General features: G+C 36.0%; 2 protein-coding genes and 2 pseudogenes across 2 annotated transcripts; 2 read left to right on the forward strand and 2 right to left on the reverse strand.

Moving 5' to 3' along the window:
- Nucleotides 1-2917: 2917 nt before the first annotated feature.
- LOC120141448 (DNA mismatch repair protein MLH1-like) lies at nt 2918-28613 on the reverse strand. The gene is made up of 16 exons (XM_039156311.1): nt 28288-28613; nt 27963-28135; nt 27793-27865; nt 26871-27005; nt 26554-26764; nt 24969-25117; nt 23849-23950; nt 14270-14339; nt 13997-14132; nt 13609-13703; nt 13419-13527; nt 5534-5699; nt 4636-4797; nt 4293-4467; nt 3454-3617; nt 2918-2988 (listed from the first exon to the last, which is right to left on the reverse strand). Exons 1-16 carry the CDS (start codon nt 28513-28515, stop codon nt 2944-2946), a joined length of 2193 nt encoding a protein of 730 aa, XP_039012242.1. The 5' UTR covers nt 28516-28613; the 3' UTR covers nt 2918-2943.
- Nucleotides 28614-29767: 1154 nt separating this feature from the next.
- Nucleotides 29768-31061, forward strand: LOC120141502 (carboxymethylenebutenolidase homolog). Its single transcript, XM_039156349.1, has 3 exons — nt 29768-29944; nt 30037-30308; nt 30400-31061. The coding sequence occupies exons 1-3, from the start codon at nt 29831-29833 to the stop codon at nt 30926-30928; spliced, it is 915 nt and encodes a 304-aa protein (XP_039012280.1). The 5' UTR covers nt 29768-29830; the 3' UTR covers nt 30929-31061.
- Nucleotides 31062-33749: 2688 nt separating this feature from the next.
- LOC120141445 lies at nt 33750-36006 on the reverse strand (annotated as a pseudogene).
- An 11836-nt stretch (nt 36007-47842) lies between these two features.
- LOC120141411 lies at nt 47843-70569 on the forward strand (annotated as a pseudogene).
- Nucleotides 70570-72089: the final 1520 nt, after the last annotated feature.

Raw genomic sequence — 72089 nt, forward strand, 5'->3', positions numbered from 1 at the left:
CGATAACGTAAGTGATCAAAAAATGAAAATAATCGAAACATAACTTTTTCAAAATCAATGATCAAAACTTAAAAAAGCAGAAGAAGAAGAAGAAGAAAAACTAAGACAAATGTAACTAGGGGTGCTTAATGGGTTGAGCAGCTATAATTCGACTCGGTCAAAGCTCGGTAAAAACTCAACTTGGGTTGACTCGACTCAAACTCGAGCTCGACTCGAGATCTTAACGAGTTCAGTTAAGCAAAGTCTAACTCGACTCGATAAGTTCGCGAGCAACTTTAATTTTTTTATATAATTTTTTAGTAGTCATCTTAAAACACTCAAAAATAAAACCTTATTTATTATTTTAATGTATTTAAAGATTGTTACTTTGGAGTTAAGAAAATAAGGTAAAAATTTCGATGAGCTTAACGAACAACGAGACCAGAAATGAACATCGAGCTTAACGAGCTTAATGAGCAACGATCTTAATGAACAACAAGTCGAGCAACAAGTTTTCTTAACGAGCATGAGTCGAGCAAAGCTTAACGAGTCGAGTCAAGCAATAATTTTTTTTAATGAGAACGAGTCGAACACTACCCAACAACTCGAGATTGACTCGCTCGATAATCACCCCTAAATGTGACTATTCTGGTAGTTAATCCACCTAATTAAGAGAAAAAAAACATAAATATGCAATATTCATTTACTCAAAATCTAACTGACTATCAACTGTTGTATGCATGAGGTAAAAAAGTCAGCAAAAAAGAATCCATGTATGAAATCAATAAATAGGCGCAGACAAATGTTGGTTCTTTGGTGGCCTAACCAACCTGCTATGAAATCAAGTCCCAATTCTCGGGTGAGCAAAGAAAATGCATGAATCATTCATAACTCGTCCAGTTTCGGCCACCAAACAAGACACGGCCATGGAGTTTCCAGAGGTATACGGTAGTGGAGCTCTTGAATCATCAGAAGAAGGGGAGAGATTCGGGGTGATATTGAGCAGAAGCCGTTCGGTTTCGAGTGCGTCCACCGTGGCCCTGAGAGCTGAGAAACAGAGCTCCGCACTCGAGAACGTCGTGAAAAGGGCCTTCTCCATGAGCAGATCCAGATCCACTTCTTCTTCTTCTTCTTATTGTGTTTCCACGAGCAGGAGAGGATATTACAAAATATTCCACCATTTCGATCATCCCGATCCCATCGCTGTCCATGAATTTCATAATGTTGCCATCAAATCCAGAAAAAGGGGGCTCCAAAATACTTGAAGCTTGCAAACGATTCATCGGGTTTTAACGTTAATCTAATCAAAATTTATATTTCAAACCCCACCCGACCCGATTGTCTACTCTCGGACCCTGTAACTGTAAGCTTTCCATTTCACGTTCTCGTTAAGCCTACTGCTGCTCCTTAGGCTAGGCTAGCTATTCTTCTTTGGAACACAGTGCGAATCTCCGTTTGCAATTTTTTTTATTTCAAACTTTTATTTTTAATTACATCCTATCCATATTACTAATAATATCGTCCTATTTAAATATTTTTAATATTCTAAGATGATTAATATAATAATATCCATTTATATATTTTTTTAATTTATTAATAACACCCTCTCCCCTTTACCACCAGACCAAATAATTCTATTTAGACATATTACATCCTGTTTACTGCATCATTTTATATATTTTCAAACCATATTTTTTTCTAAATACGAATTTAATAATGATTATATGATATTCCCACACAATAGATTTTTAAATTTTATAAAACGAAATGATAATAATAACAGTGAATTCCTCCCGCTTAAGCTCTAATTTGTCCTAACTTATAATATTAAATAAGTATTAATAAATAGTTTATTAGCAATTCGTTTGTGAACATTTACACATTTTTTAAACTAAATATCTAACTTTTTGTGTTAAACATTAGATATGCCAATACTAGCAAAGCATATCATTGCAAGAAAGAAGTACATAATTTTAAAGGAAACATATTTGATCGATTAAATTATTTATTTCTTAAATTATAAATTCTAGACCTACGATGATCACCCTCCTTAACTTTAGAGTCATTTCTCCTCCTTTCTGGTAGAATTGAGATTAGATTTAAACGTTACTAAAAAAAATTATAAATTATAAATTTACAAGTATCCTAAAAAAACCCAATTTTTTACAATTAAAACCAAATTTATTATTAAGTAAATATGCAACAAATCACGTGTTTGAAAAATGATTACCAATATTATGCTTGGGTTTTATCACATAGTTTATACGCTTTTCGAAATTTAAAGTCATATTATGAAACATAAATTCATGGTAATATTGTTTTGTTTATAAAAATTTTAGAAATGAACAAATCTTGGTGGACTCTTTGAACAAATATCATTTTGGGGAAATCAAAAGAAATAAATTTACTACTCAGGAGAGAGATGGTTCTGTAGGATAAAGGCATGGAACTCAAGACACCAAGGTTTGTCCAGTTGTAGTTAAAACTCCTCTCTTTCAGTCGAGATCCTATCTTCATAAAGTTCAAATGCATCAAATTGATGTAAGAAAATGCAAGTTCGGAAAACAATCTGGAAGTCCACAAAAAGTCTCCATCTATCCCTACAGGTCAACAAAGTTATTAATTGTTTTCCAAAATACAACAGCTTCTCGGGGCAGGAGCCATCCCTAAAGGTCAACAAAGCTATTAACTCCTTTTGCCCCAATGTCAACAACTCTAGCCTTCAGTCCTTTCTAAGCCCATCATCTACATGCAAATAACAGAATTCACAAAACTATAAAATGGTAATTGGCTCAAGGAAATGAGTGTGTGTTGTTGTTTTGGATTGGAGCAGACAATTTTTAAGATGACATATAACACTACCGATAGCCCCTTCATGCAATGTTTGACAACCAGTTCTGATCCTAGAGCACTGTATATCACATTTACCACATATTTGAAACCTTCTGAAGGTAATCTCTTTGATCAGCACCGCTCGAAAATCTTGTAGAGCTTCTCCAGTGAAGCTACCTGAAAATACAAATAAAAAAGAGGGGTGAGCATTACTAATTAGCGTCATAGCGTGTACTTAACTATTTGAATATTAGATCCTTGAGAGTATTGGAAAGGAGGGTGGGTCTACATGATACAAATATATATATACAGGGACTGACCTAAAAATGAAGATCTATTATTTTAATAATGTTCTCTAGACTAGCTTAGGCCTAAAATATTATGTTCAATCCTGGCCTAAGTTGCGCATAAGCGAGTGGCCTAGCCCTTCAACGCCTATAATACGAGGTTATTCTCCATCATGTAACCAACGGGCTTCCATACTTGCATAAAAAAGAGTGAGAACTTTTGTTGACGCGGATACGGATTTAAAAATCCCAAGGGACCTCATAGCAGTTAGAACTTCAGTGAACCCCATGGATGGAGAGCCATAATAAACGAATTCACCTATAGTAGAACTTGTTAAGAGTATAATCTGCTTACCCTGACAAATGTTCCATTAGCAGCCATTGGATTCGGAGGTTTTAGAAATAGTCTCATGGATGGAAACAAGACATGTTGGATTGACCATTCACGCTGGGCCCAAGCAGTCTCAGCCTCTGATAGTAGTTCATGCTCAAATTCGTCCTCTACTGCAATAGCACCACCTGTGAACACCAAAGAACAAGGCTGGTCATTAAGCAGCGTCCTCCAGAAGAATATGAGCATTATGCCCCATGGATTGTAAATATGCTATGTTTTATGAACTAAAATCAAATGTCAAACAAGGAGATGTATCCAACCGGATTATGTCATTTTGATGTCAATGTTGTATATTAATTTCGACAAAATAAGCAACACACCACAAATTTAAGGGGTCAAAGAAATGCCAGGCACTGTTACATTAAGGACATGATGAGTCTAAATTTTAGAAATCGTCCGTCTTTATTTGTGATATTCTATCTCTACTGCATACTACCTGTAACTATATTTGTTGTATCTTAAAGATGGGCATTATGGTACTCAGCAGCTATGTTAATCAAACTATTCATTTTTCTTTAAGTACCCACGTCCGGCACTCATGTCTTCCACACGATATGGGAACGACTTCCAAGGATCCTCCAAATACATGGAAAAACTTTAAAAATTCTAACCATACTTTTATGTGTCACGAACCTATATCTGAGACTCACACCCAATTCCAAGTAAAATTGGTTTGAAGTACATTTCTAAAACTGCGATTTTAATAACAGAGGCCAATATCACATTTGCATGCTTTCTTCTAGTCTGGCAGAAATGGCCCTATCCTTGAGAGAAACAACCACAATGAGATTCACACATACCCACGTGAGAAGAAGAATTTTCTCCATCTTGAGGACTCTTCCCATGTTTCCTCTTTCTGTAAAATTCCAATCCTTTGCCTGATGGATTTGGCAACAGAGGCGGATGCATAGCATAAAAATTCCCAAGAGCAGCCGCAAGTGATTGGAAGCAAGTCTTTTCTTCTTCCCAATCAACCTACAATATAAATAGGAGAAATCACGTTTATAGAACCAAGTATTTAAGATGCAACTTTTGCATGTATAAAGTTTCTGACACTTATATGCAAATAGTATCGACTACCACAACCAATAAAAGCACAACTCCTGCAGTAGATGAGACAAGCTCTAGAGCAGTGCTACATACATCGTTGCCCAAACATAGCACAAATTCAGGTACATGGTCCATTTCTGGAGTGTACTGGTCAAGTAGAACTGGCAGTCTTGATAAGTTCCCATCTGAATCAATAAAAATGCAGAAATACTCCTCTAGCATCTCAGCCTTTTGCTTAAGCAGCTGTGTGTTCATCTACATAAAATCAAATGTTTTCTATAAGTGCAAGATAGGTGGTAGAAAGGCACATACAACGAAGCAGTAATACTTACCTATTATGTACTCAAAAGTAAGTTTCTAAAGTTCCATGAAACCAACTAATACATATATGACAAATGAGGACCAGATGCACCAATTTATTAGAGGTAAAAAGAAAAGAAAAGAAAAGCAAGAGCAAAGCAAAGAAATTATGTCATACAGCATTTTCACCTTTTTCCAATTTTCATTTTGCTAGAACCTTTCGCTTCTATGCTAAGGGTGAGGATTCACAAAATTGTTAAACAAACAGGGACATATGGGGAACTGTACCTTCTCAGCAATTTTACAGACCTTTAATCTAGAGGTGGCAAAATAAATCGAATTCCGTCCAAAATGGATCAAACCTTGACTGTTCATACCAAACTAGACCAAAAAACTGACCGAAAGACAAACTCAAACTAGACTAAAAAGCATTCTACAATGATACGCCTTTCAGAAAACCCAAAAATGATCTATTCCTTGAACCCGGGTTTGGTCCACATCTGTAAAGGCTTGAACCTCCTAAAAAAGGCCGAAAGCTGAATGGCCCAATCCTAACCAAGCCCAACGACCCAGTTGCCACCTCTACTTTGGATGAAAGGAATACTATCATGTTTATATTAAGACCCTTCCATATATATACATGTATGCATGTATGTATTATTAGCATTATGGCCAACAGAAAGGATGTTACTTCTGCAATCTTCTCTTTGAGGTCATCATTTTCATTGCTTTCTAGGTCCAAGTCCTCCTCCTTCAGTGCCAACATAATTAATTCATGCAAAGGAGCTGGTTCACTTAGTTGTATAGCATTAAAATGAGCAAACCGGCGAAGAGCTTGCTGATACATAAGTTCTTTGCTGCAAATGAAGACAAGGAAATTTGAAAATAATAAATATCTGCTTTCAGGGAGAACTTAGTGAACGGAAGCAATGCATGAATTTAAACTCAAGTATACAAGGTTTCAATGTTTATTATCTCTTACACTACTACACAGTTCTTTATGAATGCATTGATTATACTATCAGTCCAACTTTGACCAAACTTTCAATAGAAAAAATCAATCTTGTAAAGATATTGGTCTTTGCCATCAAAACAAATAAATATTATCACATAATGGCACATGTTAGTCAGCCAAAACAAAACAAAAAATGTGACTTACCATTTTAGAAGGTATTATTTTTATTTATGGTTAATTTATTCGCTTTTTTAAATTAAAAGAGAGGTGAATAAAACGTTAGAGAAAACACTTTGACAAAAGTAGAAAACACACCCCAGGAGCTTTGTACATACATGATAAATTGTGTTAGTTTTATTTTACAAGGTTACAGGACTTCATGGCACGTACTAACAGCTGATAAAAGGAGCTTCATACCTGAAGCTCGTGTATGAATGATGTGCATAAGTTAAAGCCATACTTATATGTCTAAATGCTACATCGAGATCTTCCCATTGTTTAGTTTATTGATCTTTTAAACTGTAACATTTTTCCCTTTTGCAACTTGAGACAAAGTCACAAAGGAATTGTATTGGTAGATCAACAAATTTAATTTAGTGGTAAAACCTATTGAAATACAGAAAAAAGTGATTTTTTTTTTGATAGGAATTGAGGCCTCGTTAAAAAACCCCCTTCATGATTTAAGGAACTCATATTGAATTCCTAAATCAGAGGAAGGGGGAAAAGAGTGCCTTAAACTTTATTAATAAAGATACATAAGATTTACAATAATAAGATAAAACCCTTACAAACAACCTAAAAACCCAAAATAAAATATCCCAACAACAAAGTAAAATTAACCAATACCAGACTTAGCCAACCCATCAGCCTCAATATTGGCTGTCCTAGCCACCCATCTAATAACTCCCTCGACTTCTTTGAGTTTAACAGCTACCTCCCTAACAATGGAGGCATAGAAAACAGGACAACAAGATCCATCCTTAATCCAATCCACTACCATTTTACAATCTGATTCTATAATCAACCGACCCTTAATACCTCCTCTCACTGAGTGAAAGAAATTTAAACCCTCCTTAACAGCCTTTAACTCCATCAGAATAGGTGGACCCGGACCAGAAGCCGTCTTAAAAGAACCTAAAAGTAGACCTTCTTCATCTCTTAGAATACCTACAATTCCACTGCTCTTCCAGTCAGAACTAGTAGCTGCATCCACATTCAATTTGACAAAGCCCTTAGGAGGGAGGGACCACGGGATGGTAGAGACAATTGATTTGTTTGGAGGGAAACATGAATCCCCAAGGGAAGGGTCACTGATAAGGGAATCCAAAGAAATGACCGAATCTGCAAACTTAGCTATGAACCAAGATGCAAGCCTTACTCTAGCTAAGAAAAATAAATTAGTTTGATCCAACTTCCCTCTTTCGAAGACGATGTCATTTCTAACTTTCCAAACAGTTCACATAACAACAGCCGAAATAAAGTTCCAAATAGTAGAACCGGAATTTAGATCTTCCCAAGCTAGAAGAAAGTTTTGCACATTTCCATGAAAGACCGAACTGATACTCCAATACTGCAAAAATTTATTCCACAAAGACCACACGACAAAACAAGAGAGAAATAAATGAGAAGAGGATTCGTCCACCAAATTACATAAAGGACATGAAAGATCTACAATATCCGAAACCCCTCTTTTAGCCAGTTCAGTCCTCACTGGTAGTTTTTGAAGGACCACCTGCCACATAAAAGTCTCAATCCTTGGTGGCACCAATCCTTTCCACAAAATTTTCTTCCAAAAAGAGTTCGCCTGAGAAACCGAGGAACAAATCTTCAGACATGAATTAACAGAATAAACACCATCCCCTTTCCCTTTCCAGATCAGAGCATCACTGGCATCTTTAGGCAAGAAAAAATTAGAAATGATTGTCATCAGATTAGTCCACTGTTCAAATTCCCAATCAGCCAAATTCCTCCTCAATCGAATATTCCAAATCCAGCCTAAAGAACTAAACTCGCCGAAATCAATCAATTTACCACTCTGATTTGAAGAGAGAGCAAACAACCTTGGGAAAGAGACCTTAAGAGGGCAGTCCATTGCCCATTTGTCCTGCCAAAAATGGATAAACTGACCACAACCAACTTGAATTCTGCACATACTTCGAAATTTTGAGCCAAATGAGTCTTCTTTAAAATGAGAATTAACCACTGAACTCCAAATCCAAGAGGATTGAGCTGGTATCTTGCTATTGAACAGTAAAGAGTAGGGATCCAGATTGTATTTTGAACATATCAACCTCCTCCAAACAACATTCCTTTCATTAGCAAACCTCCAAGACCATTTCCCCAGTAGAGCTCTGTTCATATTAATAATATTCAACACTCCCAAACCTCCCTCCTCCTTAGATTTGCACACATTGGACCAGCTGGCCCAATGAATCTTGTTTTTATCCGTTCCACCTCCCCATAGGAATTTAGACATTATGGAATTGAGTTTGGAATTAACCGAGGAAGGAATTTTAAACAGAGATAAATAGTAGGTTGGAAGTGAACAGAGAACCGATTTAATCAAGACTAACCTCCCTGCCAATGAAAGAGTGTTCGATTTCCAACCTGCAAGCTTCTTGTTAAATTGTAAAACCACCGGATCCCAAAGAGAGGAAGAATTCCTAGATGCACCGAGAGGCAAACCTAGATATTCAGAGGGAAAATTCCCAACTGCACAACCAATAGACGAGGCCCACTCCTCAACCTCCTCCGCAGCCGTATTAACATCAAATAATATGCTTTTCTTCAAATTCAATTGAAGGCCAGAAATCAGTTCAAACACTCTTAGGAACCTCTTAACATTTAAAATCTGATTCTTCGAAGCTCCACAGAAAACAATTAAGTCATCTGCAAATTGCAGATGAGATAAATTAAAAGCTGTCTCATTTCTTCCAAATTGCAGTCCAGAAAACAGTCCCTCAGATACTGCTTTTGAAAGTAGTAAGTTTAGAAGTTCCCCAACCAAGTTGAAAAGCATTGGAGATAGAGAACAGCCTTGACGGAGACCCCTTGCCATAGGGAATTCCTGAGAAGGGATCCCATTAATCAAAACTGAAATTGAGGTTGTTGTTACACATTGTCTGATCCAACTCCTCCATTTGAAGCCAAATCCCATTTTCTCCATAACAGTAAAAAGAATGGACCAATCCACAGTATCATAGGCCTTTCTGAAGTCCACTTTAAACACACATCCTTTAAGCCCTTTCTTCCTCCAAAAGTCAACTCCCTCATTAGCTATAAGAGAGCAATCCAGTATTTGACAACCTGGAATAAATGCAAACTGCGTTGGGCTGATCAAGCCAGTAATACAATTCCTTAATCTCCTTGAAAAACATTTAGAAAGGATCTTGTACAACCCTCCTACAAGGCTTATGGGTCTAAAATCATCTAATCCACCAATATTAGACACCTTGGGAATAAGAGTAATGAAAGTATGATTGACTCCATGTTCCCAATCTTTCCCCTTATAGAAATTATGAAAAAATTTCAGAATATCTACCTTTAGAATAGACCAAAATCTCTTGAAAAAGCCCATATTTAATCCATCCGGTCCGGGAGCTTTGTTACTATCACACGATTGAAGAGTTTCCCAAATTTCTTCCTCTGTAAATTCTCTTTCCAAAAACACACTTTGCTCCCCATAAATTCTGGAAAAATTCAGCTTCAAATCTTCAACTTCCAAGGTAGACTTAGAATTATAGATTCCAAAAAAATGGTCCTTAACAGTAGCTTTGATGATAGCTAGATCTTTAATAACCTCACCACTGATATTTAGAACACTCAAAAAATTCCTCTTTCTCCTGACTGAAGCACATGCATGGAAAAATCTTGTATTACGATCCCCTGCTTGCACCCATTTTGATCTCGATTTTTGAAACCAAATCTGTTCTTTAATTTTATAAAGCTTCCATAATTTTGTTCTCATATTCCTCAATTCTGCAGCTTTTTCACAGCCATTATAGTCGTGCATTTGCTGGAAATTTTCCTCTACTAAGTGGATATTCCTTTCTAATTCTGCAATTTCTACAGCTGGGTATTGATCTCTATTCCCTGCCCATTCCTTGATCGCCAATTTGGTAGATTTCAAGATAGAAAAAATTCCAGCTCTGTTGTGTTTACTCTTGCAGTTTTGTACAACAGAGCCAACTAAATTCTGAAAACCTTCTTCATCCATCAAATAACTAAATAACCTGAATGGTTTTTTACCCCAACTAACTCCACCATTCTCAAGAAAAATGGCATTGTGATCTGATATAGCCTTAGGTAACAAATACTGTATAGTCTCAAGAAAGGCTTCCAAGAAACGGACATCAACAAGGAACATGTCCAATCTAACAAAGGTGGGTATATCCTGATATGTGAACCTACCCCCATGCAGAGGTAAATCAATTAAACCTGTCTGTTGGATAAAATGACTGAAAATTCTAATTGAATTTCTGTTTTGGGCTCTTCCAATCTTCTCCTCTTCTGAAAGATACACATTAAAATCACCTCCCACACAAAGAGGAATACTCTGACCACAAATAAAACCAGCTAACTCTTCGAAAAAGCAAGCTTTTTCTTCTTCAACAGAAGGACCATAAACATTGATAAAACCACACCTAAGTTGTGAAGTTCGAAATTTCCCAAACGTAGCAATGAACCTTCTGTTTATAACATGATTTTCCACTTCAAACATGCCCTCATCCCAACAACTCAATAAACCTCCAGAAGAACCCACTGCTGGAGATTCTGAAAACCCTTGAAGGGTATTCAAGCCACTCCTCCTCAAAAATTGCCTCTGAATCTTCTCCATTTTCGTTTCTTGAAGCAAAAGAAAAATATGGCGTTTCTTTAGAACTAAATTTTGAACAGATCTTTGTTTTTCCTTTCTTCCCAAACCCCGAACGTTCCATAAAATAATTGCTAATTGGTTAATCATCACAAAAATAAAAAAAAACCAGACCTGCCAAGAAAATCGAAGCTCAAACCAGCCTCAAATCATCCTCCAACTTAATAATTTTTTCCAAAAAAGATGACTTCCCTTCCTTAAAAGACACCCCCAGAAGCTTACTGACTTCCCAAGTAGCTAAGGCTTCCTCAAATAGAATTGAAAAAGCTGGAGAAGAAACTGTTGAAATGCTTGCCTGATCCAATGCCTCCCTTATCAACAACCTTTTGGCTCTTCGAATCAATGCAGTGGAATTGAAATCAGAATCATCACCTCCTGAAAACCACCGTTCACACGTATTACCCAAACTGCTATTAGCAACATGCCTCTCCTCAGTAGACTCCACACAACCATCCATATTAAAATCTGCTACTGGACTGACTGGCAGAACTGAATTTAGCACCAAGTCCTTACCCTTTAGCTTGTCTAAGGCTTCCTCTTCTGCAGTTAATGGCCAATGTCTTCTCTCCCTTGATCTCGAATACACCCTTTTATAGCTAACCGTTCTTCTCCTTTCCAACGGCTCACTCCTAGTAGTTAAAGATGAATTAGATTGATGAAGCGATCTTCCCCTAGAAATCATTTTTCCAGCATGTGCATTAGAGTCAATCATCTTAGTTGCTGCTGTTAACACTCCTTCCCCACTGTGCAGCATCAAACTGGACTGAGGTATACCTCCATTATTTGCTTCCTCCATGTTGACAGATTGAACAATAAATTGGTTCTGGTCCATTCTCCCAAAACTATCCAATTTAATAACTGGCCCAGCTGGAATTATTTTAAAATCTGTAGAACCAGGCTGTCTACTTTCAACTGACTGGGCTTCAGACCCATCAGCCGAAAAATTAAAAACTCTGCATCCCAAACCGGCATAATCACCTAAATTGTTTCTCCCAAGGTCTTGGCAGTCTGACACCTCACAATTAATGCTTTTCCCATCTCTGTTAAGCATTGGGATATGATTTTCCCCACCTGCTCCAACCAAACCCATGAAAGCTCCTTTGTCAAACCATAAGTCTACCTTTTGTCTGCTGTGTTCTTCTGAATGTTCAGCACTTTCCATACTTTCTGACACACTCCTCTGTTAGCTTCCTCTCCAGCAAACTTCTCACCAATTTGAAATTCATGGGAACCTCCCACCGACGCTTTGCTAGAAAAATCTGAATTATACTCAAGCACCGAACCTCGCTTAATCTTCATTGTATAAGATCTTCCATAAGCTCCAAGTGTTAACACCTCAGGGACATCATATGGGCTCGCCACCCTGATCAAAATCTTCGCCGTGGAGAGGTCTTCTCTGTTTTTTGTATCTTCATGGATATCTTCCACCATTCCCCACCTCCCTGCTAAACGTTCCAAGAAGGTGTTTTGCCAGCATAATAGTGGAACCCCAGATAGTTCTATAAGGCAAAAAGCCATTGGAATGCCATCATCATTCAATAAAGGTGCCAACCTATCGAACCAAAAAAGTAATTCATCTTTTTTCGTCGACCATGCATCCAACATTTCCTCATCCGACTTAAAGGTTACAACACATGAATTCCAAACGTAACCCCATCTGGCAATCTGAACTTCAAGACCTTCATTAACTAGAGACTTCTGGACTAATTCTAACTCAAAAGAATGTTTAACAATCCCTGTTAATGACCTCTTCACCCAACTGGTGCTCTCTGAAGGAATATGCATTTCCCACATATTTTTTATGCCTTTCCTTCTGTTGAAACATTCACATGCCATTTCCCTTTGGTCTGATACATTACTCTTCAATCTATTAGACAATAAGGCATCCTTGTAAGATCTTTCATCCCTAAAACTCCTATTAATATCAACTTTCTCTTTTGACCTTGAAGTATCAACTGAGACCTGCTTTAAAGTCATCTCCAGTGAACTATTCTGCCCTGCTGACCTCATACGAGCATCCTTGAATCGTGCAACACCAACTGTAATTCTCCGACCATCCATCAATGAACCATTCAGCTTGTAAATAGCCCGTTTTAGACTTTCCTCGTTACCAAAATGAACAAAGGCGAAAGTGGAGAATTTGTATTTCGGATTCCTTGTTTCTTTAGGAATGAACACTCTGACTACCGGGCCCTGAGTTGAGAACAACTCCCTTAACTATCGTCGAGACACTCTTCTACTTAGATTATCGATGAACGCCGACCAAACACTCCCGGAAGAAAACTTTCCTTTCAATTTTTCTCTCTCTACGTTCCTATCTCTCTCACTCATCTTTAGTTCCAATTCTATCTCATGAGATTTTCTTATTTCGTTGATGGTATGGTTTTGTAAGTTTCGATACACAATTTGTTTAACAGTCCTAGAAGTCAAAGGCTTCTAGAAAAAAGTGAATTTTCAACTGGTGAAGACTTGTTGACAGTGTAAAAAAGCCAGTCAGTTATCTAATTATTGCTTTTACTTTAACTGTATTGATGCTGGGTTCTTTCATGAGTTCTGTTTTAAATTCAATTTGGTTGCCTTAATGTCAACTAATCTGATGAGCTGATTTTTATCCCAGCTTTATTCACAATACTATCAAATAATAATAAGTAAAGCAAAAGTTTTACCCTACAGTTCCACAAGGAAGACATACGCATAAGCACATGATAAAAAAACATTTAAGATTTCATGAATTTGTGGAAATATTACCTTAAGTTCACCACATTAGCAAGAATTAGCTGAGTATTGTGCTGAAGCAATGCAAACACATCATCTGCCATTCCAACATATGTGCATTCTCTTACAATGTCCAGCAGACCTGCATAGTATATTTTGGTAAGAACTACAGGATAAGTCCACCCAATCTAGTTTTCCTGCATAACAATTACTGTGGAATTACCAGAGTGACACTTGCTATCAATCTCATTAATAAGCTCCTGAATGCTAGTAAGATATGCTGTTCCCTTCAGGTTCCTTCTTTGTCTAACAGATGACCTGTATGGGATATTAGACAGATCAATTTATCAAAGTAATTTATTTTATGTAGAAACCTCTACAAATGCTGGGAAATGATTTAAAAAAATGAAAGAAAAACTTTCTCTGAGTGGCTGTGAAACAGATTAACTAAACATTTTGGTCAGGAAAAAACATCATAGAAAATGGATGGTAAAACAGAGGCTAGGTACAAGGAGAACATGATCTGCCATCTCTCTCAGATAAGTTACAGTCCAGCAATCAGAAAAGAAAGAAAAATTTACACCTCTATAAGCATGAACTACAGGTCCTACCTCACAGCTGTCAACATAGAATCTTTCTCAAGGTGTTTCTGGGTATTATTATATAAGTAGGCATGCAACCGTCCAGCTGGATCTGATGAATCTGTTCTCACTATTTTGTGCACTGGAACTTTCTGTGATTTTGATCCTGAGAATTAAAATACACATAAGGGAATAAGGGACAGCCATTTTTATAAGGGAATAAATATTATCGAACATAAATGTTCAGCGCTGAAATCCAACTGCATGCTACAATTACAAGAAACCAGTTTCCTATAACATTACCAGAGGGTGAGGGACTTGGATATAAATCATTTTTTGTAATAGGAGGAACAGATGGAGAGGCTTCAACTGCCTGTCATACGCAATAGACACAAGATGGAAAAAAGGAAAAAAAAGTCGGTCATTACATTTCCATAAAGAAAATCAACACTTGACTAACGTGTAGACAAGAACAATGACCTACACAGGAAAAAAAAACTTAGATTTGACAATTTTAATGACCATGGACTTGGATATTATTAAATAAGGGGAATACAAAAAGAAATTAACCCTCCCCCCGTGTCCCCCAATGAGAGAAACATGTTTTGCTGAGTTTACCTCAAAATCTTTACAATTCTCAAAGAAAAGAAGGATAAAAAAAGGTAGAAAATAAGAATACAGATAAAAACTTTTAGATATACAAAATGTGTTTGAAAGCAGCAGAAATATCCAGCTCACCATGCTTCAAAATAGGTACGGAAAGTATTGTGAGTTGTACAACTGTAATTGTATAGGCTTACCTAGTAGTTTAGATTAATTCTAATTCTAATCCTAATTATTAGCATATTGTATTAGAATAAAATACTAAATGGTAATCTAGTTCTAGTAGGAAACTTATCCATAAATGTCGAGAATATCTAAATTAAATATTAGATAGGATCAGTTTTAATTAGATAGAATCAGTTTTTATTCTATTAGTTATTAGATAGGATCATTTTTAATTATATAGAATCAGTTTTTTATTCTATTAGTTATTAGATAGGATCATTTTTAATTAGATAGAATTATTTTTATTCTGTTGCTAATTTTATGCATCTTTTTATGTAAAGTTGTTACATTGTAAACTCTATTTAAGTCAGCCATATTCAGCAGAAATAAACACGATTTATTCGGAACAAGTTTTTTTCGTCTTTATGGTGTCAGAGCCAAAATGGCCAAACCCTACGATGATACCTCTGGTATCGACTCTATGAGTTCTACTCGCTCACCTTCAATCACCCTAAACACTGAATCCTTCCAAAACATATTCATCACTTCTCACAAGTTGAATGGAAATAATTTCTTACAGTGGTCACAATCTGTGAAACTGTTAATTCGTGGCCGTGGAAAATTCGGCTATCTCTCGGGTACCACTACGAAACCTGCCGAAGAAGATGAAGAATCTGAAAGATGGGAGGCAGAAAACTCGATGATTATGTCTTGGCTCATAAATTCCATGGATCCGAGTGTAGGGAGAACTTATCTCTTCCTACCTACTGCTCATGACATTTGGAATGCTGTGAACGAGACCTATTCTGATCTCGGGAACGCAGGACAATGGTTTGAACTAAAAACTCGGTTATGGAGGCTAAAACAAGGAGAAAAAACTGTCACTCAATACTACACTGAACTCAAGACCTTGTGGCAAGAAATTGACATGTTCAGCGACTACGAATGGAGTTGTGCTAAGGACAGGGCTCTATTCCAGAAGATGGTGGAAAAAGAACGCGTCTTCGAATTCCTTGTCGGCCTTAACAAGGAATTGGATGAAGTCAGAGGGCGCATTCTTGGTCGTGAACCACTACCAAGCACAAGAGAAGTCTTCTCCGAAGTCAGACGAGAGGAGAGCCGGCGGACAGTCATGCTTGGAGGCCACTCACCAAATCTCACCGAGTCTTCTGCCTTGTTCTCGGGTCAGCCACCACGTCGCAACGATCGTCGGAACGACAGAGATCGGTCAATCTGCGAGCACTGCAACAAGCCGGGACACACTAAAGCCAAGTGTTGGAAGCTACACGGGAAGCCAGCCGAGAATTTTTCAGCCAATCGAAATTCTCGTAATGCAAAAGGATTCAATGCCTCATCTGAAGATGCTTCTGAAGAGCCGAAACCTGCCTCAGAACTGTCTGCCTTCAGCAAAGAACAGCTAGAGCAATTGTATCAACTAATGAGTTCTCATTCCATATCCAACACTCCTAACCCATCATCTTATATTGCCTCTTCATCATTAGCCCAGAAAGGTACATATCCTACAGCTTTCATAGCCGGTTCTAAATCAAGCCCTTGGATCATAGATTCAGGGGCAACAGATCACATGACCGGTAATTCCTCCATATTCTCATCTTATTTTCCTTTATCTGGTAATTTGAAGGTAAAAATTGCTGATGGCTCCCTAACCTCTATAGCTGGAAAAGGCTCTATCATTATTTCTCCATCTCTCACATTACTAAATGTCCTACATGTCCCAAAGCTCTCTTGCAATCTCATCTCTGTTAATCGTATTATTCATGATTGCAAATGCATTACTACAATAACATTTGCTGGATTTGAATTTCAGGACCCTTGTTCGGGGAAGATGATTGGCAATGCTAAGGAGGTTGATGGACTCTATCACTTGGTCACGGACAATCCTTCAGATAAACAAGTTCAGAAACCGAGATGCTTTACTACATTGTCTTGTGAGAATGAAATAATGTTGTGGCATTATAGGTTAGGCCATCCTAGTTTTAATTACTTGAAATATTTGTTTCCAAATCTTTTCAAAAAAAAGGATGGTTTTTCTTTTCATTGTGAAGCTTGTGAATTGGCAAAACATCATAGATCTGTTTATCCATCTTTAAAGTATATGCCATCAAAACCTTTTTCTCTTGTGCATAGTGATATTTGGGGCCCTTCACGAGTAAAAACAACCTCAGGATCTAGATGGTTCATCACATTCATTGATGATCACACTAGAGTCGCGTGGATTTATTTACTAAAAGAAAAATCCGAGGCAGCAACTGTTTTCAAAAATTTTCACTCACTGATCAATACTCAGTTTCAAGCAAATATTCAAGTTCTTAGAACCGATAATGGTCGAGAATATTTTAATGCAATCTTAGGTGATTTTTTTGAAACAAAAAGGAATTATTTATCACAGTTCTTGCGTTGATACTCCCCAACAAAATGGAGTTGCTGAAAGAAAAAATAGGCATTTATTAGAGGTGACTAGGGCTTTACTGTTTGCTATGAATGTTCCTAATCGTTTTTGGAATGAAGCACTCTTAACAGCGTCTTATTTGATAAATCGAATGCCTACAAGAGTTCTTAATTATATTACTCCTTTGCAAGCTCTAAAGAATGTTTCCTGAAAATAGATCTTTCACTGATTTAACACCTAAAATTTTTGGTTGCATTGCATTTGTTCATATACACGGCCAAAATAGAGGAAAACTCGATCCCCGAGCACATAAATGCATATTTCTAGGTTTTTCACCAACACAAAAAGGGTATAAATGCTTTGATCCTAAATCTGGGAAGTATTATGTGAGTATGGATGTCACGTTTTTTGAAAAACAACCTTTTTTTGACAAAAACTCTCTTTCGGGGGGAGAATGACTCTGAAATGAGTTTTTGGGAACAAACATCCTTGCCAAAATCGGTTGTAAATAGCTCAGTGGAACCAATTCATATTTCCGTAACTAATCCTAGGATTTCACAACCTATAAATTCACAACCTCGTGAGACTCAGGTAGAAACCAACTTGGAACCACCTACTGAACTTCGTGTTTATTCTAGATGGATGACTCGACCAAGTAATGTTCCACCGGCCCCCAAGGTATGCCAACCATCGGACTCGACTATGGTCCAAGGTACGACTTCTCTTTCTCCTATTTTCTTCTCCAAATTTAGAGCCTTCTATAGAATTCTTTGAACCCATAGCCTTGCGCAAAGGTGTTAGATCATGTACCACAAAACATCCAATATCCAATTTCTTATCTTATAATAAACTCTCTCCAGATTTCAAAGCTTTTTCCACCAGGATTATGGATGATGCACTACCTAAGTCGATACATGAAGCTCTAGAAGTTCCGAGATGGAGAGAGGCAGTTTTTGAGGAGTTAAAGGCCCTGAAGAAGAATGACACGTGGGATCTAACTCCTTTACCTGAGGGGAAACGATCTGTAGGCAGCAAGTGGGTGTTCACCATCAAATACCATGCAGATGGCTCGGTCGAGAGATACAAGGCAAGACTCGTAGCACGAGGCTTCACTCAGACATACGGCCTTGACTACGAGGAGACCTTCGCACCTGTGGCCAAACTAAACACCGTACGTGTCCTACTCTCACTAGCCGCCAATCTAGATTGGACTCTCAGACAGTTTGATGTGAAGAATGCGTTCCTAAACGGTGAGCTAGAGGAAGAGGTGTTTATGGAAGTTCCTCCAGGCTTTGATGAATTGAAGAAGGATGGCAGGGTCTGCAAGCTAAAGAAATCCATTTATGGATTGAAACAATCTCCGAGAGCCTGGTTCGAGAGATTCACGAGAGCTGTGAAACAACATGGTTACACTCAGGCCCAGTCTGATCATACTATGTTCTACAAACACAATAATGGTAAAATTGCTATTTTAATTGTGTATGTAGATGACATTGTTATGACAGGAGATGACACAGTAGAGTTGGAGTCGTTGAAGAACTTCTTATCCAACCAGTTTGAAGTCAAGGATCTAGGACAACTCAAATATTTCCTTGGAATGGAGGTGGCTAGATCCTCAAAAGGTATAATTATCTCGCAAAGGAAATATGTCCTCGATATCTTGAAAGAGACCGGATTACTCGGATGTAAACCAGTGGCGACTCCTATTGATCCGAATCAAAAACTCGAAAAAGAATATGGTGCTGAGCCTGTGGACAAGAATCGGTATCAGAAGCTGGTGGGGAAACTGATTTATTTGGCTCATACGAGACCAGATATTGCATTTGCTGTGAGCTTGGTTAGTCAGTTTATGCATTGTCCCTCAGAAAAACACTCCAAGGCTGTTTACCGGATTCTTCATTACTTGAAAGGGAGTCATGGTAAAGGAATCATGTTTTCGAAGAATGGAAGTCGTAGAGTGGAGATCTTCACTGATGCTGATTGGGGCGGAAGTTCTACAGACAGAAGATCTACTACCGGTTATTGCTCCTTTGTCTGGGGCAACTTAGTTACTTGGAGGAGCAAGAAGCAACCAGTTGTCTCTAGAAGCAGTGCGGAGGCCGAGTTCAGAGCCATGGCGCAAGGAGTATGTGAGTTGTTATGGCTTAGGAGGATCTTGGAGGAGCTGAAGGTTGAAAGAGATAAACCGATGAAGTTGTATTGCGACAACAAATCGGCAATCAGTATTTGCTCAGAATCCTGTACAGCATGACAGGACCAAACATGTCGAAATAGATCGACATTTCAACAAGGAGAGGCTGGAAAATGGCGATATCTGCATACCGTTTGTTCCATCATCAGAGCAGCTCGCCGATGTTCTCACCAAGGGACTGTTTACTACGATGTTCGAAGGATTTCTGTCCAAGCTGGGAATGATCGATATCTATTCTCCAGCTTGAGGGGGGTGTCGAGAATATCTAAATTAAATATTAGATAGGATCAGTTTTAATTAGATAGAATCAATTTTTATTCTATTAGTTATTAGATAGGATCATTTTTAATTAGATAGAATCATTTTTATTCTGTTGCTAATTTTATGCATCTTTTTATGTAAAGTTGTTACATTGTAAACTCTATTTAAGTCAGCCATATTCAGCAGAAATAAACATGATTTATTCGGAACAAGTTTTTTTCGTCTTTAATAAATTGTATATAAATAGGCTTGTACTCACCAGATTTATTATGCAATCAAGAAGAACTATCTCTTCTATATTTCCTAGTTTTCTAGGTAAACAACATAGTATCAGTTGCTGGCGTCGATCCTCAACAGTTTGCTTCCGTCGCCGATTGTTAGCCCTCCTCGCCACAGCATTCACTGGTCTGCTTCTCCAGTCGTCGCTTGCAGTGGCACTCATTGATCGTTCGCGGCAATCCGATGCCCTCTGTCACTGTTTGTAGCGACTATTTTTTAGGATTCGATCAAACGTAGTTCTCGCCCTAGCTCTCGATTCGCGACTCAATCCAGCTGACATCAACCATGACTGCCGCTAATTCATCAGATGACATCTCAGAGGTTCTCTCTCCCTCGCCTCATCTGGTTCTTGTCGAGAATTCCTCTGCATCTATAACCCGTCACCTATTGAATGGTGACAATTACATCACTCAATCCCAAAACAATTCTCGCCCTAAGAAGGGGCAACCATTGTGTGATTATTGTAAGAAGGTTGGCCATGTGAGGGATACTTGTTGGAAACTACACGGCAAACTGATTGATGGGAAATCTTCCAAGCAACATCAACAGTGTGATGCTCAAAGAAATTGTGCTTTGACTACTTTATTGTAGGGAAGTGCGTTTACTACGAAACAAATAGAAGAATTGCAAAAGCTCTTTGGCCAATTACATCCTTCTGCACCGACATCCTCCTCTCTTGCAGGTAGCATCTCTTTTGCTACTTTGGCTCACAAATCCAATACTCCTATGTGGATTGTGGATTTTGGTGCAAGTGATCATATAATAGGTGATCTTCGGCTCTTTCAATCCTCCAATAGGGACTCGTCTATCTCTCATATTCGAACAGCAGATAGTTCTCTTTCGCATGTTGTCGGAAATGGGTCCGTTCGGATTAATCCGAACATTATACTATCACATGTTCTTTATGTTCCAAATCTTGCTTGCAATCTTATTTCCATTAGCAAGTTATCTCTCGATTTAAGCTGTACTACGATATTTGACTCTGATGTGTGTGAATTTCAGGATTCGAGGTCAGGGAAGGTGATTGGAAGTGCTAAGCTTTGTGAGGGCCTTTACCTACTTCCGGTAACTATCACACAACATATCCCTTCCAGTCTTGCATCACAATCCTCCTTGTTAGATACCTCCGCCAATATTATGTTATTACATTTTCGCATAGGACACCTGAGTTTCTTTCATCTTGCAAAGATGTTTCCCCATTTATTCATCAACAAAAATTCAAAAACCTTTTCATGTGATACTTGTCCTCTAGCAATACAAACAAAAAACATTTATCCACCTTCGCCATACAAATCATCCAAACCATTTGCAATGATTCAATGACATTTGAGGACCATCTCGAGTAGAAACAATAAATGGATTCTGGTGGTTTATATCTTTCATCGATGATCACACTGGAACCACTTGGACATACATCATGGAAACAAAGTTCGAGGCTAGTGATATCTTTAAAAGGTTTCATAAGATGGTTGAAAATCAATTTCATAGTTCAATCCAAATATTTCATTCTGACAATGACAGTGAGTATTTTACCAAGTTTTTGGGTTCTTTCTTTAAGGAAAAAGGGATTGTTCATATCACTTCGTGTGTTAACTCTCCTCAACAAAATGAGATAACTGAAACATACATATTCTAAAGGTCATTCAATCTCTCTTGTTCTCTACAAACGTTCCTCGTTCTTTTTGGGGATGCTCTTTTAACTACCACATACTTGATTAATCATCTACCCATCAAACCCTTGAGATTTCAGTGTCCACAAGAGGTATTCCTTCAATTTTTTTCCCAACCTTAAACCTATGGCTTCCTCTTTACCACTTCAAGTCTTTGGTTGTACTGTCTTTGTAGATAACAATGTTCCTTCTTGATCCAAGTTAAATCCTCGAGCATTTCGGTGTGTGTTTCTTGGTTACTCTTCCACTCAAATAGGTTTTTGATGTTATTGTCCTCAAACTAAGAAATTTTTTGTCACAATGGATGACACCTTCTTTGAGAAAACTCCTTTCTTCCATAAAATTATAATTCAGGGGGAGTCACAAAGTAAATTTTAGTTTCATCAGCCATCTTATGTGAACTGACCAATGAATCAACCACATTTGAACCAACCTGCCACACCACCGAACCAACCATCCTTGGACCTAACAACCACGCCTTTTCTAGACCAACCAGTATCGTCGAACCCACCAAAACCAACAAATTTATCAAGTCCATCCCACCTAGACCTACCATCAACAACAAACCAGCCTTCACCTCAAACCGAAAATACCATATTGCTTTTTTACAAAAGAAGACAAATATGTGCCTGAACCTACTTATAAACCTCAACCTAAATCTCTCATACAACATGAAAACTCTCATGGACCGGAACAAAGTCCGAATCCCTTGAGAGATGAAGAAGGAAATTGTTTTCCCTCTAATGAATGAAATGCCTAGATTGATAACAGTGATTTGTCGATTGCTCAGAAGAAAGGAGTTAGGAGATGCACAAATCATCCGATTAACATATTTGTTGGATATGGGAACCTAATGCCTTGTTTCAAGAATTTTACAGCCAATGTATATAGTGTTATCATTCCAAATAGAGTGGAAGAAGCATTGAAGGATCCTAAGTGGAGAAAGGCAGTAGAGGAAGAGCTAATCGCACTCAAAAACAATACATGGGCCATAGTTGATCTCCCAAAAGACAAGAAACATGTCGATTGTAAATGGGTGTTTACAATGAAATACAAGGTGGATGGCAGTACCGAATGATACAAAGCAAGACTAGTGGCAAAAGGGTTTACTTAGTCCCAGGGAGTTGACTATCAAGAGACGTTTGCTCATGTGGCAAAATTGAACACGATGAGGTTACTACTATCGTTGGCAGTCAATGAGTATTGGGTGCTTCATCAACTAGACATCAAGAATGCCTTTTTTAAACGGCAACTCAGAGGAGGAAGTGTATACGTGAATCCCATCAGGTGAGAAGAGTAGCACAAGAAAAGCATGTCGACTACCAAAGTCTTTATATGGACTCGAACAATCTCCAAGAGCAAAGTCAGTCGAATCATACCTTGTTCGTCAAAACAACTTCAAACAAGAAGAAGGCTATTTTGTAGATGATATCATCATAACTGGTGATTACTCTATGGAGATAGAAAGATTGAAGAAGCTACTAGCAAGGGAATTTGAGACGAAAGACTTGGGAAATTTGCGATATTTCTTAGGCATGGAGGTTGCAAGGTCCAAAGAAGGAATAGTGATCAATAATAATGAAGGGATGCAAGCCAGCCAAAACTCCCATGGAAGCAAATCTTAAACTAAGAAGAGAAAGAATTGGGAAGTCCAATAAATAAAGAATAGTATCAAAGGCTAATATTGGACTAGTAAAACTCAACTATGTTCCTACCAAAAACCAATAGGCAGATATCCTCACCAAGGCGCTTCCAAAAACCACCTTTGATGAGATCGTATCCAAGCTGTGTCTTTTCAACATTTACTCCCCAGCTTGAAGGGGAGTGTGAGTTGTACAATTGTATAGGCTTACCTAGTAGTTTACTAATTCTAATCCTAATTATTAGCATATTGTATTAGAATAAAATACTATAAGGTAGTAAAGTTCTAGTAGGAAACTTACTCCATAAATTGTATATAAATAGGCTTGTACTCACCAGAATTATTATGCAATCAAGAAGAATTATCTCTTCTATATTTCCTAGTTTTCTCGGTAAACTACAAATATATAGATGATACAAGACCATATTATCACAGCACAAAGACATGTACAGTAAATCCGCTATCAACATGAACATATCAGTTACAACATTCTCAAACTTTTCATGATAGGTTAAGAAAACGAGAGAACTGATTTTTTATACATCATTATGCTTTTAAGGCAGGTATACGATCTAAGATTTCCTAGGTGTGGAAAGCTCAGATACTGCACCTTAGTATAGAGAGGTACTCTAAAAAAAAATATAGATAGGGAAACATTTACCTGTTGTTCTTGAAATGTCCTTGACTCATTTGATTTCCTCAAAATTGATTCAACCATAGACTGAATCTTTTCAACAATGACTTCTTGGTTTAGAAGGCTTACCTGCACAACAACGTGTGCATGAAAACCAAAAAAAAAGTGAGGTATATGAAAAACAGAAAAATGCACTGCCGAGATGAAAAAAGGGCTGGTAATCCGCTATTCTAAAAGAACTCTCTCTCACTTTCTTTCCTTAGTTCTCCACAAATGGCTCTGCAACAGAGATGACAAGCATAGGAAGTAAACATTTTGTAAGAGCTGATTTAACAAGAACTCACGCAAAGTAGAGACTATAAATTAGCAACAATAAGGACTCATGTATCAACCATTCCAACAAAGGCTATTACTTTAGTGTATGTTCTCTTGGTTCCTTTCCTCAACTCTTTAGCATATAAAACTTTCTACTAGGTTTTGGAAGCAATATTGTTTTTCTTAGGGAGGAAGATGGAGTGTGTGTGTGTGCAGCGCTTGCTTGGGGCGCGAGGGGGGGGAGGTGAGGGAGTTCAAACTTGGAGCACCTGCTTTAATATCACCATTTCCATCTTATTTTAGAAAAGAAATAAGTTATAATGTTTCTCATGCTAAAGAAAACAGATTCAGGCATTTGATTGAGTCTTCTCGAGATGCACAAGTCACAACGCAACCATTTGCTTATATTTGTTGCATACTCATGTATCAAGAAAATGAACACAAAGAAAGCTATCATTGCTTTATTAAGTATATGACTATACAGTTTAATCCCTTTACTTTTTTCTATGGTTTAGTTACTTGTTTGGACATTGTTTCCAAATGCATGATAGATTTTCCATCAGCTTTTTGGTTATACCATTAAGAGATTCATAAGTGGATGATTTCGTTCACTGCTGTCATCTTATTCATAATGCTTCACCTCTAAGTTAGTTAAACGTGCAGTGAAGACATAGAATGAAATCCTCCATATGTACCTCTCTATTCGGTTATACCATTGTGAGATTCATATGTGGACAATTTCGTTCATTGTTGCCCATCTTATTCATAATACTTCACCTCTAAGTTAGTTAAAAGTGCAGTGAAGAAACAGAGAGAGATCCTCCATATGTACCTCTCTCTTTGTTGGGTGCACGTTCACATCAACATGCTCAGGTGGCAATATGACTGACATATAAATGAAAGGTTTTGATGCTTTTGGTAAGGTAGCAACATAAACAACTTCAATAGCTCTCTTTAAAACAGTGCATTCGACCAATCTATCTGAGGTAATTGACAAAGAAAAAAGAGGAATGTGAGATAAAAGATCAAATGAGAACCTACATACCACCTGTGCATCATTAACAAAAACCTGTAGTACAAAAGCCATAAGATTAGTACAATGTAGGAATTAGGTAGATTTAAATGTTCGTAACTTTCAAGGCCAATTAAATATAGGTAATTAGATTTTGGTCAGCCAACAGCTAGAAAAGTATTTGCAGCACAAAGTGGGGGAACTATAATGACTTCCCAAACCATATGCCGCAATGAGCAACCGAAAAGGAAAAGGGGAAATTTAAAAAAAAAAGTCTACGGACTCTAAAAATTTATTATGCACGTAAATTTTAAAAAAAAGACAAATTTCAGACATGCCAAATGGAGCTGAATTATCTAGAATTTTGTTCTCGAAACATCAAACTGGCTCACAAGACCAGGTTATGAATATTTCTTAGTTCTCAATTAAAATTATTCAATCATTTATCATTTGGGGGTTGATTAGGAAGTACTGAAAGAGATTAATAGATGATGCTCGAGGTTTTGGCCTAGCATTCTAAGTATGAAAGATCAGAAACCGAGGCAGCATGAAATTTTTAGATAAAAAATGGATGGATTATCGTCATTCATAAATGAAAAAGCAGCTAATGCAAGAGATTACACAGATCATATGGCCCTCATTTGATTCAAACGTTCCAGGAAGGGAAGGAAACATTAAGAGTGTAAATACCCCTCTTCCCCTCCTTTCACCTCTTCGAGAAACACCTACTCATTCCCTAAAGGATAGCTACTTGCTCATTTTGGGTATCAATAGGATTTATGTTATCAACAATTGAAAAACCAATAAAACATAGATGTAATATTTACAAAAGTTACGTGCAATGTAATTTTATTAGAGTCGAATTCACTCAAAAAAAGAGTTAATACAACAGGAAAATACCAAGCAGCTGAAGCTCGTTCCTCGTCAAAGGAAAATTTTGACCAACAAGGAGAATAAATTGATCAAGGCCTTTAGATCAACATATAACTTGTTTATTTTAATTTATTTCATTTTCTTTAGGGTATTTTCAGGAGTTAATTTTGATCTTCACGTAAAAGAATTGTTCCATCTCCAAACAGTATTTCTTAAATGTTAGGTTTGAGAGTGTTTTTCGGTCATTGTTAGATATTTCTACATGATTCTGTTTCTACTCTTTGTATAAATGTTATCCATTATTCACCAACTCTGTTTACTGGATTCTCCACGGAAGCTGCTCTCAACCTGGCATTGGGGGCAGCCTACTACCTTACTTCCCCTCACCCCATTACATATGGGAATAGGGTCAGCTAATTTTTCTGTTTCCTGGATTCAGATTTTTTCTCACATCCAGATAATATAGAAGCTAATCAAATAAAAGTAGAACATCTAGACATATAGTCTCAACTTTGGAAGAGTCAAAACATACCATTAATAAAAAGTACCATTGTGGTTTTCTTTGCAACATAGTTTGAGTTGGAGATAAAGCCATCCATCTCAAAGACAGAACTAGAAGTATCATTATCTGCAGCTTCAATTTTTATCAGGTTCTGAGCAACCGAGAGCCCATAAACAGATTTGATAGCATTAAGCCTTGATGGTGTTGCAACTGAATGAACATCTACTCTAGCTGCTCCATGCTGACATACAGGTTAAGGCTTTACAAATTCATACTATACAAGAATCAGATATGTCAATGACACAATTAACAATTATAAAGGTAGTATTACCCGTGGAGAGGCTTACCTTTCTACAAGAAAAGCTAACATCTATATGATGAATGGCAAAGCGGCATAGCAAGTCTACAATTTTAGTATAATCGTCTGCAGAATTTTGCAGTGTCTTCCTCCTAGCAATCATGTTATAGAACAAATTCTCAATCTGAAATACACAACCAAAATGAAATACATCAAATATGTAAAATAGCTAACAGGAAATAAGTCCTTACCAAAATACAAGCTACCCAGGACAAACCAAAAATGACCTCTTCTATTAAAACACAAAAAGTTGAGCTTATCTAACAAATGAGCCAAGTTCAACAAAAGGGTGCTCCAAATGTTTTATACTCACAATTATAGAAGTCAGAAGTAGCTTGTCAACTGAGCATGCAAATTGCTGGTGAAGAAAGCTTGATTTTAAAGCTACAACTCATGAACAAATATCATAATGTTAAAACTTTTTTCCATCTTTTCAGCTAGAGTAGTTTTAATTACTGCATTTTTCGGTGGATGATGCTTATACGCAAGTTATTTGAAATAGAGTAGAAACCATACATCAAAATTTTTCAGTGAATGTTATGTTAAAAGCAAGTCTGAGTGAATAAATCAACTTTCTGAAAATTATGAGCTAGAATAGATCACCTTTCCAATATTTTTAGGAACTCAAATAAGGCTAAGTTACTTAATCAATTCAAATTCAAGCTGAAAAAAGATGTAGCAAACACTCAGAACAAGAACATATATAAAATCACTATGAGCTTAGACTACTTGGAATTCCCATTGGCTCATGTATTCCTCTGCTAGGAAAAGAAAAAAAAAATTGTATGCAAAACATAAAGTAATCTTTGTTATAAAAAAATAATGAATCATAGTTTCTAAGTTACATAGAAACTTAATTAAATGAAATGTACAATAAATCAACATAAAGACAAAGAATACGTAGGTGATACCTTTATTTGGGTTCCTTTGACAGCAGCACATGCCTTGGGTTCATGCTCCATCACGCCATCTTTATAAGACACCCTGCACAACCATAAATTCAACGTTAAAGAACGGTTAATACAATGAAGAAGAAGAAGAAGAATTCAAACATTTGGTAGACGAGAGGAGGTCCAATAACCTGTATCCATGTAATTGGCCCGGGTTAATGGTGGTGACGGTAACGTGACCCACATATGTCATGCTGGCCAACGCCTCTCCTCTAAACCCCATCGACTTTATAGATTGCAAATCCTCGTATTTAGACAACTTAGATGTGGTATGCCTCTCGCACAGTATGGGCAAGTCCTCGAACTATGAACGGAACATTAATTAAATTCAACAATGAACAATTCTCTCTTTTTTTTTTATTTTTCCATTTGAAAAGAAAAAGGAAAAAAGAAATGAAATATAGATGAAAATTGTAAATTAATAAAAGGGAAAATAAAATAAAATAAGTTTATTACTCGAATGCCATGTCCATCGTCGGAGACTTGAATGAGTTTAAGACCACCATCCTTCACGGCGACGCTTATAGAAGTGGAGGAAGCGTCTAAACTATTCTCGACCAGCTCTTTGACGGCAGAGACAGGGCGCTGGATAACCTCTCCGGCAGCGATTCGGTTGACCACAGACTCGTGCAGGCGGTGGATCCTGGGTGACTCTTTAACTTCTTCGGTCGGTTCAATTTCCATGGGCGATGGCGAAGCTTGTTGCTATGGCTGGTTCTGACTCACTCACACTGCTATGATGTAGGGGTGGCGGGTTATCCGTCTATAGGTCCAATCCAATTGGGCCGGGTCTCCAAATTAGTGAATTATATTTTTAAGATTTAATACTTAAATAAGTGCTCAAATTATATATTTTATGTTGAATAGGTGTCTACATTATTTTTTAGTCTATTTAGATGTTTAACTTTATAAATTTTATTCTTTTAGTGTTCGGACTGTCAACGATTTTAGGTTTTTACGTTAAGTGACACGTGTCACAATCTGATAATTTTGAAGAAAAAAAATTAAATATTAAAAAATATTAAATATTATATATATATATATATATATATTTTAAAACCTAACTTCTTTTAAATTACAAAAAAAACCTTAAAATTCCTAAAATCCCCAAATTCTAACACTAACCCACCATCGACACCCTCTCATGCCACGACCACCGTCGTCGAAGTAGCTCTTGCGATCATCCTAGTTTTATACCGCCATAGTTGTCACAGATCTACCGTCGAAATCGCGTGAGACCACAATTTTATAGGGGTATAAAACATCGATTTGTCGTCGATCAATCGTCAATCAGTCATAATTTTATTGGGGTTTTGGTCGTCGGGATGAGGGGAGGTGGGGTGGAGCTTCTTCGACAGAAAATGGCGACAGTCGGCATGAGTTTAGGGGTTGAAATAAAGGTTTTTAAAGTTTTTGGGGTTATTTCAAAATTTATGTGTTTTTCTTTTCTAAAAATATATAATTTTATTTTTAAATTTTTATATAAATTTTTCAAAATTACCATATTATAACACGTGTCACTTAACGGGAAAAACTAATGTCGTTGACGGCTTGGACACCTACAAAAGTAACGTTTGTAACGTTAGACACTTGGATGGACAAAAAAAATAACGTAATCACCTATTCGGCACAAAAGATATAAGTTGAGCACTTATTTGGCATTAAGCCTATTTTTAATTGTCTAAAAGAATAGTTAAAATATGTACTTAAAATTCTGTTTTTATTTTATTTTATTTTATTAAAGTTGAATTTTAATTTGCTGTAATGAATTTTCGAGAGATTTAAATAAAATGTAGCCTGCAAAATTGATATAAGATGAAGAAACAAATATTTCATTCTAAATTAGTTATTAAAGTATACAAGACATTCCAAATACATTTTGTCCACAAATACAAAATATCTTCAATAATTTCATCTGTTCCATAGATGTGTGCAAACAGTGCAACCGCTGTATCTCTCTCATTCACTCTCACACGCTGGCCTGTCGGAAACACAAGATATGGAGTCTTTCACCACCACCTCCCTGCTCTCCGCCACCTTTTGCACCGCCAGAAGAGGCTTTCCTCCGCCGCGCCATACCCATCATAACCACTTCCGCTTCCTCTCGACTCTTGTACTGTTCATCGAACCCTTTTAAACTCTCTTATAAACTGATCATATAAAATATGTGCAGATTCTGACTTTAAAGTTTCAGTTTGTGTTCAGAGAAAATGCAATTTAAACAGGCAAGTACCTGTAGGAAAGAACAGAGGTGAGAGAGTAAGGTGTAGTGCAGAGGAAGTGGAAGATGAAGCATGTGAATTAGTCAATGGAGTTGAGCTTTCAGTTGGTGAAGGAGATGACAATATCCAAGCTTATCTCTTCAAGGCAGTGAAGAACAATAATGGAGCAGGCGTGTTGCTTTTATCTGATATCTTTGGGTTTCAAGATTCAGCCACAAGAGATTTTGCATACCAAGTTGCCTGCCATGGTTACAAGTATGATTCTTAACCTTCAAACATAAAAAGCTTTTCTTCTGCTTTTATCTTGATGTGTATTTATTCCTCGTATGCTTAAATGAGATTGCAGTGTCCTTGTTCCAGACCTATTTCGTGGTGATTCCTGGGCAAAGAGCCGGCCGAAAACAATGTTCGAACAATGGTTGGCTAACCAAGACCCTCGGAGGGTTGCAAATGACATTGCGACCTCAACAAAATGGATGGTTGATGAATTTACCGCCGCCGGAGTATCAACGAAACTTGGTGTCATCGGTTTCTGTTTCGGAGGCGGCCGAGTGATTGACATTTTAGCTGCAGACCAGGGTGCTTGTTTTAGCACTGCTGTCTCGTTTTATGGCACCAGGATGGATCCGGCAGCAGCATCTAAGGTAAAGGTGCCTGTCTTGTTCATTTCAGGGGACGATGACCCGCTCTGTCCAGTTAATGTTTTGGGTGAGTTTGAGAAGATCGTTGGCAAAGGGTCCAGGGTTGTGATCTTCAAAGGAAGAGGTCATGCCTTTGCCCATCGACCCGAATCTCTGGAAGAGGATGAAGATGCAGAGCAGGCGTTTACGTTAATGAGGAATTGGCTACATGATGCCCTTGTCATAAACAGCTGAGCGCATCTGTGTTTATGGTTCTCTTGTTGGTTGTTGAAGGTAGAATTGGTGTCTTCTTTGCAATACTCTGAACAAGCAATTTGTTCTCGAGGATGCGTATAAGCTAATGTCCTGTTCATCTCATTTACATTGCAAGAATTACCAGAATCCCCATTTCAGCTTAAGTGAGGGTTAATACGTGATTAGGAGTAACTGAAAGGCTGCTTTTGATATATGTGCCAGTAAAGAACAGGAAGTAGGCAATGTGCAGCTTTTGATAACTTTGATGACAAAGTCAGAAACACAGTATTTTCCATCTCTTCCCATAAGATTGCTTTTTACATAAGCTAATCTCTATGAACTTTTGTGTTGTACCCGGGTCAAAGATCCAATTACTCAAGTCTATCCAAAGCCATGACTGGCCACTCGTGTAATTATATAGAGACAATGTGACCTACACACACATCCTTAACTTTACCATGCAATGAAGCATCTGAAAAGGAACCCTTGATATTAACACTCAGTAGACATAAGACAAATCAGGTTGAACTACAAACAATAACCATGCAAAATTCAAGACTGCAACAGGAGTTATTCATTTCCCACTTCAAATTCAGAACACACTCCCGGGGGGAAGACTAAACAATATCAGCAGATGAAATTCTGAATTTAAATCTGTCAACTAGAGGAACTTCAAATACATCAACTCCTGATTCTTGGAACCGAAGGAGAACTAAGTTAACTTTCTTTTAGAGATTCTTGAAACATATAATAAGTAGAATAATATCAAAATAAACTAAACCTTAGATGCATCTTTGATATGCAGATATTTTAGAAAGTTAAAACTTAATTGACTGTAACTAGAAGTGTCAGAAAAATTGACAGCACCATCTACCCTGGACAAGAAAATTGACAAGCATCCTTTTCATACACTGATTTTCATCAGTATCACAGTTTCACTAAATTGACAATCACTACCTGATGGAAAAAAATATTTAAATTAAATTAAAAATATATTATGACACGTGTTGTCATATTATTGGATGGTTAAATATATTGATTTAATTTACGATTCCAAACAAAGTTGCTTGGATTTAATTTATTTTCCTTTCATGTCACACCTGATTGGAGTAAAATTATTAAATTAATATAAATTAAATTAAAATATATATATTGTGACACGCGTTGTCATATTATTGGATGGTTAATATATATTGATTTAATTTAAAATTATGACTAATTTGATAGATTGTGTAAGCAATAATGACTAAATGTGTAATTATATAAATTTGATTAATTGTCACATCAGCACTTCCGTTAAATGTTAACGACAAGTGGCCTGATTGAATGCATTTAAATAGTTGGGTGACCTGATTGACTTGAATTCAAAAATAGTGGTCAAAATGAAAAGAAAGCATAGTTGGGTAATTTACCCTTTTTTGGTAAATTATGCATTTATTTAAACTATCAATTTTTTTCATGTTTTAAAACTTAAACTTTTATTTTTTTTAAAAAAAAATCATACCTAAAATTTAATTTTTATTTCATTTTAGTATCTAAGTTCAAAATTTAATGTTAAGTTTTGGGAAACAAATAAAAGTTTAGATACTAAAACATATTAAATTTGATAGTTTGGGTACTAAACACTTTAAATTTTTAAAGGTAATGTATTAAATGAAATAAAAACTAAATTTTAGGTATGCTTTTAAAAAAATTAAAAGTTTAGGTATTAATACGAACAAAAACTGATAAAATAGGTACTAAATGCATAGCCTACCCTAATTATTTTTAAGTTGGTTTTAAGGAGCTTTATGTATGAAAGATGACATGTTACATTTGTATCAATTTAAATATCGTACATTTATATAAATTTTCATATGTCTATAATTTAATTTAGAGTTAATTGTATCATACGTCCTCAAATTATGATTCTTATTTTAAATTAGTCCCTAAACTTTTAAATGTCCTAATTTCATTCTTAAACTATGACTATCATTCTATATTAGTCCTCAAAATTTTAAACATTTTAGTTTCATCCCCAAACTATATCCTTCATTCTAAATTGGTCTCCAAACATTTTTAACATTTCAACTTCATCCCATATTATATGTATATACTAATCACATTCCGTGCTGACAAAATAGTTATGTCAATTTATATTATTATATGTTTGAATAAAAATAAAGTTTAGGTTAAATTATTGTTATTAATTATATATTTGGATGAATTTAGGGATGAAGTTGGAAGATTTAAAAGGTTAGGGATCAATTTAGAACAAGGGTCATAGTTTGAGGATAAAACTGGAATCTTCAAAAGTTTGAGGACTAATTAGAACGAGTATCATAGTTTGAAGATGAAATTAGAATATTTAAAAGTGTAGGGATCAATTTAAAATGAGGATCATAGTTTGAGGTTATATGATGCAATTAACTCTTTAAGTTATGTGGTTTGATTTTTTGTGTATCTCTAATAATTTATTTTTCATTTTGTGTTTATTATATTAATATATTTACCATTAGTATTTAGATATATTATAAATGTTTAATTAATCAAGGCGAAATAACAATCCTTTTCTCTTCTCTTATTCGTATGGTTTAAATATTTAATTATCAATTAAGCTGGTAATTATAAGGTATCGAATTTTGACGGTTTGTTTTGCCTTGCTTGACCCAGAAAGATTCCCATTTTTTCTAAATTAAATATTCATTGCTTCTTTTTAAACATTTCATTTTCTATTTTTTAAGTTATAATCGCAATATATTATACTCAATTGAAAAATAAAACAAGTAGACCTTTGGTTTAGTAAACAAATAAAAAAGTTTATAACAAATGGTCAATGAACATACACCAAGAAATTTACACAAACTTTACAAAGGTCAAAACAAGTATGAAGAACACCACCACCACTTTGTTTTTCACATTGCACACTCCATTCACACAGTCTTTTTCTTCAGTAAATATTAAATAAATCCCCCAACACTAAATTTATAAAATTAAAAATTCCAAACAGAAAGAAACCTTGTTGTCTGCCCATGACCAATGGAATTATTGAGCATTGAAGCAGCTTCAATCAGAATATGGTTTGGCCTTGGACCTATACAGAAGCTTCTTCTTCTTTGTGGCTTGATTATCAATGGTGAGAACAATTTTACCAGCCTCACCTGTTTTGAAGCGGTCGGAGATCACAGTTTCATCGGCTGGACCTACTTTTCTGGTCTTCAATATGATCACGGTGTATCCATCATCAGCTGTGGGCACGAACTCGGCCCGTAATTCACGTCCCACCCCACAACTCGTACCTCCCACACCAGGGCACATTTCTGCCAATCCAACGACCAAATGTCGTTCATGTGATCTTAGTTTTACGTTTAATTTAAGTTTTTAAACGAGGTTCTCTTATCTTACCTCAGTTATAGGGAATTCAACAGTGTGTTTGGTTGCTGGTTTGATTATCTCCTCCGTTGCGGCATCAGCATTGGTAAATTATTGTTCACCCTCCCTGCTCAATCCACCGTACTGAACCGGTACTTGTTCAGGGGCAATATATCTAAACACAAGTTATGTATTTTATTTATTTTTTCACATATATTCTACTAATAAATTAAGCAAATTGGGAAGAGATTGGAATTATTGGAGTCCACTTGCCTGAAAAGGATATCGGCTGATTTGGATGGACTTGCAAACACGAACTTGCTCTTGGTTCTCTGGGTGAGGAAAAGACTAATCATTATATTCAAAGCCAAGTACCACCACGGATGACGGAACATTGATGAACACCTTCAAAATCCAAAACCAACATTCAAAATTTGTTCAAATTTAATACCAAGACGCAAAATGTTTAAGATATTTTTTAGAATTTAATTATATATGTAATTTGGCCACAAATTCTGGATAGTTATCCTGAAGCAAGTTAAGAGCATCGTTGGTAGCTTGCCTGAGCTCCTTTTTGCTAAATCCTGGGGAATTCTTGAGATCGTTAACCTGAACTATGGTAGAAATACCGGTGGGACTGAAGTCGAGCTTTCTGATACTTTTTTCCAAGAGCTGAATTCTCCATCTCAAGAACTTGGATCGCTTTTCATCGTCTCTGAAAGTATTCTGGTATAACTCTTTGTTTTGGAATTCTCCGTAAGCGTTGTAACATACAGGATGGCATTCTTTGTCGAATCCGTGCATGAAAACCACTTTCTCCAATTCGTTTCCGAGGCAAGCTTTCAACTCCGAACTCCTTTCGCCAGATGACAGTGTTTTTGATCATGGTGAATGTGTCCTTCACTTTGAAATCCCTTGCCCTTAGGAATTTCCATAGGATCACGTCGCTCCTTTCATCTGCGAGGAGCGGGATTCCCCATATAGACACCTCTTTCGGCGGAGGTGGAGGAACTTCAGCTTCCTTTGGCTCGTCTTTCGGAACTACCTCCGGTTCCACAGCAGAAGAGGCAGTTTCGTCGGGTTTCTCAGCTGCAGGAGGAGCGGCCACTGCTACGACAGATTCCTCAATTGCTTCGACAGTCTTGGCACCATCGTCCTCGACGGCTGGAGCTTTTTCAACCACCTCAGTCTCGGGTGCCGGTGCCTCGGCAGGTGGTGTAGTCTTCTCTTCTTCCTTGACTTCAACAGGTGCGGCTGCTTCAGTTTCTACTTTTTCAGGTGCTTTTTCTTCGGTTTCAGGAGCAGGCTTGTCTTCCTCTTTCTTTTCCTTAGCCGATGGTTTAGCTTCTTTTTCTTTAGCCGGAGGAGGTGGGGGTGGAGCACTGAATTCGTGCTTGTGAAGAGCTTCTTGAATAAGCTGCTTAAGCTCCTCGAGAGCCTTTTTTTGTGCGTCAGGAAGTTTACCAACTATATTGGTTTCTTCTTTGAAAGACGCGGACTGAGTCACCTTAGGCTCCTCAACAGCTTCGATCACCTCACCCTGTTTCTCTACAACAACCGCAGGCGGTGCAGCCTCCTCGGCTTTCTCCTTCTCCACCACCACTTCCTCGGCAGCCGCTGTTTCGGGCGTTTGAGTCTCTTGGGCCATGGATCAGATACGCGATGATGATTGAGAATAAAAAAAAACTGAGATGAAAAGAGAAGAGAGCAGAGAGGTTGGGTTTTGAAAAGTGAAGGCGGGGCTTAAAATGGGTAGAGTGATAAGAAGAAATACTGAAATAGAGAGAACTAGTCTGTCAGGCCCTTTTGCCAGCTGTTATTATGCCACTTTGTTATATATATATATATATATATATATATATATATATATAATATATATATATATATATCTAGATAATTTAGCCTTATTCCAAATAAAATTTGGGAACTAAATTTCATATTGTTCGGTCCTTCAGCATAATTACTTCCAATGAAACGAGGAGTTAAATTTAAGCTTGAGGAGCCTGGGCTTAATCTCTCATGAACTCACTCAGATCAAGTTGATTCGAATTCAAGATTGAGAAAACATTTGTAGTATGAACTTGTAATGGATCAACCTTTTGCTTGACTTTCGATGATAAACAAGGTCGGCTATTAGGGAGTGCACCCTGAGCAACATGTCACGAAATTGGGTTTTCCCTCGTACTTTGAGCTATTTTGGGCTATTTTGGGCCATATTTGACTTTGGAGGTTGATAGAATAGTGTAGATTACTCTAGAACCTTCAAGGCTTGTACATATGTAGAGTATTCTAGAAATTTGTCGCAACCGTCTTTCGGTTGTACCCCGGAATTGGGCTTCGACTTGAAAAATGGATTAGGAGTCGCCACCGATCATTTACTTTACGAAAAGTGGGTTGATCGGATACCTTATTTCTTACCTGATCTGCGTCTTACCAGTGATATGTCAGATCCGGGAGTCGGTTACGGTCAAGGAAGGATTAGCACCCTTGAACCGCCCTTTCGGTACTATGTAATTTCCAGTTGTCTTTAATTAAGAAAGTTGAAAGTTTAAATTGAAAGGTAAAAAACGATCCAAAACTTACATTGATTGATTGAAAATGTACCCTTAAGAAAGTAAAAAAGCCATGTTAGATAAATGGTAAGAAATTAATTAATTAAATTAAAATGAAAAGAAAACAATTAAGTAAAATGATAAAATGAGAAAGCAAAGATAAAATAGTAAGTAAAAAAATAAATAATAAAATATATAAAAAAAAAAAGAAAAAATAAATAAACAAATAAACAAACAAAGTACGAATAATATATATATAATAAATAAAAAAAAATATATATATATATAAATTAATAAATTAAATTACGAAAAGAACATATACACATATAATGATAAAAAAACCAAATAAAGATTGAATAAATACAAATAGATATTAAATAATATATATACTAAGAGGGAAAAGACACCGAAAAGGGAAGAAAAAGTAAGGTTTGGTGAAGTATAATTGACAAGAGAAAAAAATGATGAGGGGTGGGGACAAAGTAGGTAGATATAATTAACTTGTGTAGAATATATATATATAATATAAAATGTATATATAACAACAATATATCAATAAAAAAAGAAATAATATAATATAATGATAATAAAAAATATAGAAATTAATAGAAAAATATATAATATATTAAAATATAGCACTTAAGATAAAAAAACTAAATATATATAATAATAGGTATAAAAACTAAAATATTTAAAAGAACATACGCATATATATATATGTAACAAAATAAATAATATAAAAATAATAAAAGTAATAATACAAAAATAATAAAAGAAAGAGAAAGTTAAAAAATATAATAATAAAATATAAAAAATACATATATAATATAAATAAATAGAATAAAGGAAAATATAGTAAAAATAATAATAAATATAATAGTAATAATAAAATGCAAAGAAATAAATATAATATATTGGTAACGTATATAAATAGAGAAAAATTAAAAAAGTGATAAATTAAAAATAAAATTAGCAATTATGTATATATATAAAAAAAACTAATTAATGGATTAAAATGAAAGGAATGTAAATTAAGTGGGTAAATGTCAAAGAACATTGAAGATTAAAACCGGCAAAAATAAAAAAGTTTTTTTTTTGATAGATTTTCGTACTCTCATTCTAAAAATGTAATTTGTTTTTGCGAAATAGCCTCTAGGGAGCGTATATCTGAAATCAAAGTTTCGAAAAAACTCCCTCTGGGTCATCGGCTAAAACATTTATCTTTGGGGTTCTCCAAAGAAAACACGATTAACAACGCATGCAAGTGAAGAGTAAAGAGAAACCGAAAGATAAAAGAAGCTTTCACCTTTATTACTTCGAATCGTTTACAATAGCCTCGAAATCACTTTTTCTTTGCTCGTATTTTTCTGGCGTTCCTTTTGTGTAACTCCTGTCTGTAAATCGTGTGTTACAATAGTGAGTTACAATGGCTATTTATAGTACTTGTGGATCCTATCTTTAGGAGTTTAAATCATAGTAGAACTCTATCATATTTTTAGGAGTTTGAATCCTAGCAAAATTCTATCCTATTTTTATGAGTTTGAATCCTAATAGGACGAAAATGTGTGTTAACAGCTGCCCCTCTTTGCCTATAGTCGTGTAACGGGGATAGGGAAAAGATTAAAAGACACACTTTTCGTTCAGTGGAGTTGAAAATTGACTCTGATGTTTCAATAACTCCCTGTCGAATTGAGTTACGGATGACTCCTCCGTCGTGAAGCCGAGTTCATCTTTAAAATGATATGAAATTGAAGCCGTAGTTCGAAATTTGAATCAACACGTGGCTTCTCGTTGCCTTTCGGTCTTCTTCTCGGTTTAAAGACCTTGGATCGGAATCGAACTCAGAAATTTCATTGACAGATAACTTTTGCTTGAAAATGGTTGCTTGTCACTAAAGCACGGTTAACCCAGGTCCTCTTCTCGACTTGAAAACCTCGACTGCAACCGGAAAGTAGTGCGATTGATGTGTCATCGAGCTGAATGGAATCGAACATGACAATTTCGATGGCAGATAACTCTTCTAGCCGAGTTGGATATCCTTCGTCTTGAAGTTGAAATCCAATCTAAAAATGGATAATGCTTGTGTGCACGATTCCCTTCGTCGTGAAGTTGAAACCGCGGGTGGCCCCTTCGTCGTGAAGTTGAGCCTGAAATTGGATATCATTCGTCGTGAAGTTGAAATCCAAGTAAGTAGCATTATTCCGAGTCCAATATCCTCCGTCGTGAAGTTGAAATTGGCTCTAGAACCGGGAAATTGTTTGTTGACAACCAGCCGTCCCTTCGTTGTGAAGTTGAACTTGTGTTGTCTTGAGTCCAATATCCTTCGCTGTGAAGTTGAAATTGACTCTGAATGAAATTTTGTTGACAATCAGCCGCCCTTTCGTCGTGAAGTTGAGCTTGTGTTGTCTTGGGTCCAAGATCCTTCGCTGAGAACTTGAAATTGGCTCTGAAATTGGGAAGTTGTTTATTGACAACCAGCGGTCCCTTCGTTGTGAAGTTGATCTTGCGTTGTCTTGAGTCCAATATCCCACGCTGTGAAGTTGAAATTGGCTCTGAAATTGGGAAATTGTTTATTGACAACCAGCGGTCCCTTCGTCGTGAAGTTGAACTTGCGTTGTCTGGAGTCCAATATCATTCGTTGTGAAGTTGAAATTGGCTCTAAAATTGAGAAGTTGTTTGTTGACAACCAGCGGTCCCTTCGTCGTGAAGTTGAACTTGCGTTGTCTGGAGTCCAATATCATTCGCTGTGAAGTTGAAATTGGCTCTGAAATTGGGAAGTTGTTTATTGACAACCAGCGGTCCCTTCGTCGTGAATTTGAACTTGCGTTGTCTTGAGTCCAATATCCTTCGCTGTGAAGTTGAAATTGGCTCTGAAATTGGGAAATTGTTTGTTGACAACCAGCGGTCCCTTCGTCGTGAAGTTGAACTTGCATTGTCTTGAGTCCAATATCCTTCGTTATGAAGTTGAAATTGGCTCTGAAATTGAGAAGTTGTTTGTTGACAACCAGCGGTCCCTTCGTCGTGAAGTTGAACTTGCGTTGTCTGGAGTCCAATATCCTTCGTTGTGAAGTTGAAATTGGCTCTGAAATTGAGAAGTTGTTTGTTGACAACCAGCAGTCCCTTCGTTGTGAAGTTGAACTTGCGTTGTCTGGAGTCCAATATCCTTCGATGTGAAGTTGAAATTGGCTCTGAAATTGGGAAGTTGTTTATTAACAACCAGCAATCCCTTCGTCGTGAAGTTGAACTTGCGTTGTCTGGAGTCCAATATCCTTCGCTGTGAAGTTGAAATTGGCTCTGAAATTGAGAAGTTGTTTATTAACAACCAGCGGTCCCTTCGTCGTGAAGTTGAACTTGCGTTGTCTGGAGTCCAATATCCTTCGTTGTGAAGTTGAAATTGGCTCTGAAATTGGAAAGTTGTTTATTGACAACCAGCGGTCCCTTCGTCGTGAAGTTGAACTTGTGTTATCTGGAGTCCAATATCCTTCGCTGTGAAGTTGAAATTGGCTCTGAAATTGGGAAATTGTTTATTGACAACCAGCGGTCCCTTCGTCATGAAGTTGAACTTGCGTTGTCTGGAGTCCAATATCCTTCGCTGTGAAGTTGAAATTGGCTCCGAAATTGGAAAATTGTTGTTGTCAACCAGCCGTCCTTTCATTGTGAAGTTGAACTTGTGTTGTCTTGAGTGGCACGATATCCTCCGTCGTGGATTTGAAATCGTGGATGTTTGGCTTCGAGCTAGATATCTTTCGTTGTGAAGTTGAAATCCACTCTCGAGCAAATTGTGTTGTTTCGAGAGAAACTTTCAATCTGTCGAGTTGGTCGAAGTGTAGCTTCTTGCTGCTGAGTTAAGCAACTAACATGAATCTTTAAAGGTGCTTTTGAATCGAGTATCCTTCGTCTTGAAGTTGAAACTTGACTATAAAAGCTGCAAAAAATTATGTATGTGGAAAATGATAAATATGATGCTCTAAAATGTATGCATAAGATGCATGTAAGATGAATTGGTTATATTTTATCTCCTGAAAAAGGCCTGATAATTTGCATTAGGATGTTAAATCCCCAAAATGCCCCCCAATATCCAAAATGCCCCAATATTGATGTTGAATCTCCAAAGATGTCCCAAATGTTCCTCATTTCTTGCTTCAGCATTGATTCTGACATGAGTTTTGTGTCTAAGAGTCACATGTCATTTACCAAGATCCACTCTAGAGACTGTATTGTTGAAAAATAATGTTTTTTTTCTCTTTTATTTTTCAAAGTTCTGAAAATATCAAAGAGTTTCGAAAAATGTTAATCAAAAGTTTTGAAAATATTGTCTTTTTCACGGTTTTACAATTGAGACGAATCATAAAACTAGAGTTCATTGGATATCAAATGTTTAATTACAATGTTAATCCTTCAATAAATTATAGCTATTTGACACGTGCCAAGATCAAAACTATCTTTGGGAAATAGTTAAGTAAGGAAAGGATAAAAAAGTCTCAGGTTATTGTGTTTGGTCAAAGGTTTGGCATTTGATGCTCAAAGGTTTGGTATTTGATGCTCAAAGGTTTGATGGGGTAGCTTGCATGCTCTTCTACTGGAAGTGTTCTCTGACTCCCAGCTTTCATAGTCATATTTGGATTGTGCGATGCCTTATCAAGGAATTTGTGATCGCCTCAGTTGCACATTTTTTATATTCGAGCCGTCTTTTCAGGTTTTCAACTCGAATCCTCCTTTGGTTTCAAGACGTTATTCAGGATTTACGTCTTGAACCCCCCTTTGTTATTTTTCTCTACCATGCATTAATTACATTGTTTTTTTCAAAAAAAAGATTAATCCTGATGGGCGGGATGAAATCTGAAGATATTCTCTTTTGTTTAGAAATCCATGTATGATTAGAAGGGACTTTTAAGGCACGTAATGTAGGCCAGGGTTCATGGTTATAAAAGAAAAGGATAAATAGGCCCAAATAAGTGTTTTAGGGTGTTGAACCAAGGATCAATTCATTCTGATGCCTTCAATCTTACTCAAAATGTTTCTCTCTCTTGATGCTCTATGATCTTCGAGTGAAGTGATTCAGTGATTCGGGAATGATTGTGCTTGATCAATCTCATAGTTTGAAGCTTGATGTACCATTTGTCTTTAGGAAATCTTTGCATGTGCTTTTTTGTCCCTTTTTCTTTTTGATTTTTGTTCTTTTTTTTTGTTTTCTTCTTTTTTGTTTCTTTTCTTTTTTGTTTTTGCCCTTTTTGTTCTGATTGAATCTTCGCACTTGGCATTTGGTTCACCTTTTGGTATCTCATTTGAATCAATGTCTTCGCTCATGTGAGCATATTTCTTCCACCTTGCCCCCTAGTGTGGAGGGTGATCCTTGGTTAGGCTTGAATCAGAAGAAAAATACTACAGGATCAAAAGGGGACACAAGGGATATATTTTTTCTCCTGTTGTGAAGGGATATAGAAAGAAAGCCGTTCATCATTTCATATATGTAAATCTTCACAGAAGAGGTATCCCCAGGGGGATAGATTTTCAAGATTAATTCTATTCATATGAAAACAGTGTAATTAATGTATGATAAAATTATTTCGAATTCTTCTTCTTCTTCTTTCCCAGATGTCTCAATGTTCAGGCTCCCCTCGAGATGCCCCAAGTTGGTTCTTTAGAAGAATGCTCATGTTAAAATGAACAACTCAATGCCTTGGGTTTTAATGGTAAGAAAGGTTATTTTTGAGTCTAAAAAAGACAGTGGTGTGATCTTATTGACTCAAAGAAAGGTATGATGAGTGTATCAAAAAGATAAAGGCAATGTTCAAAAATTTCAAAAGGAGGTAATGTCAAATTTTCGTCTTTTTGGTAATGACCACGAGTTGTTTTGGGCAAAGAATCAAGGTATTTTATTCTGGGGTTTGAGACAGGGTAAGAAAGGTTTAATATTTCCATATGTCAAAAATCTATAATTCTTGAAGAATTAAAAGAATAATTAATTCATTTAATATTCGAAGAACTAAAGATTAAAATTGGTTCAATTGCTCCACCTTAGAAAGAATCATAAATTCAATCATTTAAAAGATTAAGCAAACATGAAAGATCAAAGACTTGTTCAAACAAAACAATCCTCTAAGTGCAAATGGTATATGCCATGCCCCCTTCTTCGGCAAGCGCCTTACAATTTTCAGAGGAATGTTTGGGGATTCTTATGTGTTAACAGCTAACAGCTTCAATATCATAGCCCTTAGAATATGGGGATTCTTTTCTTAGATCATCCTGGCAGGCTTTGTCCTACAATCAGCTGATCAGGCTCCCACTGTATTGTTTTCAGTTTTTTCTTTTGATGTTACAATCTTGCTTCCATGTGGTTTCATGTGGTTAAAACCACTTCATCGAATCCTCTATGAATAAATTTCATGTTTATGAAAATAGTTAAAAATGAAATGTAGATGCACAACGCAAAATGAAAAAATTGCATGAAATGTTCGAGGCATTGATCCAGAAAAGTGCCCATTATTATAAATAATCCTTATTTCGACAAAAATATTTTATCTTGTAAGAGACATAAAAACAATCAAAAGTACATTCGGACTAAATTCTCTAGACCCCGAACAGCTTCCATCAGGTTGACAAGTCTTCTGTTTTCATCTGTCACTGGTTGTATGCCTTGTTGGACCACTCCAGCTTCTCTTGCCAGGCCGTGTAGATGGCGAGCTGCCTTCTTTACTTGATCCAGGAAATCTCGGGCGTTGGATTCTCAAGCGTTGGATTCTCAGGAGTTATCCTTGACTTTATCTTGGTACCCCTTTCTCAAGTCTTCAAACTCAAAATAGACTCTTTTCTGCTCCCTTTCCAGTTTGTCTGCTCTATATTTCTGAGAATCGGCATCTAATTTCCATTGATAACGTTCAGCTTCAAGTTCCTTAACTCTCTGTTTCAGCTCATTATTCACAGCTTCAAACTCTGCCTTGACTATCTCAAGTTCAGAAGGGACAGGCCTGAAATGTTCCTCTATGGTCCGGGTGTCTTCACAGTATGGCATCGGGATGCTATCATTCTTTCTCAATCTTCGCCACTCCATATAATCCGGAGTAAGCATATCTCTGGCAGCCACGACATCCATCCGGGATACTTTCTTCCATGACTCGGCTGCCTCTTTGATCCTCTTCTTATAACTGTCACCGTGATACACAAACTCTGATATAGATAATCCGTATGTTGCTGGGATAAACTGACGTGCCCCATACTGTCTAAGTGCCAACAACGGAGCATACCCAACTACACCCCAAATTCCAAGTAAGGTCATAGTGTTAGAATCCCCAAATCAGAAAAGAACATCACTGAGGAACAACCAGGAGGCTCTCCAAGTAATATCCCGGTCCTGAAGATGAGTGAAGACCTTCATCCATTCTTCCTTCGAAGCGCCTTCATGTCATTTCATAGTGATGAACTCTCCCAATGGTGAATAGGTAACGCTGAATCGGCGGTAGGCAACCCCGTTAGTCTTCCAGAATTGGCTGTAAATCCAGACTTGAAGGAGCTGAACACATCCAATGAACCTTCCTCCACCAGTTCTTCTGTAATGATTAAGAGACCGAAAGGTCTCGGCTAAGATGGTCGGCGCTGGGTTGACTCGCCTTGGAAGTTGTTCAAATAGTTCTACTACGGCTGCGTCGATGCACCCCAAGGTCTTCGGAAAGATAATCAAACCGTACAGACCCAATGCAAAAAGATCTATAGTCTTCCATTCATCAGGGTGGTTCCTCATTAGTTGCTTTATATGGATCCACTCGATTCATTCCCCGTTACCTTTGTGTCGAAGTCGATCAATCACCCATTTTTCATCAACCCCTGCAATCTTAGCTAGTCCGTTCTTGAAAGACTGACTCTTGATGTGTTTGATATATGGCCTCTCTAGTCTGATGTTTTCGCAGTGTAGTAGGGTAGTATACTCCTCGATGGTAGGTACCATGTCCTCTTGGTTAAAAGTGAAGCAACTGTATCCCGGGTTCCATAATTGAACCAAGGCTCTGATTAAGTGCTCACCGGTCTTAACATGAAGCAAAAGTGCAATGTCACCATACCGCTGACTGAACTTCTGTTTTCGATCATTCTTCCAACTGTCCCAGATGTCTCGAAGTTCTTGCACATTGTTCTATTTTAGGCTGATAGAGGCATAGCTAACAAGCTCTGACACATAACTTCCTTGAAGACTGTCTCCCTTTTCTTTCTGAGTCTTCTCGGACCATAGTCGTACCTCGAGGTTTTTAATCTCCTGTATTACAACACCTTTGTCCATTAATTCAGATTATTTATGGTTAACGAACACGTTTTTTGGTGGATCAACACCTCTTTTGAATGATGCAGATGATGGAAATAAAATAAAAGAGAGGAAAAAATGAAAACAGTTAGTAAGGTAAAGATAATAATCAAAACAATCATAAAAGTCCTACCCCACATGGTATCTACCACACATGCTTATTATTCCTACCCGGACATGATCTCTATCCCGCAAGTTGATTTTGAACAAGTCCTAACCGCATAAATTTCTAGTTCACATGTTTTGAACATAAAGTAAAGCAGAAAATAATTTTAGTATCCTAGGGTTTAAAACGAGGTTTTGGGGTAGGCTCTAATTCTCCTTGGTTTTCCGATTTAGGTTCTAAAAACGGTACCCGAGTTCTCCTTGCTGGTGCCCCCTTGGGCTTGTCAGACCCTTAGTCCTAAACCCATCACAGGCTTGTGTGGACTAAGTTAAACTCGAGATGACACATTCCCTTATACCCGCACGGTGAATAAATTCACACGAAGACATAAGGTATATGAATCCCGAAGGATACTTGCTAGGCCCGCACTGTGAATAAATTCACACGAAGGCGTCGCTTTCACCCCCACTTAAGACATGGTTTATAGCTCGGGTATAGAGCCTTAAATGAAAAAGATTTGAAGGCTGAAATCACGAGAAAACGATTAGTACAACTATTTACCCGAAAATATAATCAAAAGTAAATAAAAAAAGATCGAAATGTTACCTTAAAATTTAAACTTACCCTTTTCGTTAAAAAGACAACTGAAAACCTTACCTAAGCCTTACCTGTCCCAGCGGAGTCGCCAAGCTGTCGCAACCGTCTTTCGGTTGTGCCCCGGAATTGGGCTTCGACTTGAAAAATGGATTGGGAGTCGCCACCGATCATTTACTTTACGAAAAGTGGGTTGACTAGATACCTTATTTATTACCTGATCTGCGTCTTACCAGTGATATGTCGGATCCGGGAGTCGGTTACGGTCAAGGAAGGATTAACACCCTTGAACCGCCCTTTCGGTACTATGTAATTTCTAGTTGTCTTTAATTAAGAAAGTTTAAAGTTTAAATTGAAAGGTAAAATAACGATCCAAAACTTACATTTGATTGATTGAAAATGTACCTTTAAGAAAGTAAAAAAGTCATGTTAGATAAAATGGTAAGAAATTAATTAATTAAATTAAAATGAAAAGAAAAGAAAACAAATTAAGTAAAATGATAAAATGAAGAAAACAAAGATAAAATAGTAAGTAAAAAAAACAAATAATAAAATATCTATAAAAAAGAAAAATAAAATAAATAAAACAAATAAAAATAATAATAATAACAAAGTACGAATAATATATATATATAAAATAAATAAAAAAGTAAATATATATAAATTAATAAATTAAATGACGAAAAGAACATATACACATATAATGATAAAAAAACCAAATAAAGATAATTAATATATATATATATAGTAACAATACTAATAATGATAATAAGTAGTTAAAAAAAGACAATCACACCGAAAATGGAAGAAAAGAAAGTAAGGTTTGGTGAAGTATAATTGACAGGAAGAAAACAATGATGAGGGGTGGGGACAAAGTAGGTAGAGAATAACTTGTGTAGAATATATATATATATAATAATAGTAAAATGTATATAACAATAATAATATCAATAAAAAAGAAAATAAATATAATATAATGATAATAAAAAATATAGAAAATTAATAGAAAAATATGTATAATATTATAAAATATAGCACTTAAAATAAAAAAAACCAAATATATTAATAATAGGTATAAAAACTAAAATATTTAAAAAGAATATACAATATATATATATATAACAAAATAAATAATAAAATAATACAAGTAATAATACAAGAATAATAAAAAGAAAGAGAAAGTAAAAAAATATAATAAATAAAATATAAAAAATATACATATATAATATAAATAAGTAGAATAAAAGGAAAATATAATAGTAAAAATAATATAAATATAATAGTAATAATAAAAATGCAAAGAAAATAAATATATATATTGGTAATAACGTATATAAATAGAGAAAAATTAAAAAAGTGATAAATTAAAAATAAAATTAACAAGTATGTATATATATAAAAAAACTAATTAAGGGATTAAAATGAAAGGAATGTAAATTAAGTGGGTAAATGTCAAAGAACATTGAAGATTAAAACCGGCAAAAATAAAAAAGTTTTCATTTTTTGATAGATTTTCGTACTCTCATTCTAAAAATGTAATTTGTTTTTGCGAAATAGCCTCTAAGGAGCGTAGATCTGAAATCAAAGTTTCGAAAAAACTCCCTCTGGGTCATCGGCTAAAACATTTATCTTTGGGGTTCTCCAAAGAAAACACGATTAACAACGCATGCAAGTGAAGAGTAAAGAGAAACAAACGAAAGATAAAAGAAGCTTTCACCTTTATTACTTCGAATCGTTTACAATAGCCTCGAAATCACTTTTTCTTTGCTCGTATTTTTCTGGCGTTCCTTTTGTGTAACTCCTGTCTGTAAATCGTGTGTTACAATAGTGAGTTACAATGACTATTTCTAGTGCTTGTGGATCCTATCTTTAGGAGTTTAAATCATAGTAGAACTCTATCCTACTTTTAAGAGTTTGAATCCTAGCAAAATTCTATCATATTTTTATGAGTTTGAATCCTAGTAGGACGAAAAGGTGTGTTGACAAAATTATCTAGAGTAATCCATGTTAGGTAGGAAATTATGGAGAATTCTAGAGGATCTCTCCCAACCGTAGGATCAAGTCAATCTCCACCGTTCATTGAGGAGGTGTGATGCTATAAATAGGTGTAAGTTCCTCATTTGTAAATCATCCAAGAGTTGTAAGCATTCAAGCATATAAACAAGCTTTCCCCACAAAGTATCTTTACTTGTCTTCTTTGTTTCCTTGCCAACATTTTTCCACACTAGCACGAGTTTGAGTGAGGCTGACTTAGCTATCGCGAGGGGTGAAAATGAGCTAAGGCCGCACGAGGCTTATTGAGAGATTAAGTCCGTGACAAACCGCTCAGGCTCTCATTTTCTGTAGGCCCCTTATTTTTTATATTATATTTTTTATTTTTATAATTGAGTCCTTTTATTTTTTCAATTTTATTTTTATATGTATTATTGAGGTACCTAACTTTTATAATAACACTTTTTATTTTTATAATTCATACCGTTAATTTTTTCGATTTCACTTTTTTATATTTATAATTGATGACTCTAATTTTTTTTTTCAATATCACTTTTTACCTTTATAATTGATACCTTTAATTTTTTAATTCACTTTTTATCTTTAAAATTGATACCTCTAATTTTTTAATACCATTTTTTACCTTTAAAATTGAGGCCCCTAAGTTTTTCAATCATACTTTTTACTTTTATAATTTAAACCCCTAATTTAATTATTTTCTATAATTTATTAACGTACTTTTAAATTAATTATTCAAAGTAATATAATATACTTTCAAATTATAATAGCCTATTTTTTAGTTTTGCTCATGGAATCCAAAATATCTGAGACTGCTATGATGATAAAGCTAAAAGGGTTACGAGGGATTATTTTAATGGTTTTTACAAATTGAGTTTATTTACATACATTGACTAGGCTTGTTGACTCTGTCAGCTACTCTTCCATCAGTCACAACTTCTGGTGCCCAAAATGCTGACCTTTCATCAGCACTTCAGTTTCAAATGATATTGTTCATTTTCTCTTTATATCTGATAGCATTTGCACAGGGTGGGCACAAACCCTTCGTTCAAGCTTTCGGTGCTGATCAATTTGATGCACAAGACCCAGAGGAGAGCCAAGCCAAGAGTTTATTCTTTAATTGGTGGTTCTTTGGTACCGCTGCTAGTATCTTAGTCACCCTTTTGGTTTTAAATTACATACAAGACAACCTAAGTTGAATTCTTGGATTTGCAATACCTGGTATTGTGATGGCCGTTGCACTGCTTGTTTTTGGCTTGGAACAACGACTTACAGGTTTAGTTTCAAAGGGTATGAAGTAAGCTCATTTGTGAGGATTGGTCGAGTTCACGCTTTGGTTGTTAGGAATCGAAACACTGATTCTTCACCTATTGCTACAAAGGAAGCTCTTCCAACTGAAAGTTCCAAGCAACTCAAGTAAGTGACACGTACCTACATACATAGACAAACATACGTACGTACATACATACATTGGGTCAAATTGTAAGGAATTATATTAAAGGGGTTTATGTGACTACTACCGTAAGCCTCAAACATAAACTAAAGTTGTCGTAACCGGTTTTCGTCCGAGAACGAAAAATTTAACTTGGCGAGAAAATTTATGTGAATAAATAGTTTTGAAAATAATTTGGGAGAGTCGCCATCGGCCTTTTGGGTCAGGTAGGTCGAATACCTAAAAAAAATATCTTTTAAAAGAGTTTTTAAGAAAACATCAGTTAAAAAATTAAACTGATCTGCGTTTATAACCAAAAATTCGTTCTTTTTAATAATAAAAAGGGATTCGTGGTCGGTTACGTTTAGGGAAGGATTAGCACCCCTACAACGCCCAAAATTGGTACTTTTTAATTATAAATTGTCTCTATTATTAAAATTTTAAAAATTCAAAAATATATTTAATTTATAATTTTATTATTTCAAAATTATAAAAAAATATTTAAAAATATCCGAAAAGAACTTCTAGGTGCCTTAAGACAGCTCTTTTCTTTGATATTGATAAATATTAATTTAATTTTTAATTTTAAAATATCAGAATAGGACATCCAGTTGTATTAAGACTATCCTTTTTTTCGATATTAAAAATAAATATTTAAAAGTTACTATTTATTATATATATTTATGAAATATATATCAAAATATTTAACAATATAATAAAAGAAAAATTCTATTAAAACAATATATTTAAAAACATAAAATAAATTAAAACATATAAAATAAATGACTAAATTTCAGTAAAAATAAAATTAAAAATCTAATTCATAATTAATCAAAACTATAGGGATTAAATAGGTTATTTTTTTATTTTATTTATTTAGTGACTAAAATAAAATCATCTAAAATTCGGATATTATATTCAAATAAATTAAAAATATAAACTAGGGATTAAAATATTATTATTAAAATTAATGGATTAATTATGTAATTTATCCAAAATATATTATTTTAATAAAAAGGACTAAAATGAATAAAATTAAAATTCAAAGACTGAATTAAAATTATCATAAATTCAGTTTAGTGACCAAAATATAAAATTTACAAGTTGGGAGGACTACGGATGGGATTTAACTATTTTATAATTACGCGAATAGCCCTTCCCAAAACGGCGTCGTTCGGGAAGGGCTATTTAATCCCAAATCAGCTGGCCCGAAGGGCCAGTTTTCATTTCTCATTTCCTTCTCTCTCTCTAAACCGAGAGAGTTTAAAAACTCTCTCGCCTCTCTAGCTTCCCTCACCGGAGGGAAGCGGTCACGGTCGGCCACCGTATGCCGCCGTGATTATCACCGCCGCCACCGCATCCGGTGGCCGGAAAATGTTTTGACACCATTAAATAGATCGGGACGTCTTAAGGACGTTTCCGGTGTTCTTTTTCCTTAAGAAGCTCCCAATCGGAGCAGATCTACAAATATACCTTCGGTTTTTGTTGGTTCTGACGAGATCCGGTGGTCGAGGCTTCCTCGGTAAGTCTCTTCTTCCTTTTTTTTTTTTTCTGGTTTTCTTGCTGCTGAGATCGTTGGTAATAGTTTGTATTTTCTCTGTTTTTTTTCTATGTCTCTTTCTCTTCTTTTTTTTTTCTGTTTCTCTATCTCGTTCTATCTCTCTGTCCTTTTTCTTGTAGATGGGGTGGTGGCTTTTATAGCCACCACCGTTGTAGCTGTCGGACCGGTCCGAAGAAGGGCTCTCGGTGAGTCACCGGACTACCAGTGGTGACTCACCGAGTAGTCATGGCGTGGACGGTTGGTATATTATCTTCTGGAGTCTTCGGTTTGGACGGGGCGGCAGCGGCGAGGCGGCGAGAAAGTGTCGGCAGCCGCGTGGAAATTGGGGCGGCGCCGCGTGGCCCTAGGGTATCAAACCCTAGGGTTTCCCTCTGGCACCATCTAGACCGTTGGATCTTGTCAGATCCAACGGCTGTGAGCTGAGGCGGCTGATCAAATTAGGGTTAGGAAACCCTAACTGGAAACCCAAATATTTAGGGTTTCTGGTTAGATTTGGACCGGCTTTGGTTGGTTTGTAACTGGGCCGGTCCAGTTGTAATTGGGCCTGTAATTATATATTTTTATTATTTATTTATTTTTAATAATATTTATATGTATTTAATATATTAATAATATAGTAATAATAATAATAATAATAATAATAATAATAATAGTATATAATAATAATAATGATAATAGTAATAATAATAATAATAATAATAATAATATTAATAATAATAATATGGATAAAAAAATTAATATCTTCAGCTGCCCCTCTTTGCTCATTCTTGTGTTAACAAGAATAGGGCAAAGATGAAAAGATAATAAATTTTTTTATCCATTTGACTTTACTTTGATCATAATGGAGATATTGAATAAATTCTTCTCTCTCTCCAATAAGTTCTTCTTATTATGAACTCTGCTGGGGATAATGATGACCTCCTTTCTGTGATAGAGTCATTCAAAAGGTTGAATAAGCTCTTGATGAGTTCTTCTCATTATGAACTTTCTCTAGAAAGGCTGATGTTAATCTATCTCCTTCTGTGATAGAATTATGCCAAAAGTTGAACAAGTTCTTCTTATTATGAACTTCTTCTTTCTTCTTCAGATGAGTTCTTCTCATTATGAACTTCTCCGGAAAAGATAATCCATCAATTGATGGATTCAGGTAAAAGGTTGAACAAATTCTTCTCATTATGAACTTCTTCTTCCTTCTTCAGATGAGTTCTTCTCAATATGAACTTTCTCTGGAAAAGATGATCCACCAAATGATGGATTCAGGTAAAAGGTTGAACAAATTCTTCTCATTATGAACTTCTTCTTCCTTCTTCAGATGAGTTCTTCTCATTATGAACTTTCTCTGGAAAAGATGATCCACCAAATGATGGATTCAGGTAAAAGGTTGAACAATTCTTCTCATTATGAACTTCTTCTTCCTTCTTCAGATGAGTTCTCCTCATTATGAACTCGAACTGGAAAAGCTGATCTTTCAAATGATAAATTTGAATCTTTGCTAAAATTTTTGAAATTTCTGTTAGAAATTCAACAAAAATGAATGAAAATGCATCTATTTTTGCAAATGCCTAAATATGATGCATGAATATTAAGTTGTTTGATTTCAGACGGGTGAATTGAGTATTTCTTCAATTGTAAAAACCCAATATATCTGTCTTCTTCAAATCAAAGAATCTATCATCTTGACAATGTAGATGTAGATATAATGTCACAAAACCTCTTGAGAATAAAACTCAATAGTATAAACTCTTGAAAGCTTGCATTCTGGCAACATGTTGATTCTGATAACAACTCATCTGATTATGAAGTGACCTTTCAAGATGATTTCACAGATATCGATAGTTCTTTTAATACCGAGAAATCTTGAATTCTGAGGAGAATAAACTGTTATACTTGACAAAAATGAGATTCTCATGGGCTGAAACTTCAATAGCCCTGAAGAAATGTGGTCCAGATTCATCAATTGCAGAATTGGCAAATTTTATATGTGCTTCTCAAATGACTAAGGCTGCTGATGCATTTCTTCTGGTAAAAAATAGGAAATCATTATGCAATGATCCCAATTACAAGCAAAGGCGAAACTTGGGCTATGTTTTTTTTTTTTTTTTTGAAAAGGAAGAAGCAGAGGAAGCTTGAAAAGAAGCTTCTTAATGAAGATAATCATGCAGTTCATCTTTCAATTCCAACGATTGGTTCTGTAGTTCCTACTGAATCAGATCAGATAACTCAAAGAACACCTCCAGAAGATGCTATGAACACATTCATCTTCCAAATTCAATGATTGGTTTTGTCAAATCAGATCAGATAACTCAAAGAACACTTCCAGAAGATGCTATTGGCACATTCATCTTCCAAATTCAATGATTGGTTTTGTCAAACCAGATCAGATAACTCAAAGAACACTTCCAGAAGATGCTATGGCACATTCATCTTCCAAATTCAATGATTGGTTTTGTCAAACCAGATCAGATAACTCAAAGAACACTTCCAGAAGATGCTATGGAGCACATTCATCTTCCAAATTCAATGATTGGTTTTGTCAAACCAGATCAGATAACTCAAAGAACACTTCCAGAAGATGCTATGGAGCACATTCATCTTCCAAATTCAATGATTGGTTTTGTCAAACCAGATCAGATAACTCAAAGAACACTTCCAGAAGATGCTATTGAGCACATATAAAAGGTTGAATTGTACAGGAAGTGCCAAATTGACAGAAAGGATCTGTAAGGCTTTTGAAGCTTATGACAATGAGACACCTTCGAGTGTCCAGAAGTATGTTCTTGATGAGTGCTGAAAATGGAATCTAGTATGGGTTGGAAGGAATAAAGTTACTCCACTAGATCAGATAACTCAAAGAACACTTCCAGAAGATGCTATTGAGCACATATAAAAGGTTGAATTGTACAGGAAGTGCCAAATTGACAGAAAGGATCTGTAAGGCTTTTGAAGCTTGACAATGAGACACCTTCGAGTGTCCAGAAGTATGTTCTTGATGAGTGCTGAAAATGGAATCTAGTATGGGTTGGAAGGAATAAAGTTACTCCACTTGAACCTGATGAGGTGGAAATACTTCTAGGTTTCCTTAAAGACCATACACAAGGATCTGTATAGAAACATATTTCCCAGTGATATCAATGTCTTGTTTACTTTTGTTGGAATTAGTGCTGCAAAGATCACTTTCTATTGTCTTGGTATATTTTTGAAAACAGATGTGCAAGAACTGAATGGTGATCGGTTGGAGAAATTGATGAGTAGATTTGTCAAATTCAGCCTTGTTGTCGGTAGCATCCCGTGTAACAATCTTAATGTTCATGGCTTTAAGATGGTGATGATTGGCTTACTTTGTATTCCATGTATTTAAAAGTATTAATCATAAAGTGATATTCAGAAATCTTTAAATTATTTCAAAATTATGTTAATTCAATAAAAGAATAAATTGAATTTCCAAAAATAAATTGAATCTCAAATAAATTGAACTTGAAATAGATAGAATTGTATTCAAAGTTATGGCAAGCATAAGAATGATAAAAATTCAAATGTCTCAACAAATTATAAGCATAAGTATTTCTAAATTAATCACATTGACACAATTTAGAGTAATGATGTAAGCTTTTGTCTGGAAGATCTCAAACGTTGTCAAAATGCTTGTAGATGTGAAGTTTCTCCCAAACTGTCAAAATCTTAAGAGAATTCAATTGCCGGATGCCTAATATCAACCTGCATTTGAGCCGCCTTTTCAGGTTTTCAACTCAAATCCTCCCTTTGGTTACAAGATGCCCTTTGCGGGTTTTCACCTTGACCCACCTTTTTTCTTTTTTTTTTTTTTTTTTTTTTTTTTTTTTTTTTTTTTTTTTTCTTTTCTTTTCTCTTTTTTTTTTCTTTCTTCAAGCATAATATTTCTTGACAGAATCTGAGTTTATTGGATTTTTCAGAATTTTTCCATCCATTTCTGCCAAGATCAATGCTCCTCCGGAAAAAGCCTTTTTCACAACGTATGGCCCTTCCCAATTAGGCATCCATTTCCCACGGAAATCTTTATGTATAGGCAAGATCTTTTTTAGTACTAGATCACCCTCTTGGAATTCTCTTGGATGTACTTTTTTGTCATGAGATTTCATCATCCGTTTCTGATACATCTGTCCATGGCAAATAGCTTTCAATCTTTTCTCCTCAATAAGGTTCAATTGATCAAATCTAGCTTGGATCCATTCAGATTCATCCAATTTTGTTTCTCTCAATATTCGAAGCGATGGAATCTCAACTTCAATTGGTAAGACTGCTTCCATCCCGTAGACTAAAGAAAACGGTGTTGCCCCAGTAGATGTTCGAACAGTAGTTCGGTATGCGTATAGAGCAAAAGGTAACTTCTCGTGCCAATCTTTGTAAGTTTCAGTGGTCTTTGTAATGATTCTCTTGATGTTCTTATTTGCTGCTTCAACTGCCCCATTCATCTTTGGACGATATGCCACTGAGTTTGCATGTTTGATCTTAAACTGTGCACAAAGTTCGGTCATCATTTTGTTGTTCAGGTTCAGAGCATTGTCTGTAATGATCCTTTCTGGTAGGCCATATCGGCAAACTATCTCTTTCTTTATGAACTTGCAGACTGTGGACCTCTTAATATTGGTATATGAAGCAGCTTCAACCCATTTGGTAAAATAATCAATTGCCACAAGGATGAAACAATGTCTATTCGATGCTTTTGGTGTGATTGCCCAATGCATCTATTCCCCACATAGAAATGGCCAGGGTGCTGTCATTACATGTAAAGGAGATGGGGGGTACATGAATCTTGTCTGCATATATCTGGCATTTATGACATTTCCTTGCGTAATCAATGCAATCTGTGTACATGGTAGCCCAATAGTATCCATATCTCATTATTTTTCTGGCCATGGAAAGACCATTTGCATGTGTTCCACATATTCCACTATGTACTTCTTCAATGATGCCTCGAGCTTCGCTGGTATTAATCCAATAGCATTGATCACTGCTTCTTCTATACATAATCTCTCCATCAAGAAAATATCGTTATTGGTGCAAAAGAACTCCAGTCTACTCGTAAAGGGATAATAAACATTTTCTGGAGAAATTAACACTGCCCCGATTCCTCGTCCCAAAGCATTAGATGCTCCATCAAAATAAAGCTTCCAAGTTGCAAATTCATCATTTGTTCTGACTTCTTCATTCATGGATATGCATAACAAATCTTCATCGGGAAAATTGAAGTTCAAAGGCTGATATTCATTTGATACACGACTGGCCAGAAAATCAGCTATGACACTTCCTTTTATCGCTTTTTGGTTGACATATATAATATCAAACTCAGATAATAACATCTGCCATCTAGCCATTCTGCCTCTCAAAGCTGGTGATTCCATTAAGAACTTTAAAGGATCAAGCTTGGATATCAACCAGTAGTATGGTATAACATATGTCTGAGTCTTCGAGTAGTCCACACCAAAGCACAACATAATTTTGTATTGGTGGATATCGAATTTCACAATCGGTAAATTCTTGCTCAGATAATAGATAGCTTTTCTTTTCTTCCAGATTCATCATGCTGTCCTAGTACACATCCCATTGAATTTTCGAAGACCGTCAAGTAGAGAATTAATGGTCTATCAGGCATTGGTGATACTAAAATTGGGGCATTGGAAGTATTTCTTAATATATCCAAAGTTTCTTGACATTCTTCATTCCAGACTTCAGGATTGTTCTTTCGAAGTAATTTGAACACTGGATCACATTTGTCAGTTAATTGAGAAATGAACCGAGATATATAATTTAATCAAAAGTGCATTTGCGGGTTGAGCTTTAATTGATATCTCCTCAATCTCTGGAAAAGCTTTCTCAAATTTTGAATATGTTCTTCTTCCGTTCTGGATTTAGCAATCATGTCATCTACATATACTTCAATCTCTTTGTGCATCATGTCATGAAACAAAGTTACCATGGCTCTTTGATACGTTGCCCCTGCATTTTTCAATCCAAATGGCATCACTTTATAACAGAATGTGCCCCACATTGTTATAAATGTCGTCTTTTCCATGTCTTCAGGATTCATTCTTATCTGATTATATCCTGAAAAGCCATCCATAAATGAAAACCATGCGTGTCCTGCAGTATTGTCCACCAATGTGTCTATGTGGGGTAATGGAAAGCTATCTTTCGGACTAGCTTTGTTGAGATCTCTGTAATCCACACACATTCGAACTTTTCCATTTTTCTTTGGTACGGGAACAATGTTAGCTACCCATTCTGGGTATTTAGATGCCTGTAGGAAACCTGCATTGATTTGTTTCATCACTTCTTCTTTGATTTGCAACAACATTTCTGGCCTCATTCTTCTGAGCTTTTGTTGAACCGGTTTATATTCTGGATTGATTGGAAGCTTGTGTATCACTATATCTGTGTTTAAACCAGGCATATCTTGATAAGACCAGGCAAAGATATCTTTGAACTCTTGAAGGAGATTTATCAATTCTTGTTTTATCTGGATTGTCAGAGTGGTACCAATTTTCACCTCTTTTATTTCTTCATCTGTTCCCAAATTCACAGTCTCAACCTCTTCTTTGTGGGGTAGAATTTGTTTGTCTTCTTTTTTTACCAATCTTAATAGTTCAGTAGGAATATCACATTCCAGTTCATCCTCACAACCATTTATTTCTTCCATACATATAAGATACTCTAAATTTATCACTGGATTAAATTTAGGAATACACATACTATTAACACGGTGACACCTGCAAATTTAAGTCGGACATATTTCCGAAAGAATATAGTAAATTTATGAAATAAATAAATGTAAAAATGTAAGAAAATGTAAAGAATGATTGCCATCTGAAAATTTTAAAGAAAGTTCCTTATATTTAACATAATTTCTTTTACAAGATAACAAAAAGTTTCCATATTTTTGAGCTAAACATAAAGATTAGTTCTGAATATTACTCTGTATTAATATTAAAAACTATAGGAAGATCTTCAACGGTCCAATTGGTGAGTGTTTCTCCAGGAAGACATGGTCGAATCCTATCCAAGTACTTGCCAGTCTTGTTGTCATTCATGATCATGTTGATAAATAATCCATTCATAGCTTCTTCAACTATGTCTTGATTTTTCGTCAACTTTTCTTCTTTAAAGGCTTCAACAAGCTGCTGTTCTACATTAATGGTTCCCCCTGATCTGAATGTTGTCTTCAACTGTGGGAAAGACATGTGTTTCCAAAGGATTTCTCCACCTTTCAATTTTGCCTTTCTGTCTTCACATCTTCTTTTCATCTCTTTGTTCTTTTGCTGAAGATTGGGCTTAAACCCTAGCCCAAAACGGTCTTTTTTCATCTTTATACTAATAGGAACTGAAATCCCTTGAAGATTTTTTCCTAGACCTCTCCCAGCTTTAGCTCCGATGCCTAAAGTTTGTTGTACCGTCATCTTGGTGCAATCAGACAATCTGGGATATGGAATTTTGCTTCCTTCTGCAATAAAGGTTGCATTTACAAATTCAAGAGCTCGAAAAGAGCATTCAAGAGCCTCATCATTAGTGTCGATATATGGAACATCGCTTGTTACAGATGCAATGATTTCTTCTTCAGCACTGACGCATATTAGTTGTCCATCAACAACAAATTTCAATTTCTGATGTAATGAAGAAGGAACGGCTCCAGCTGAATGAATCCATGGCCTTCCTAATAGATAATTATATGTGGGGTGGATGTCCATCACCACAAAGTCAATATTGTACACGACTGGGCCGATTAACAACAGTATTTCCATTTTTCCAAGCACTTCTTTTTGAGTACCATCAAATGCTCGTACCACATTCTGATAACTCTTCATGTGTGATTGATTTAGAGGCATTCTTTGAAGTGTGACTAGAGGCATCAAGTTGAGAGCAGATCCATTGTCAATCAATACTCCTGGCAACACATGACCATGACAATGTGTCGTGATGTTCAAAGCTTTTATTGACCCCATTCCGCCTTCCGGTATTTCATCATCCGTGAACGTTATGTAATTGTCAGCGGCTATATGTCCCACAATTCTGTCAAGTTTATTGAGGGATATATCTTCAGGGATAAATGTTTGATTGAGAATTTTCATCAAAGCATTTCTATGTGCTTCTGAATTCATCAAGAGATCAAGAATAGAAATTCTCGCTTGTTGTTTGTGTAGTTGTTCAACCACACTATACTCACTATGTTTTAAAAATTTCAAAAATTCTTGAGCTTGTTTTTCTGTCACAGGCTCATTAAATGCTGGAAGGGATTCATCCTCAAATACCTTCTGAGGTATTGCCATGGCTTTTCCTTTTGCTTTCACTTGTTCTGAAGCATTGGATGTTTCGGGAGAGTAACATCTCCCACTTCTTGTAAAGAAACCGACCTCGCTCACTGCTTCAGATGCCGATGTTGTACTCAGACTTTGTGTTTTCTCTTCTGTTTTTTCTAGGGAAACAGATCCTCCTACCATTGAAACATTGGTAGTATAATTCCAAGGTACCCTGCGGGTATCTTTGTATGGAAACGGTAGAGGAGTGGTAATAACTACTTTTGGCTTTATTGGTGCATGTATCGCCGTAGATGATTTCACATTAATGATCACAGGATCATTTATTCTTTGACTTGGTTTAGAATCCTCTGATGAGCAAACATCATCTTCTTTTTTCCCTGGTTCTTCTTCAAAGAATTCTATTTCTCTGTTGTTCATTAACTTTTGCATCAAATCCCTAAACTCAGGACATAGTTGAATTTTATGCCCTTGCTCCTGATGATATTCACAATAATTCTTGCCTTCATTCTGCTTTGGCCTGAATTGTTGTGGAATTATACCGGTTAAAGAGAGTTGTTGGAATACCCAAACAAACGGAGATTTAATTTCAGAAATGTCAGTTTTTGCTTTCTTTCTGTTCTCTTCCTGAATTGCATTCACATTTTTATCTCCATGATTTGGCAATGGATGATTTGATGCAGATGGTGTATTGAATTCCAAACTTCCCAGTGTTGATCAAATTTTGAACCACCCTTTTGAATGCTAAACAGTTTTCAATGGAATGACCCGTAATTCCTTCATGGTAAACACAATGTGCCTTTGTATCATACCAAGGAGGGAATGGTGGTTGCATGGGAACCAAGGGATAAGGCCGTATAACATCTGCTTTTTAACAGCGAATCATAGATCTCCGCATATGGTACTGGTAATGGTGTAAAAGACAACCTTTCATTTTCTTTTCGAGATCCTCTAGAATCTGCTCGATTAGTGTTTGTTTCCTCTTTCTTAACCCTTGGTTGGGTTATTGTAACACTTTTCGATGAATCCTTGCTGTAAGAATTGGCATTGTTGACTTCATTATCCTTTTTCCGGTAAGTAGGTCTTTTGGAACTAGACCCATCATTTGATTCAATCTTGCCACTTTTTAAGACCTTTTCAATGAGTTCTCCAGAAATAACCAAATCTGCAAAATTTCTGGTTGCGTTCCCCATTAGATGGTTTAAATAAGGAGCCTTCAATGTATGGACAAACATCACTGTGGCCTCTTTTTCTGACAAAGGTGGTTGAACTTGGGCTGCAGTGTCACGCCATCTTTGGGCATACTGTCTGAATGTTTCGTTATTCTTTTTCTCCAAATTCTGGAGAGTCCATCTGTCAGGAACCATGTCTGTTACATGGCGATACTGCTCTAAAAATGCTTTAGCCAAATCTTTCCAGGATCTAATGTTGGCTTTGGTCAATTGAGTATACCATTTTAAAGCCGGTCCTGTCAAACTATCCTGAAAGCAGTGAATTAACAATTTCTCGTCCTTCACATATCCTGCCATTCTTCGACAAAACATAGTAATGTGGGATGAAGGGCATGTAGTACCATCATATTTATCAAATTCGGGAGCCTTGAACTTAATGGGAAGGATTAAGTCTGGAACCAAACTCAACTCACTAGCATCAAATCCATAGAACGATTCAGTTATTTCCACGGATTTCATTCGTTCTTCTAAGCTCTTGATCTGTCTGGTCAGTTCTTCATTTACTTTTTGTTTCTCATTCAGCTCATTCAAATCTGGGATCAAATGCTCAGTATTAAGATCCCCTATTTTCACATCGGATATAAGCGGATTTTTGCTTGAAGATGCAGGATCCACTTGTTGATCCTCATGTGGTTTGACTTTTTGTAACGCAGATGTACGAGCATTGATTTGTATAGGTGGAGTACCAGAGTGATAAATTGGTTCTGGTGGAAAACCTAGAGGATATATGGGTTCTTGGTCAAAAGATACAAGATTTTCATGCATTTTTCCACTGATAGCCTGCCTTTTAAACATGTCCTCTATTTTCTTCATCATACTGTCTTGTGAATTTGCAATACTAGCTTCAATTTTTTCCAGCTTCATTCTCATTTCCTCTTGTTCTTTATGATGTTGTTCTTCAATACGCTGTATTTTATCCTCCATAATTCTCTTAGTAGCTTGTCTAGTACCGTAGTGATGTAGTATTTCTCTTTTGGCCAGAGTAACTACGATTGAAAAATCTTTTAATATTATTTTTTCAAATTTTAATTAATGAATTTTAACTTAATAAATAATAATTCATAGCGAAAATTGTGAAATGAATGATGAATGTATGCAAAATGCATGTATGTAAAAACATTGATCCCAAAAAGTTAACTGTCATAGAACAACTTTCATCGGCATACAAAAGTTTCTTTATAATAGTTCATAACTACAGATAGGGCATAGCTTTCCTATTAAGCTCTATAATTTCTTTCATTAACCATGACACCTCTAGAAACTGGATCAACTTGATGCTCAATTATTTTGGCTTCAACAGCTAGTTCCCCAACATATATCTGGCAACTTCGCTCATTTGAACCATGGCCTCGAACACCATATTGCTTCTTTCTTCACTTCTTTCAACATAAAACTCAGTTGACTTTTGCCACTGTTCATTCATTTCTCCAAGAGTCTGCTCTAACTCAGTGATCCTGACTTGACAATTGTGCAGAATTTTTTCAAGATCTCTAATGCGTCTTCGCAGTGAAGCATTTTCTTCATTACTTTTTTTGAGATCATTAGGCCCTAGACGAACCTTTTCTTGAAACAACGATTCCTCAAGTTGCAAAATGTAAGCATTAAACTCTGAGTTTTTGTTTCTAGACTGATCCAGATCTTCTTCCAGTTTTGTTCGTGCTTCTTGCGTTCTTTGATTAAGCTTCTGGATTTGAACATCTTTGTTTCTGCATCTTTGCATCCAATTGCTAGCCACTTCTTGTTCTACCTCAAGTCTGGTGTTGAAATTTTTTCTTTCTAATTCCCATTTTTCCTTTTCAATATTGGATTCTTCCATCTTTTGGCCTCTGACTTCAAGTTTAGCAATCAACTGGTTCATTTCAGATTCAAATCCCTTGAACATGCTATTTTTCTCATCTTCAAACTTATCAAAGATGTTATTCTTCATCTCTTCTAACTCTTTGGCTCGATCTCTTTCTCTTTGCATTTCATTCATGATCTCGCGATGCTCAACCTTGTGTTTTATAATTCGCTCTCGTCTGTCGACCTCAAAATCTTCCATTTTTTGCTTTCCTTTTTCCAGGCTTTTGAGTAGACGGCTATTCTTTCCTTTCAGATCTTCAACTCGTCTTTTCTCGATGTTCAATTCTCTGGTCATCTGTACCGTCGATTGGCTGGGTCCTGACGCTTTTCGGGATTTATATAACTCCTGATAATCTTTCTGTAAGGCTCTGTACTCATCCTCACCTTTTTCTTTATCTTTTCTCAACATTGCACATTGTGATGAATGAAAGTCAATGTCAACCCCCAACATAGCTTTATCTTGTCTCATTTGCTCTAACTCTTTCGACCAACCATCTCTTTCTGCTTCAAACTCGGCTTTCAAGATTTCAATCTCTGATGGAACCACCTTAATGTGATCTTCCATAGAAATATCCTCGTTTTGATCTGGTAGAGGAATATTTTCGTTTTTTCTGACAGATCTCCAATCTTCATAATCAGGAGTTAGCATTTCTTTTGCTGCTTTAGCTCGGATACAAAAAGTTGTTTTCCAAGCTGTAACGGCTTCCATGATATTTCTTTTATAATTTTTGCTGTGGAATGCGAACTCAGATGACTGTAATCCAGCAGTGACAGGTACAAATTGACGACCTTCATACTGTCTTATAACCAGAAGTGGTGCATATCCAATTCCTCCCCATAATCCGAGCAGCATTATCCAGTTGTAATCACCACACCTGTAAAAGAATTCTCTTTGTATTTGCCACGGGGCTCGCCAAACAACGTCATTGCTTTGCAGATTTCGAAAGGCATTAATCCACATATCTTTCTTAATTTCTTTAGGCCATTCCTGCTCCAGAAATTCCCTTAATGGTGAATAATCCGTATTAAAGCGTCGGTATGAAACCTTTTCTGTTCTCCAGAAATGACTACGGATCCAAACATATAACAACTGTGTACACCCTGAGAATCGTCCTCCTCCTAGCCTTCTGCAAGCATTTAACGATCTGAAGGTCTCTGCTAGAATTGCAGAAGCAGGATTAATCTTTTTCGGTAGCTGCTCAAACAAATCTACCACTGCAGCTTCAACATATCCCAATACTTTTGGGAAGATGACCATACCATATATACCTAGAGCAAATAGATCGAATCGTACTTTAATATCTGGATGGCTTTGAATAAGTTCTCTGATGTTGGTCCAAGCTATGCCTTCGCTTTCGCCTTTTTGTTTTGTACGGGATACTACCCATTCTTCTCGTACCCCGGTAATCTTTGCTAATTTAACTCGAAAGGGTTGAGTTTTAATTGACTTTGAATATATTCGATTCTCCAAAGCACCTTCAAGATGTAACAAAGTTGTATATTCTTCAATAGTAGGGACCAAGTCCTCCTTATTGAAAGTGAAGCAATTGTACCCTGGATTCCAGAATTGAACTAGGGCTCTGAGTAATTCATCATCAACTTCAACATAGAGCAAATATGGGATGTCTCCGTAAGTCTGATAAAACTGCAATTTTTTGTTTGAATCCCAACTTTCCCAAATGCTTCGCAAATCTTGCATATCATTTCTTTTTAGTGAAACTGAAGCATAACTGGCCAAGTCAGATACATAATCATCCTGCAAACTGTCTCCTTCTTGTCTTTGTAAATCCTCAGCCCACTGTCTTACTTCTGAGTTTAGAATTACTTGACTTGAACACTTTTTATCCATAGATAAAGGCTTTCCAATGAGACAATTAACACAAGGATCAATGTCTTTTATCCTGTATGATGCAATGCAAACAGAAAAATAAAGAACACACAAAAAGAAAATAAATTAGTTTACATAATAAAGAAATTTAATAATAACATTTACATAAATATTCTTTATTTAAACATGCTTTTCTGAATTTAAATAATTTAAATAAACATGTAATTTAAACAATGAATAAATTAACAGAAAAGACAGAATTCATTTCTCCTATGTGTACACCTATTTTGGACAAAATTTTAGCATGACTTCGGATCGGAAGAGTTTCTAAGGTTTTTTATATGCAAGGTTTCAGATCTAGGAGTAAAGGTACTCGAATTGTCCATGTTAGTGCCCCCTTAGGCTGCTAACCCTCAATCCTAGTCCATTACAGACTAAAGTAGATTGAGTTCAATTCGAGGGGATACATTTCTCTATGCCTGACACGGAGAATAAATTCTCACGAAGACATAGAGCATATGAACCCCGAAAGTTACTTGCTAGGTCTGACACGGAGAATAAATTCTCACGAAGACGTCGCTTTCACTCCCACTTAAAAGGGACAACTCAATTATAGAGCTTTATGTTATGTAATGCAAGTGTTGTGTGTGAGGAGAAATGTTCAAACCTATGACAAAATAAATAATGAAATAAAATACTTACAAATAAAATAAAACATGTAAATATTATGAAAATAATAAATAAAAAATTTGAAAAGAGAGAATTAAAAATTAAATATATAAATTTTAATTTTTAATTAATAGAGAATTTATAATTGATTTTTAAAAGTTTGACCATGTCCCCAGCAGAGTCGCCAAGCTGTCGTAACCGGTTTTCGTCCGAGCACGAAAAATTTAACTTGGCGAGAAAATTTATGTGAATAAATAGTTTTGAAAATAATTTGGGAGTCGCCATCGGCCTTTTGGGTCAGGTAGGTCGAATACCTAAAAAAAATATCTTTTAAAAGAGTTTTTAAGAAAACATCAGTTAAAAAATTAAACTGATCTGCGTTTATAACCAAAAATTCGTTCTTTTTAATAATAAAAAGGGATTCGTGGTCGGTTACGTTTAGGGAAGGATTAGCACCCCTACAACGCCCAAAATTGGTACTTTTTAATTATAAATTGTCTCTATTATTAAAATTTTAAAAATTCAAAAATATATTTAATTTATAATTTTATTATTTCAAAATTATAAAAAAATATTTAAAAATATCCGAAAAGAACTTCTAGGTGCCTTAAGACAACTCTTTTCTTTGATATTGATAAATATTAATTTAATTTTTAATTTTAAAATATCAGAATAGGACATCCAGTTGTATTAAGACTATCCTTTTTTTTCGATATTAAAAATAAATATTTAAAAGTTACTATTTATTATATATATTTATGAATATATATCAAAATATTTAACAATATAATAAAAGAAAAATTCTATTAAAACAATATATTTAAAAACAATAAAATAAATTAAAACATATAAAATAAATGACTAAATTTCAGTAAAAATAAAATTAAAAATCTAATTCATAATTAATCAAAACTATAGGGATTAAATAGGTTATTTTTTTATTTTATTTATTTAGTGACTAAAATAAAATCATCTAAAATTCGGATATTATATTCAAATAAATTAAAAATATAAACTAGGGATTAAAATATTATTTATTAAAATTAATGGATTAAATATGTAATTTATCCAAAATATATTATTTTAATAAAAAGGACTAAAATGAATAAAATTAAAATTCAAAGACTGAATTAAAATTATCATAAATTCAGTTTAGTGACCAAAATATAAAATTTACAAGTTGGGAGGACTACGGATGAGATTTAACTATTTTATAATTACGCGAATAGCCCTTCCCAAAACGGCGTCGTTCGGGAAGGGCTATTTAATCCCAAAATCAGCTGGCCCGAAGGGCCAGTTTTCATTTCTCATTTCCTTCTCTCTCTCTAAACCGAGAGAGTTTAAAAACTCTCTCGCCTCTCTCTAGCTTCCCTCACCGGAGGGAAGTCGGTCACCGGTCGGCCACCGTATGCCACCGTGATTATCACCGCCGGCCACCGCATCCGGTGGCCAGAAAATTGTATTTTGACACCATTAAATAGATCGGGACGTCTTAAGGACGTTTCCGGTGTTCTTTTTCCTTAAGAAGCTCCCAATCGGAGCAGATCTACAAATATACCTTCGGTTTTTGTTGGTTCTGACGAGATCCGGTGGTCGAGGCTTCCTCGGTAAGTCTCTTCTTCCTTTTTCTTTTTTTTTTCTGGTTTTCTTGCTGCTGAGAAAGTGTCGGCAGCCGCGTGGAAATTGGGGCGGCGCCGCGTGGCCCTAGGGTATCAAACCCTAGGGTTTCCCTCTGGCACCATCTGGACCGTTGGATCTTGTCAGATCCAACGGCTGTGAGCTGAGGCGGCTGATCAAATTAGGGTTAGGAAACCCTAACTGGAAACCCAAATATTTAGGGTTTCTGGTTGGATTTGGACCGGCTCTGGTTGGTTTGTAACTGGGCCGGTCCAGTTGTAACTGGGCCTGTAATTATATATTTTTTATTATTTATTTATTTTTAATAATATTTATATGTATTTAATATATTTAATAATAATAGTAATAATAATAATAATAATAATAATAATAATAATAATAATGATAATAGTAATAATAATAATAATAATAATAATAATATTAATAATAATAATATGGATAAAAAAATTAGTATCTTCAAAAGTCATGGTCACAGTTTGAATTGTGCAAATTATTTCCATTTTGCATTATCTATAACGAACGTCTCTAACATTGCAATATGGATTTTCTAATGTGGTGATAGATTTCTCAACAAAGCCTTGCTTGCTCCAGACGGTACAAAGGAGCCCGGAAATGTCTGTAGCATCAGAGAGGTTGAAGAAGCAAAGGCTATTTTAAGGCTTGCTCCAATATGGGTTGCAAGCTTGATTTATGCAGCTGGTTTAGCACAAGGGTCGACATTGTTTACTAAGCAAGCTGCTACGATAGACAGATCAATTACAAAACGGTTAAAAATACCATCTGCTTCACTTCAGTGTTTCATAAGCGTTGCAGTTCTTCTCTTCATCCCTATATATGACCCATTTTTTGTTCCTTTGGCAAGATTCGTCAACGGAAAACTAACTGGAATTACAATGCTTCAAAGAATTGGGATTGAAATTGCTCTATTTTCTGTTGCAATGGTGACTGCTGCTATAATAGAGATGAAGAGGCTTAAAACTACCCAAGAACATGGGTTGGTAGACAAGCCAAATATGATGGTTCCAATGTGTGTGTGGTGGCTGGTCCCTCAATACTCGCTCTATGGATTATCTGATGTGTTTGCCATTGTTGGTCTTCAAGAATTCTTTTACGATCAGATGTCGAGCGAATTAAGAAGCACCAGAATCGCAGTCTACATTAGCGCCATCGAAGTTGGAAACTTGATAAGTAGCTTTCTCATATATGTTATTGAGAGAGTGAGTGGTGGGGATGACTGGATGGCTTGTTTGCAGATAATCTGGATCGGGCACATCTAGATTACTTCTATTGGTTGCTTGTTGCACTTAGTGTCGTAGGATTGGTTCTCTATGTATATTCTACAAAATCCTAAATATGTTTTAATTATTGATGTAAGATAGATTGCATGCATGAATATTGCATGATACATACCTGAATGGTTGTTGTTTATTTGTGGGATGTTGTTCATCATCGTTCATTTTTTTTCAATTATCATCCTGGTTTTTCAATCATGGAATAAAGAACAAATATAAGGAGGGGACCATCATTCAATTTTGTCAGATTGTGAATGTAAATAAATTAGCTGACCCTTATTTCCATATATAATGGGATAAGGGGGAGGTAAGATAGTAGGTTAACCCCAATGCCATGTTGAGAGCAGCTTCCGTGTGAGACCTTCAAATTATGAAATGCCCTCCGTGAGACTCGATCCCACGACCTCAAGGTTAAGAACCTTGTGTTCTACCAACTGAGCTGGATGGTTATTTGAATGTGATCTACTATATTTTTATTTGATAATCTTAATTATTCTTCATTAATGAAAATTTTAAAAAGTGTCATAATAATTTAAAGATTTCATACGTTTACTCACAAGTTAATTTTAATTTTTATTCTGATATTCTTCATTTGTTATTATTATTTTTAAATAATTTAAATTATTAACAATGTAAAAATTGATTAAAAAAACAAATGAAACAATAACGAATTAAATAATTTCGTTAATTTTTATGTCAATTAATTTAATTTAATTTAATTTAATAGTAAAAATAAAAAATAAAAATAGACAAAAAAACTAAAGTTAAATTAATGACCGGTTAGTATAAATAAAGATGACAAATCCAGGTGTAAATGTCATCCACTTTTTTTCTATTAAGTTAGGGTGAATATAAATTAATATCTGTTATAAATTTTTTCAATCATTTGACAATGAATACTCAGCCATTCTATTGTAGTCGGTGGTGCTCGAATCTATAACTTCTAAGAACAATAACGATTATTTTAACTACCGAGATAAGTTGATTTGTTCACTTATGGTTAAATCTTAATACTAATTTAATACATGGATTTATATTTTATTTAATTTGGGAAGTAATAAGCAAATTTATAATTAGTACAAATTAGGATAACAGATACTAGTGTCAATGTCATGCACGTTTGGTGAAATTGTAATATATTATTTGAAGTCTTGTGAGAAATTTTTCATACAGTCTCAACACCAAACTCCTTCCAGAGCTTATGGCAACGTCCAACTCCAATCTGATCGCTGCTGAAACTCCACTTTTAGATGACACAGTTAACGCCTGTGTTGGTTTCAAAGGCCTCCCTGTCCGCCGCTCAAACTCCGGCGGTTGGAGATCAGCTTCTTTCATCATTATCGTTGAAGTTGCTGAGAGGTTTGCTTATTATGGAATCGCTTCGAACCTCATAACTTACTTGACGGGGCCACTGGGTCTGTCCACTGCCGCCGCCGCAGCACAAGTTAACACCTGGGCGGGAGCGTCGTCGCTTCTCCCACTCTTGGGTGCTTTCGTTGCTGACACTTTTCTTGGCCGATACCGTACCATCATCCTTGCTTTCCTCGTTTACATTTTGGTAAATCATTCTTCTCTTTTACAAGTGAATGTTTCAATGTTTCATCGTAATTTCTCGTTTACCACTGATGCACTTGATATGGAATGATTTTATTACTTACAGGGGCTCGGCTTGTTGACTCTCTTAGCCACTCTTCCATCTGTCACCACCTTCGGTGCTCAAAATGCAGATAACGCAACATTAAACACATCATCAGTGCATCAGTTTCAGGTGATACTGTTCTTCTCCTCTCTGTATCTGATTGCGATTGCACAAGGTGGCTACAAGCCCTGCCTTCAAGCTTTTGGCGCAGACCAATTCGATGCACAAGACCCTGAGGAGTGCAAAGCCAAGAGATCATTCTTTAATTGGTTGCTTTTTGGTATGTCTGCTGGTATCTTAATGACCCTTATGGTTTTAAATTACATACAAGAAAACCTCAGTTGGGTTCTTGGATTTGCAATACCTGGTATTGTGATGGCTATTGGACTGCTTGTTTTTCTGCTCGGAACAATGACTTACAGGTTTAGTGTCAAAGGGGATGAAGTAAGCCCATTAGCGGGGATCAGTCGTGTCTTCGTTTTGGTTGTTTGGAATCGAAAACACCATACAATGGAGCAGGGAGAAGCGTTTAGCATCAGAGAGGTTGAAGAAGCAAAGGTTGTTCTAAAGCTTGTGCCTATATGGGCAACAAGCTTGATCCATGCAGTTGTTCTTGCACAATCCTCGACATTGTTTACCAAGCAAGGTGCTACAATGGACAGATCAATCACAACAGGGTTGGAGATCCCTGCTGCCACTCTTCAGTGTTTCATAAGCATTTCAGTTCTTCTCTTAATTCCTATATACGATCAAATATTCGTACCTTTAGCAAGATCCATCACGGGAAAACCAGCGGGAATCACAATGCTTCAAAGAATTGGAACTGGGATTGCTCTATCTGCAATAGCAATGGTGATTGCTGCTTTAGTAGAAATGAAGAGGCTTAAAACGGCTCGGGAACACGGGTTGGTAGACAAGCCAGAGGTGACGGTTCCTATGAGCGTGTGGTGTCTGGTCCCGCAATACTCGCTGTTTGGATTATCTGATGTGTTTGCCTTTGCTGGACTTCAAGAGTTTTTTTACGATCAGATGCCGAAAGAATTAAAAAGCACAGGTGTTGCAATCTTCCTGAGCGTCATTGGTGTTGGGAACTTCGTAAGTAGCTTTCTGGTATCTGTTATTGAGAAAGCAAGTGGTGGGGATGAGGGAGATAGCTGGTTTGCAGATAACATGAACAGGGCACATATTGATTACTTCTATTGGCTGCTTGCTGCACTTAGTACCATAGGATTGGTTCTATACATATATTCTACAAGATCTTATATTTATGCTAGGGCCTGGGGAACTGAACTACAATTTTCTTCTGAGCCATGTTACTAGGATTGGGTCCATAGTGTCGGATAAAGGGTTATGTTTGGATAAATAAATATTTAAAGTGAACGCATAAAATAAATAATAAAATGTAATGTGATAATAATTAATAACTTCCTTAATTTGAAAGGACCCATATTCTCTAAATAATAAAATGGAATATGATAATAACCAAACTTGTAATGGGATCCAATTCTAGAAATTTCAACTACAAATGAATTAAAACTCAACAAGCTAAAGATGTTGAATAGATGCTGAGGTAGATGCATGCATGAACATTGAGTAGGTGACTCGAAAGCAGTAGTACTCTAAGAGTTGATGCCGATTTTTAATATGAATCGAAAGAGCGAGGAATATTGCAGGATATAGACTCGAATGATCGTTGTTTATTATTTGTGATGTTGTCATTCAAACTGCTTAGCATTCAATTACGAAGAAAGTGAGTTGAATCCTCGTACAGTCTTTTCAATCGTAGAAGAAATAACAAATAGAGCAAAGGCATCAAGAAAATACAAGTCGAGTGTGACAATCTTGAGATTGCGGAACTGTTCAAGGATGACATAAAATCAGCAAACCATTATGCCGATTAACTATTGGTATTCATACCACAGTATTTGGCGAATAGTGAAAATGGTAGATGGCAAGGCGGTTGAAATGAGAGAGGCTGTGTGACTTTGATTGTGTTTGATATCCCTGAGAAGATGCATTGGAAAGGATTATGATCGATTTTTAGTTTTCATGGGAAAGTTGTTGATGTGTTCATTTCCAAGAAGAAAATCTATGGAAGATATAGGTTTGTTTTTGTCTGATACTCTTCGATGTTGGACGCTACAAGAGCATTATATATCCAGGTTAGATGGATTAAGAATCTACAGAAGCGGATCTTTACAGCTCGGCATAATCCTCGTGAAGAAGGGATATTACAAGAAATATGCCAACGAGGCCGGAGGGAAATGCCGGAGCAAAAGAAGGTGACAATGGGTGCTCAATAATGAGAATGGTTGGGTCGGTATTTATACCGGTTTTAAAGGACCATGAAACAATGTTGAAGGTGAAAACCAACAAGGCATGTTATATAGGAATGAAGGGAAGAACTGAAAGACTAACGAATGACAAGTGTAGCAGCAGGTATTTCGAACACTGTTGTGATTAGTATGTCCATTGTAGAACCTTGCTTGGTAAACAAGGTCGATGGCTGTGCAGAATCAACGGCAGAAATCAAGCTTACAGGCCTTAAAACAATAAAACGGCCTTTGCTTCTGCTACTATGATGCTACACACCTTTCCCTGCCCCGTTGTACTTTCTGGAGCAAGCAAGGCTTTGTTAAAGAATTAACACCACATTAGAAACCCATATTGCTATATTAGAGACTTTCGTAACAGGTAATATAATTAGGATCACGTATGGCACCCTTAACACATACGAAATAACTAATTGTATCATTTTCCACAACTTGAAGGATGCTGTGCATCAAGGCTTTAGATATTAATCTTAACCATAGCATTCTTTATTCAGGAGAAAAAGTTAC

Source organism: Hibiscus syriacus, unplaced genomic scaffold, assembly GCF_006381635.1.
Source record: "Hibiscus syriacus cultivar Baekdansim isolate YM2019G1 unplaced genomic scaffold, ASM638163v2 tig00110809_pilon, whole genome shotgun sequence".
In the NCBI taxonomy this organism is placed as follows: domain Eukaryota; kingdom Viridiplantae; phylum Streptophyta; class Magnoliopsida; order Malvales; family Malvaceae; genus Hibiscus; species Hibiscus syriacus.

Excerpts from the sequence above, each read along its gene's own strand:
- LOC120141502 (XM_039156349.1), top strand. The coding sequence starts at position 29,831 with ATGGAGTCTTTCACCACCACCTCCCTGCTCTCCGCCACCTTTTGCACC. Across the intron at positions 29,945-30,036 it reads TCCGCTTCCTCTCGACTCTT|AGAAAATGCAATTTAAACAG; the intron begins GTACTGTTCATC and ends GTTTGTGTTCAG. Across the intron at positions 30,309-30,399 it reads GTTGCCTGCCATGGTTACAA|TGTCCTTGTTCCAGACCTAT; the intron begins GTATGATTCTTA and ends ATGAGATTGCAG.
- LOC120141448 (XM_039156311.1), bottom strand. The coding sequence starts at position 28,515 with ATGGAAATTGAACCGACCGAAGAAGTTAAAGAGTCACCCAGGATCCAC. Across the intron at positions 27,866-27,962 it reads GGCCAATTACATGGATACAG|GGTGTCTTATAAAGATGGCG; the intron begins GTTATTGGACCT and ends ATGGTTGTGCAG. Across the intron at positions 26,765-26,870 it reads TTAGCTTTTCTTGTAGAAAG|CATGGAGCAGCTAGAGTAGA; the intron begins GTAAGCCTCTCC and ends CCTGTATGTCAG.